Genomic DNA, 72,089 nt, shown 5'->3' with positions numbered 1-72,089 from the left:
TTTGTATTTTTAGTAGAGACGGGGTTTCACCTTGTTAGCCAGGATGGTCTCGATCTCCTGACCTCATGATCCACCCGCCTCGGCCTCCCAAAGTGCTGGGATTACAGGCGTGAGCCACCGCGCCCGGCGAGAATATAAAGTTTTAATTACATAATTGAGATATCAGAAAATATCTGATCATAATTGTTTTTTCTATTTCAAATTTGAGCAACTTTTTACACTTTATTACCACCATTAAAATGTGTTATAACATTATTTTCTATAAAATGTATGTATTTATTATATTTTATTTTTTACATTAATTTTATGGCTGCCTTCAGCCTGGGCTATACTGATATTGTAAAATACATATTTGGTCTTTGATTCTGTTTCCTGGCATACAATCTGGAATATCCAGAATTATGTATTTTTGTATGCTAATGAGCTTACTGATGGTTGGCAGCTTCTAGGTAACTTCAGGAAGGGCTAGTCACCTGAAAGACAAAGGCAGGAATACAGGGTTGGGACTTCGAGACCCACACTCCAGCTTCTGGGGAGGGAAGCGAGGGCTGAAGGTTAAGTTGATTATTAATGGCCACTAGTTTAATCAATCACATCTAATAACAAGGCACGCATGAAATCCCCAAAGGACAGGTTTTGGAGAGCTTCAGGATAGGTGAACACATGAAGGTTTCTGGAGAGCAGAATATGCCTATGGAGGGCATAGAAGATGCACACCATTTCCCACAGTCTTGCTCTATGCAACTCTTTCATCTGCATCCTTTGTAATCATCTTGATCATAAGCCAGTAATGTAAGTAAATCTTTTCCTGAGTTGTGCAGGGCCCTCTCGCAAATTAATGGAACCCAAGAAGAAGATCATGAGAACCTGAATTTATACTCAGTCGGTCAGAAGCCTAGGAAAAACAACCTGAGGATTGAGATTGGTTATAGAAGAGGAGGCAGTCTTGTGGGACTGAGCTTCCAACCTATGGGATCTGTCACTGTCTTCCGATCAATACTATCACAAACCCCATTAGTGTCTACTGTATAACTGACTGCTTGCTTGGTATGTAGGAAAAATCCCCCACACATTTGTTAAAAGATGTCTGTGTTGATTGTTGTGGTAGAAAAGCAGGGGAAAAACACTGTTTTTGCCACTCAGAGCTATTTCTCTCTTCTGTTTAATCAATGATATATACAAAATGTTGGCCTTATTAATAACAAATTTTAAACTGAATAATCTCAATGTTAATACATTTTAATGTATATTGTGAGAATAATTTGAAATCTATGTTGTTGAAATTTTAAATTCCTTTGAGCCTTAAAGGAATGTGATTATGGAGCCTGAGTCATACGGCAGGTAGCTAGCTGGAACCTAGGCAGCTATACCCTTTGTTTTCCTGATTATAGATTAGTCTTCTTCCTTCCTTACATTGTTTTGTAAAATGTTGTAAATGGCTAAAGGGCACCATGGAAGATCCCTTCCTTCTTCATTGTTCACCTTCATGGTAGATTAACTGCCCTCCTGCTTTGCTCAAAGACTTCATGGCTGTCACATGGTCTTATAATGGAATGTTAAGTGCATTCTTCTAACTTGGAAAAAAAAATAAAAACTAGATACAAAGAAAAGATTGGGAGCCGAGGCGGGCGGATCACGAGGTCAGGATATCAAGACCATCCTAGCTAACACAGAGAAACCCGTCTCTACTAAAAATGCAAAAAAAAAAATAGCTGGGCGTGGTCGCAGGCGCCTGTAGTCCCAGCTACTCGGGAGGTTGAGGCAGGAGAATGGCGTGAACCCGGGAGACAGAGCTTGCAGTGAACTTAGATCGTGCTGCTGCATTCTAGCCTGGGTGACAGAACAAGACTCCGTCTCAAAAAAAAAAAGAAAAAAGAAAACAAGCCGTAACTAAATTGTTGTAACTCATAAACCAGCCATGTACACACAATGTTGTAAGCCCATTAAATTTTATTTTCTGCCTATATAAGCAAAAACTTAGCAGCACTGGCTCCATTTCTCTGGAATCTTTTCACCAAATGCCTAATTCCAGCTTTTTGTTTGACCAAACGTTAAAAAACTGAATTCTGATCCTTTCGAATATTTTAGGTTGACACTATGATTCAATTGTCTTATTTTTTCTCTTGTTTTGTGGCAGGCCAGGTCTCACTAAGGCAGGCCTCCATAACAAATGTTTCAGCACTGACTGAGTGGTTAAGTTAAATATTAAAAGCCAGTGCCCTTACACAAAGGCTAGAATGTCATAAGAGACAACCACGAGTTTTGCCTAGGCCTTTCCTGAACCTTAAAGCATGATTAAACAAGCTTATTGGGAGTCTGCAGGAACTCCCCAAACCTTTGTGAATTAGCAGGAGACAAGACAAGAGTAATCACCCCAGTGCCTGGACCCATTTAAATTAAGTATAGTTACTGAAGCTCCAGAAGAAGGTCTTCAGGACTCAGACCTTAGTTATAGGTTAAAAGAAGTTAATCACTTATGTCTTTAGATGAATGCACACCTATGCATAGAAATATAGCTTAGAAGCTATACAAGCTCTGGAAAACTTTGCAATTTTGAGTTGGTCAGGAGATAATTTTCAAGCCGCCTCTCTGTAACTGGTTGCAGAAATGAAAACACTCTTTCTCCTCACTTCATCTGCATCTCATTATTAGGCAGTGAGAAATAGCAGCCCCACCCTCAGTTTGGTCCAGGAACAGTGTGATGCCAATATTAACTGAAATTATGATTATTTTAATGAGATTGTGTCTTTATTCCAATATTCATTAGAAGTGAGTTATGTTACATTATTATAGAATACTGTATTATCATTTACTTTTTCCTTCTGAGACCAAAAACACTAAAGTTGCATATTCATTCAGACCTACATTTAAATGTTATTTTTTGAAATGTGTTACACAGTTTAGTTTGAGATTACACAACATTTTTGATGCTACAGTAAATATTCTGTGCCATTTTAATATTTTAATGCATTATTCTTGACATTTTTCTGAATGCAGTGAAAATGCAATTTTAACAAATATAAGATTAGTATTTTGCAATGTTCCTTCAGTGTTTATCTTCACTTAATTCTAGTATAATATTTCCTTATTTTTAAAGATATACACATATATAATGACATGTACACATAATTATGACGTACATAAGTATATATATATGTATATGTATATATAAGTATTCAGACATATAAGTAATTTGGATGATGAGATTATTTGTCCATATTAATTCAATAAGCCACACACACTGTCAAATAAAGCCATCCTTAAATACCTGATTGATTAACTGAGTTAACGAGTAATTTAATCCTTATTATAAAAATTTAAAAATCACATGTAAAATGTGTTAAAACATATATAATCATAAGTTTATAAATTGTAACAAAAACTAATAAGAAAACATTTTAATAAGGCTGACTTCCTTGTTATTGATTATACTCATACTTCCGTCAACCACCTGTCTTTCTGGCCTCTTGCACTCTGGCCATCTTCAGGTATTTGTATTATTCTGAATTCCTCACACTCTTACCCTCCAATCTTTGTTCATGATCATGATGTTTTCTCTGGAACATTTACTCAAGCCTTCTATGTTTTCCTATAATTTTTCTTGATTCAGCTGTGATATAATGTCCTCTGAGATGCTATCTTTATATTTCTGAGCCGGCTTTAGTGATGCTTCTATGTGTTTGCAAAATAATTTGTGTATAATTCTGTCATGGAACATGTCTTCCTTGACTACAAAAGTCTATTTGTACTTTCCACAGGTAAGTTACCAATTTACTGTGTTAGTCTGTTCACATGCTGCTAATGAAGTCATACTTGAGACTGGGTAATTTATAAAGGAAAGAAATGTGATTGACTCAGTGTTCCACATGGCTGGGGAGGCCTTACAATCATGGCTGAAGGTGAATAAGGAGTGAAGTCACATCTTACAGGGCAACAGGCAAGGGAGCTGTGTAGGGGAATTCCCCTTTATAAAACCATCAGATCTTGTGAGGCTTAATCACTATCATGAGAACAGCATGGGAAAGAACCACTCCCGTGATTTAATTACCTCTCACTGGGTCCCTCCCACCACATCTGGGAATTATTGGAGCTACAATTAAAGATGAGATTTGGGTGGGGACACAGCTAAACCATATCACAACTCCATTAAAAAGTGGACAAAGGATATGAACATACGATTTTTCAAAAGCTATACATGTAGACAAGAAGTATATGAAAAAAAGCTCAATATGACTATTAGACAAATGCAAATCAAAACCACGTATCACACCAATCAGAATGGCTATTATTAAAAAGTCAAAAAAAAGCAGATACTGATAAGGTTGCAGATAAAAGGGAACGTGTACACTGTTGGTGTGAATGTAAATAAGTTCAACCATTGTGGAAAGCAGTATGGCAATTTCTCAAAGAGCTAAAAGCAGAACTACCATTCAACACAGCAATCCCATTAGTGAGTATATACCCAGAGAAATACATATATCACTCTATGATAAAGACAGAAATGTACATCATTCTACCATAGACACATGCATGTGAATGTTCATTGTAGCACTATTCACAATAGCAAAGACATAGAATCAACCTAAATGCCCATCAATAGCACACTGGATTATAAAAATATGGTACATATGCACAATGGAATACTATGCAGCCATAAAAAAGAATGAAATCATGTCTTTTATGAGAACATGTATGGAGTTGCAGGCTATTATCCTTAGCAAACTAACACAGGAGCAGAAAACCAAATACTGTGTATTCTCACTGATAAGTGGGAGCTACATGATGAAAACATATAAACCCAAAGAAGGAAACAACAGACACTGTAGTCTAATTGAATGTGGAGGGTTGGAGAAGGGAAAGGAGCAGTAAAGATAATTATTGTATGCTGGGCTTAATACCTGGGTGATGAAGTAATCTGTACAACAAACCCCCATGCCACCAGTTTATCTATGTAACAAACTCTGTTATATAGTCTTGAACCTAAAATAAAAGTTTATATTTAAAAAGATCAATAGTTACAAGTCATATTGATAGTATGTACATTTGACATAACCTGATATGTTTAGAATAGCACTTTACCTCTAAGATCTTTGCCCTAAAGATACATTACTCAAATCTAATCATAAGAAAAACAACAGACAAAAAGTTATACAAAATGCCAATATACCTGACCAATGATCTTCAAATTTATCAAGGTCGTAAAAAACAAAGAAAGTCTAAGAAACTGTCATAACCAAGCTGAGCCTTTGTAGAGATGTTGAGTAAAAGTAATATGGTAACTTGGATAAGTAACTGGAAAACTCGAGGAAGAAATAAAGTATTTAATTTCTAATAATTTATAAATTATAGTTAACATGCTGTAGATTAGATCTCCAGAGCTCATTCATCTTATAACTTAAAGTTTGTACCCTTTGACCAAAATGTCCCCATTTTCTTCACTCCCCTAGCCTCTGGCAACAGCCTTTCTACTCTCATTTATATGAATACAGCTTCTTTTTATTCCACATATATGTGACATATACTAATTAGTTTGATTCTGGGCATCACCTCAATGTATCAAAACATGGTACATCTTAAATATATACAATTTTTATTTGTTAGTTATACTTCAATAAAGTTAAGGAAGTAATAATGTACTAATTGATTTATTAACTATGAAAACTGTGTCCTACTAAGATATTAGTAATAGGAGAAATTGGGTGTGAAGATAGACTGGATCTTTGCACTATACTTGTAACAATTCTTAATACAATACTTCTTTAAAGCCAAGTGTATTTAAAAAAATCAAAATAAAGATATGCAAGGAATGATAACTTTATAATGTATGTAAAAGAGACTGAATTTTGAATCAAAGTAATAGTAACATTAAAGGAGTATGATTACGGAGAATAATTTTCCCAGGGGTTGTCAAGGGCAGAATATGTGTTTTTGTTTTCTCCTTCCCTATAAATTCATTCTCTAGGTTAAGACTTGGACTGGCATAGAGCCAATATTGCTTATATTTTTAATATTCTATTTTTTTCTATTTCTTATTTTATCATATACACACTCACACATACACCTCTACCCCAGCACTATCTCATCAATTTTGTTTCTTTATAACAAAAAGTTATGAACATGTTTGTAACTTTTAGGGCCGTATGTGATGGCTCATGCCTGTAATCCCAGCACTTTGGGAGGTGGGCAGATCACGAGGTCAGGAGTTGGAGACCAACCTGGCCAACACAGTGAAACCCTATCTCTACTAAAAATACAATAAATTAGCCTGGCGTGGTGGCGGGCGCCTGTAATTCTAGCTACTCTGGAGGCTGAGGCAGAAGAGTCGCTTGATCTAGGGAGGCGGAGGTTGCAGCGAGCCAAGATTGTGCCACTGCACATCAGCCTGGGTTACAGTGTGAGACTCCATCTCAAAACAAACACAACAACAAAGAACATGTTTATAACTTTTAAATTTGGACTTAATTTTTTTATTTCCTATATTTTGAATCCTCTTGAAACTAAAATTCTTAATGACAAAGCCAGATGTTACCTAATAAAGTACACATGCACACATTTTTATAAAAACAAACCCATGGATACAGCCATATTTATTTTTAAAAAGTCAACCATACTTTATATTAAAGACAATAATGAATTATAATCCAGTGGAGATAGTTTGTAGAAAAAATTATTAACTTTATTTTCTTCTATTTCATATAGTTTTCTTTACAATCACTTTTTTTTAACAAAATATTAGGTTTAGAGTGATTTCATTGCATACATGATTATGCAATGTTCCTTTTTTCTGCTTTTATTTTTATGTCTTTTTTCCTATTTTCTGTCAAAGTAGAAACCATCAAGGATTTTTTTTTTTCCACGATGAAGCCTCACTCTGTCACCCAGGCTGGAGTGCAGTGGCATGATGACAGCTGACTGCAACCACCGCCTCCCGGGTTCCAGTGATTCTTGTGTCTCAGCCTCCCAAGTAGCTGAAACTACAGGCGTGAGCCATCATGCCTGTAGAGACCGTGTTTTGCCATCTTCAAGGCTGGGCTCAAACTCCTGAACTCAGGTGATTCACCTGCCTCGACGTCCCAAAGTGCTGGGATTACAGGCGTGATCCACCACGCCAGGCCTATCAAGCCATTCTGGATAGGAAAGTGATATAAGTACATTTGAGGCTTTCAATATTTAAAACCATTTGATTTCAAGTTTCAGTTCTTCCGTCTCTGCTTGTGTAACCATGCACAGTTCCTTTGTTTAATAACTTTAGCTATAACATGGGCATGGAATAATATTAACATGGTAAGTTTATTGTGAGTGTAAAATTAAGCAGTGCACAAGCTCTTGAAAATGTACTTAATCAATATTACCTACAGCTATTTTATTAAAACATTTATTATCATTGATGAGTTTTACCCGAACTGGTATCTACAAACAACCATTTGATTGAATTTGGAAGGGAAATTTCTAGTCTAACTCAAAGTTTTTTCAAGGTTCATCTCTGGTCAACGGCTTGGTTGCAACCCAGTGAGAGATCCTGAACCAGAAATACCCAGACAAACTTCTCCTAGATTTTTGACCCTCAGAAATTGTGTGAGATAATCAATTTGCATTGTTTAAAGCTGATGAGTGTTAGAGCAATATATTATGTTGCAATAAATGCTTAGTATGTATTTCAGTACCTATAAGCGAGATGTTGTTGAAAGAACACCCTAAAATGTAGGAATAACTTTGAATTCCTTAGTGGACTTGGAGGAGAGAATGTGAAAAAACAAAACAAACAAACAAAAAATGCCTAAGGTATGTTAAGTAAATCGTTAATAGAATCCCAATGTTCTTTCGTAAGGTTATTTGTAATGCCTACAGGTGAATGAGGTAACTCTTATTTAAAACTGGAGGAAAGAGGATTTTTGTTATGTAATAGCAGAAGTTTATCAATACTACTGCTTCAATTTTGTGGTGTTTGAGGTTGAATTCTGTCCTACAAAAGATGGAAGTTGAACTCCTAACCCCTAATACCTCAGAACATGACCATATTTGGAGATGGGGCCTTTAAAGTGGTACTTATGGTTAGGATAGGTAATATGGGTGGCCCCTAATTCAATATTACTTGTGTCTTATAAGAAGAAGAGATTAAGATAGAGACAGAGGCAGGATTATGTGGAAACAACAGAAGAAGACAGCCATCTACAGGCCAAGGAAAGGGGCCTTGCAAGAAATCAATCTTACCAACACCTTGATCTCAGACTTCTAGGCTTCAGGATTATGAAAAAATAAATTTCTATTGTTTTAAGGCAAAAGATCTGTTATAATTTGCTATGGCAGCCTTAAAATCTAGTACACGTAGAAAATAAAAAATGTACCTAAAATGCTGGATAATTTGCTAAGTAGATTTTCAGCCAGAATATTGAAGGTGACACCTACTTCCTTCTTGTTGCTTATACCAACAGGCAAGGTTAAAGAGAGAAAGTAGGCTGGGCATGGTGGCTCACGCCTGTAATCGCAGCACTTTGGGAGGCCAAGGCGGGCAGATAATCTGAGGTCGGGAATCCGATACCAGCCCTAGCAACATGGAGAAACCCCATCTCTGCTAAAAATACAAAATTAGCCAGGAGGGGTGGTGCATGCCTATAATCACAGCTACTTGGGAGGCTGAGGCCAGAGAATTGCTTGAACCCAGGAGGCAGAGGTTACAGTGAGCCAAGATCATGCCACTGCACTCCAGCCTGGGCAACAAGAGCCAAACTCCATCTCAAAAGAAAAAAAAAAAAGAGAGAGAGAGAGAAAGTAAAAGAAAGACTGATGAAAAAGTTGGAGCCAGAACTCGCTGATTTTGAAAATAGCCTCTCCAGAGGGCAACTGATAATAAAAGTAATAAGAAATGGTTTCTGAGAAAAAATCAAATTTAGAGCAATGCCAGAAACCCTTGATCTAAAGATAAAGCTGACGGTAACTGTAAAATTACTTGTAAAGATCTCAGAAAGGTGAAATATATGCTGTCTATGAAGGTACAGCAAGGAACTGAGAGAGGCCTCTGGCCAACAGCCAGCAAGGAGCTGTTTTCCTCAGTCCAGCAACCTTCCAGAAACTGAATGACGCTAATAATGTGAGTTAGTTTAGAAATGGATCCTCCCTCAATTGAACCTTCAAATGAAACGGCAGCTTCAATCAACAGGTTTACTGCAACCTTGTAAACCTTGCACCTTGAGGTAAAACCATCCAGTTAAGATTCTCCCAGAGTTCTGAACTCAGAAATTGTGTGAGAGAGTAAATGGTTATTTTAAGCTGCAAAGTTTTGGGATAACAAATTATCCCAGTATAATTTCTTTTACTGCAATAGAGAATTAAAATGGTAAGGTTGCTGTGAATGTAAAACTAGATACTGCAAGAATGCCCTGCCACAGAATAAGCACCCCATCTAATGGCTATTTTATTACTATATCTATTACATTTGATAAGATTCTCCATTTATTAGCATATTATAAAAATATAGAAATAATAGCTTTAATTTTATCGATAGTTCAAGAACTTCTGAATAGATCACAACACAGAAAAATAACTTCTAAGATAACATTAGGCAAGCAATTAATCTATAATTTTTAAAATCATATCATTTGATTTCCTGTATTTATTCCTATGTGTGTCTCTTTGGTAAGTTTACAGCATCTTATTTTATCCAACCATAAAATGAGAAATAGTTTCCACCTACTCACTTTGCAGGATATTGTGAAAATTAATGAGGTAATATGTGTAAAGCTCTAGAAGCCTTTAAATAATGCTATAAACATGAGTATTTTATCCCAGTGGGTGGGTTCTATTTTTGTGAATGGCTTGCAACATAGGGATAGAAGAGATAATGGATAGATAAATAGATAAGTAGGCAAAATAGATAAGTAGCCAGACAGGAGACAAGGTAGGGAAAGAGAGAGAAAAAAATAGGATAAATAATAGTAGAAATTAATGGCTTTGTAGTTTTTACGGAATTATCTTTTTGGCTTACTGACCACATGTATTTTCAAGGATATTCAAACACCCAGTATTAGGCAGCTATCTGATTTCTTCTTGGAATTTTTGGACTGACCTAAGGGGAAATTAGTTAAAGCTTCGTAATTGAGGCAACACATTATTTTTTCTTCTAATCTATGCATTGTTATTCCTCATAATGAATAAAATCAATTGCAAATAATATAATTTTCTATACTTTATCAGCCCTTCTCCCCTATGCAATCTATATTTTTCAGAATAACAATGCTTTAATATTTCTATTCTATATAACTGCTTCTGTGTATTTAAATATAAGAACATATAGTAGGACATCACAATGAAAGTAATTTCAAGCTGGTGTTCAGTGACACACAAACTACCAAGCAATAGCATAGGTGACAAGTTATAACAAATTTCCAAAAAGAGAAAGAGACTATCTAAGCAAGATTTTCAAATGTACTATGTGACAATCTGTTGTGTGATCTGTAGCTAACTACATCCTCCCCCAAATTCAGTTGAAGAAAGACTTGAGCAATCATAAAAGAGCCTAGAAATTAACAGGGAGTTGTTGGTGAGCTTTGGGTCTTTCCAAAGTCCTTTTAGTGTAGGGATTGAGAAACTTCCTTCTTATATCAAGTCTCATGGGAAAAATAAAGAGTGTTTGTATATGTTCACTGGAATTGGGAGAAAACAGTATTTGGTACGTGATTCACTCCCTATTGTTTCAAAGGATTAAGAAACTAGCTTGACTGTCTTGACACAGTGAAATTCAAAACTAACATCGATTGAAAAGTAGCTGCACTCACAATGGTCATGGATTAAGGTTTAATGCTTCCCATTGATGTAATGAACCTGAATTATTTAACCAACATGTTAGAAACACCATCTGGAAAACAAAACAAAACAAAACAAAAAACATATCCTTCCAAATATAGAGGAAGAGGAGTACAGTTGAATCCCTAGAAGTTGAGCAAGAACACTTCTAAGTGACCTACAAGAATGTACCAAAGACTGTCACTGCATGTGAGGGACCCCTCAGTGACAAGACAGGTATTGTCCAAAGACCATACAGAAATGCTACAACCAGAATAAAGCCATCTTCTATGGATGCTCTTAATGATATCCATGCATTTATCACCCTCTCTGACCTCACCACTGTGTCCTAGTGGAATCACAGTGAGAGAAGAGAAGAATAATATGGTGGGGAAAATAGAAAAGAAACTTATTTTAGATGCTTTCCCTACAGGCTCTTTAATATTAAAATAGTTCAGTATAGAATGAGAAGCTTTAACTTTTCAAAGTTTTGAACTTCCAAGGAACTGGACATTTTATTAAAATGAGTCTGTGTGTTGACCTTAATTCCTGGGAATACTTTTCAGTACCAGAGAACCAAAAGACAAGTCACGGTATTTGCCTTGAATTTTATCAAAAGACAAAGAACATGTCTCCAAAGTAGGTTGAGCAGGAAGAGGGAGGAATAAATCAAGTTGTCCTTTGTTGTACCTAAGTCCCCAAAGTATACGTATTATATGCTATATTTCACATATATCACATATGATATATGTGTTCTATTTTATGACCCATATTATAAATTAGAAAACTAAATACCATCAAAATTAAATCACTTGCAAGTGTTCACATAGCAGGAAACGGGGAAAACCAGATTAAAAATCATCCTGGCTTCAGAATCCATATTATTAACTGATATACTATATACTGTATCTCTTTTGCTTTGGTATTTATATATACATATGCATATATATACATGTGTAGATACTTGTATATATATTATTTGTAATCTTTTAATAAAAAGTACAGTTATTATAGAGAAATACTGAGTGCAGAGTTATTCATTTTTTATCTTCTAGGTAAGATTTTTCCATAAATTTTATAAATAGGAAATAGAATTATCTTCAAGTATTAATGGGATAATGGAGATAGGTGGAAAAGAATAGAGAAACTACAAGTACTAGAACTTAAGTTTACTTCACAACTCTTGGGTGACATTTCAGATTGATTTATAATTTCAAAATAAATAAAGGCTTTATGAGAATACGTATTATATGCTATATTTCACATATATCACATATGATATATGTGTTCTATTTTATGACCCATATTACAACAAGATATACAACATATACAAACAAGAAGTTTGTAGAGTCCATTAGATGAGGATTCCATTCCATTCCATTCCATTCGACTCCATTCCATTCCATTCCACTGCATTCCATTACATCCGATTCCATTCCACTCCATTCCACTCTTCTCCACTCCACTCCACTCCAGCCCACTCCATTCCATTCCATTCCATTCCACAGCATTCCATTCAATTCCTTTGTTTCGAGAGCACCTCACTCTGTCACCCAGCCTGGAGTGCAGTGGCACAATCTCAGCTCCCATTCCATTCCATTCCATTCCATTCCATTCCATTCAATTACATTCCAGTCCACTCCACTGCACGTCACTCCACTCCATTCCATTTCACTCTGTTGCATTCCATTCCTTTCTTTCGACAGGATATCACTGTCTCACCCAGGCTGGAATGCAGTGGCACAATCTCAGCTCACGTTACATGTCAACTTTCCATTGCATTGCATTGTATTCCATTGCATTCCATTCCATTCCATTCCACTGCGTTCCACTCCACTCCACACCACTACATTCCATTACATCCGATTCCATTCCACTCCATTCCACTCCTCTCCACTCCACTGCACTCCACTCCACACCTTTCCATTCCATCCCATTCCATTCTGCTCCACTCTACTGCACTCCACTCCACTCTACTGCACTCCACTCCACCCCACTCCACTCCATTTCATTCCATTCCATTCCATCCCATTCCATTCCTCTCCATTCCGCTCCACTCCACTTCACTCCACTCCACTCGTCCACTCCATTCCATTGCATTCCATTCCATTCCATTCCATTCCGTTCCACTCTGTTCCATTCCACTCCACTCCACTCCATTCTATTACATCCTGTTCCATTCCACTCCTCTCCACTCCACTGCAATACACTCCACTCCTTTCCAATCCAACCCATTCCATTCCGCTCCTTTCCACTGCACTCCACTCCACCCCACTCCACTCCACTTCATTCCATTCCATTCCATCCCAATCCATCCCTCACCATTCCACTTCACTCCACTCCACTCCAGTCCACTCCATTCCATTCCACTGCATTCCATTCCATTCCTTTCTTTCAAGAGTATCTCTCTCTGTCACCCAGCCTGGAGTGCAGTGGCACAATCTCAGCTCCCATTCCTTTCCATTCCATTCGATTCCATTCGATTCCATTCGATGATTCCATTCGATTCCATTTGATAATTCCATTCGATTCCATTTCATGATTCCATTCGATTCCATTCTATGATTCCATTCGATTCCATTCGATGATGATTCCATTTGATTCAATTCGACGATGATTCCATTCAATTCCATTTGATGATGCCATTCGATTAAATTCAATGATGATTCCATTCGATTCCATTCGTTGATGATTCCTTTCGATTCCATTCTATGATGATTCCATTCAATGATGATTCCCTTCAATTCCATTCGATGATGATTCCATTCGATTCCATTCGATGCTGATTCCATTCGATTCCATTCGATGATGATTCCATTCGGGTCTATTCAATGAGGATTCCATTCGAGTCCATTCCATTCCACTCGAGTCTATTCCATTCCATTCCATGCCATTCCATTTCATTCCATTCCATTCCACTACATTCCATTACATCCGATTCCATTCCACTCCTCTCCACTCCATGCCATTCCATTCCATTCCACTCCATTCCACTGCATTCCATTCCATTCCTTTCTTTCGAGAGTATCTCACTCTGTCACCCAGCCTGGAGCACAGTGGCACAATCTCAGCTCCCATTCCATTCCATTTGATTCCATTCCAAGCCATTCGATTCGATTCGATTCGATTCGCTTCCATTCCATTCCACTCCACTCCACTCCACTCCACTGCACTCCACTCCACTCCACTTCATTCCATTCCATTCCGTTTCACTCCATTGCATTCCATTCCTTTCTTTCGACAGGATATCACTGTGTCACCCAGGCTTGAGTGCAGTGGCACCATCTCAGCTCAAATTACATGTCAACTTTCCATTGCATTGCATTCTATTCCATTGCATTCCATAGCATTGCATTCCATTCCATTCCACTGCATTCCACTCCACTCCAGTCCACTTCATTCCATTCCATTCCATTCCACTGCATTCCATTTCATTCCTTTCTTTCGAGAGTATCTCACTCTGTCACCCAGCCTGGAGTGCAGTGGCACAATTCAGCTCCCATTCCAGTCCATTCCATTCGATTCCATTTGATTCGATTCCATTCGATGATTCCATTCGATTCCATTTGATGATTCCATTCGATTCCATTCGATGATTCCATTCGATTCCATTCAATGATGATTCCATTCAGTTCCATTCGATGATTCCATTCGATTCTATTCAATGATGATTCCATTCGATTCCATTTGATGATACCATTCGATTCCATTCGATGATGATTCCATTCGATTCCATTCAATGATTCCATTCCATTTTATTTGATAATGATTCCATTCGATGATGATTCCATTCGATTCCATTCGATGATGATTCCATTCGATTCCATTCAATGATGATTCCATTCGATTCCATTCAATGATGATTCGTTTCGATCCATTTGATGATTTCATTTGATTCCATTTGATGATGAGTCCACTCGATTCCATTTGATGATGATTCCATTCGATTCCATTCGATGATTCCATTTGATTTCATTCGATGATGATTCCATTCAATTCCATTTGATGATTCCATTCGATTCCATTCGATTCCATTCGAGGATTCCATTCGATTCCATTCGATGATTATTCCATTCGAGTCCATCGGATGATGATTCCATTCCAGTCCATTCAATGATGATTCCATTCGAGTCCATCCGATGATGATTCCATTCGAGTCCATTCGATGATGATTCCATTCGAGTCCATTCAATGATGATTCCATTCGAGTCCATTCGATGATGATTCCATTCGAGTCCATTCGATGATGATTCCATTCGAGTCCATTCGATGATGATTCCATTCGAGTCCATTCGATGATGATTCCATTCGAGTCCATTCGATGATGATTCCATTCGAGTCCATCCGATGATGATTCCAGTTGAGTCAATTCCATTCAATTTGAGTCCATTCCATTCCATTCAATTCCATTCCATTCCACTCCACTCCACTCCTCTCCACTCCTCTCCAGTCCACTCCACTCCACTCCATTCCATTCCATTCCACTGCATTCCTTTCCATTCTTTTCTCTTGAGAGTATCTCACACTGTCACCCAGTCTGGAGCACAGTGGCACAATCTCAGCTCCCATTCCATTCCATTCCATTCGATTTGATTTGATTCAATTTGATTCCTTTCCATTCCACTCCATTCCACTCCACTCCATTCCATTTCACTCTGTTGCATTCCATTCCTTTCTTTTGACAAAATATCACTGTGTCACCCAGGCTGGAGTGCAGTGGCACAATCTCAGCTCACATTACATATCAACTTTCCATTGCAATGCATTCTATTCCATTGCATTCCATACCATTCCATTCCATTGCATTCCATTCCATTCCACTGCGTTCCATTCCACTCCACTCCACTCCACTACATTCCATTACATCCGATTCCATTCCACTCTATCCCACTCCTCTCCACTGCACTGCACTCCACTCCACTCCTTTCCATTCCATCCCATTTCATTCCACTCCATTCCACTGCAATCCACTCCACCCCACTCCACTCCACTTCATTGCATTCCATTCCATACCATTCCATTCCTCTCCATTCCACTCCACTCCACTTCACTCCACTCCACTGCAGTCCACCCCATTCCATTTCTTTCCTTTCCACTGCATTGCATTCCATTCCGTTCTTTCAATGGTATCTCACTCTGTCACTCAGCCTGGCACGCAGTGGCACAATCTCAGCTCTCATTCTATTCCATTCCATTCGATTTCATTTGATTCCATTTGATTCTATTCGTTTCATTTCCATTCAATTGCATTTGATGATTCCATTCGATTCCATTCAATGATTTCATTCGATTCCATTTGATTCCATTCTATTGCATTCGATGATTCGATTCGATTCCATTCAATGATTCATTTTGATTCCATTCGATGATGATTACATTTGATTCCATTCGATAATTCCGTTTGATTCCATTCGATGATGATTCCGTTCGATTCCATTCGATGATTCCATTCTATTCCATTCGATGATGATTACATTCGATTCCATTCGATGATTCCATTTGATTCCATTCGATGATGATTCCATTTGATTCAATTCAATGATTCCGTTTGATTCCATTCGACGATTCCACCCGATTCCATTCAATGATTCCGTTCGATTCCATTCGATGATTCCATTTGATTCCATTCGATGATGAGTATGTTCGATTCCATTCGATGATTCCACTCGATTCCATTCCATGATGATTCCATTCAATTCCATTCCATGATTCCATTCGATTCCATTCGATGATTCCATTGGATTCCATTCGATGATTCCATTTGATTCCATTTGATGATGATTCCATTCGATTCCATTCCATGATTCCATTTGATTCCCTTCGATGATTCCATTCGATGATGATTCCATTCGATTCCATTCGATGATTCCATTTGATGATTCCATTCGAGTCCATTTGATGACGATTCCATTCGAGTCCATTCAATGATGATTCCATTCGAGTCCATTCGATGATGATTCCATTCGAGTCCATTCTATTCCATTCCATTTTTTTCAAGTCCATTCCATTCCATTCCACTCAACTCCACTGCACTCCACTCCACTCCTCTCCACTCCAGTCCACTCCACTCCTCTCCATTCCATTCCATTCCACTGCATTCCATTCCATTCCTTACTTTCGAGAGTATCTCACTCTGTCACCCAGCCTGGAGTGCAGTGGCACAGTGTCAGCTCCCATTCCATTCCATTCCATGTGATTCCATTTGATTCTGTTTGATTCCATTCGATTCCATTCCATTCCATTCCATTCCATTAGATGCAATTCGATTCGATTCCATTCCATTCCACTCCACTCCACTCCACTCCACTCCACTCCACTCCACTCCATTCCATTTCTCTCCATTGCTTTCCATTCCTTTGTTTCGACAGCATATCACTGTGGCACCCAGGCAGGAGTGCAGTCACACAATCTCACCCCATATTACATGTCAAGTTTCCATTGCGTTGCATTCTATTCCATTGTATTCCATTCCATTCCATTCCTTTCAATTCCATTCCATTCCACTGCATTCCACTCCACTCTTCTCCACTCCACTACATTCCCTTACATCCGATTCCATTCCACTCCTCTCTACCCCACTGCACTCCACTCCACTCCTTTCCATTCCATCCCATTCCATTCTGCTTCATTCCACTGCAATCCACTCCATCCCACTCCACTCCACTTCATTCCATTCCATTCCATTCCATTCCTTTCCTCTCCATTCCACTCCACTTCACTCCACTCCACTCCACTCCACTCCACTCCACTCCACTCCACTCCATTCCATTCCATTCCTTTCTTTCAAGAGTATTTTCACTGTGTCATCCAGCCTGGAGTGCAGTGGCACAATCTCAGCTCACATTACATGTCAACTTTCAATTGCACTGCATTGCATTCTATTCCATTGCATTCCATTCCATTCCACTCCACTCCACTTCACTCCACTCCAATCCACTCCATTCCATTCCATTCCATTCTTTAGAGAGTACGTCACTCTGTCACCCAGCCTGCAGCGCAGTGGCACAATCTCAGCTCCCATTCCATTCCATTCCATTAGATGATTCCATTCGATGATTCCATTTGATTCCATTCGATGATTCCATTCAATTCCATTCGATGATTCATTCGATTCCATTCGATGATTCCATTCGATTTCATTTGGTGATGATTCCATTCAATTCCATTCGACGATGACTCCATTCGATTCCATTCGATGATAATTCCATTCAATTCCATTCGATGATTCCATTCGATGATTCAATTCAATGATGATTCCCTTCGATTCCATTCGATGCTGATTCCATTTGAGTCCATTCGATGATGATTCCACTCGAGTCCATTCGATGATGATTCCATTCGAGTCCATTCGATGATTATTCCATTCGATTCCAGTCAATGATGATTCCACTCGAGTCCATTCGATGATTATTCCATTCGATTCCAGTCGATGATTCCATTCGAGTCCATTTGATGAGGATTCCATTCGATTCCATTGGATGTTGATTCCATTCGATTCCATTCAATGACGATTCCATTCGAGTCCATTCGATGAGGATTCCATTCGAGTCCATTCCATTCCATTCGAGTCCATTCCATTCCGCTACATTCCGTTACATCCGAGTCCATTCCACTCCATTCCACTCCTCACCAATCGACTCCACTCCACTCCACTCCAGTCCTCTCCATTCCATTCCATTCCAAAGCATTCCATTCGATTCCATTCAATGATGATTCCATTTGATTCCATTGGATGATGATTCCATTCGAGTCCATTCGATGATGATTCCATTCGAGTCCATTCATGATGATATCATTCAAGTCCATTCAATGATGATTCCATTCGATTCCATTCGATGATGTTTCCATTCAAGTCCATTCGATGATTCAATTCGATTCCATTCCATGATTTCTTTCTATTCCATTCGATGACTCAATTCGATTCCATTCGATGATGATTCCATTTGACTCCATTCGATGATTCTGTTCGGTTTCATTTGATGATGATTCCATTCGATTCCATTCGATGATGATTCCATTCAATTTCATTCGATGATGATTCCATTCGAGTCCATTTGATGATGATTCCATTCAAGTCCATTCCATTCCCTTCGAGTCCATTCCTTTCCATTCGAGTCCATTCCATTCGAGTCCATTCCATTCCATTCCACTCCACTCCACTCCACTCCATTCCATGATGTTCCTTTCCATTCCATTCCACTCCACTCCATTACAATCCACACCACTCCACTCCATTCCATTCCATTCCACTCCACTGCATTCCTTTCCGTTCCATCCCATTCCATTCCTCTCCATTCCACTCCACTCCACTTCACTCCACTCCACTTGAGTCCACTCCATTCCATTCCATTCCACTGCATTCCATTCCATTCCTTTCTTTCGAGAGTATCTCACTCTGTTACCCTGCCTGGAGCGCAGTGGCACAATCTCACCTCCCATTCCATTCCATTCCATTCCGTTCCATTCCAGTTGATTTGATGCGATTCGATTCCATTCCATTCCGTTCCATTGCACTCCACTCCACTCCAGTCCAGTCCATTCCATTTCACTTCATTGCATTCCATTCCTTTCTTTTGACAGGATATCACTGTGTCACCCTGGCTGGAGTGCAGTGGCACAATCTTAGCTCACATTACATGTCAACTTTCCATTGCATTGCATTCTACTCCATTGCATTCCTTTGCATTCCATTCCATTCCGTTCCATTCCATTCCATTCCCCTGCACTCCACTCCACTCCACTACATTCCATTACATCCGATTCCATTCCACTCCTCTCCACTCCACTGCACTCCACTCCACTCCTTCCCGTACGATCACAATCCATTCCACTGCACTCCACTCTACCCCACTCCACTTCATTCCATTCCATTCCATCCCATTCCATTCCTCTCCATTCCACTCCACTCCACTTCACTCCACTCCACTCCAGTTCACTCCATGCCATTCCATTCCATTCCACTGCATTCCATTCCATTCCTTTCTTTTGATAGTATCTCACTCTGTCACCCAGCCTGGAGCACAGTGGCACAATCTCAGCTCCCATTCTATTCCATTCCATTCCATTCGATTTCATTCATGTCCATTTGATTCGATTAGATTCCATTCGATTCGATTAGATTCCATTCAATGATTCAATTCGATTCCGTTAGATGATTATTCGATTAAATTCCATTCGAAGATGATTCCATTTGATTCCATTTGATGATGATTCCATTCAGTGATTCCATTCGATTCCATTCGATGATGATTCGATTCAATTCCATTTGATGATGATTCCATTTGATTCCATTCGATGATGATTCCATTCGATTCCATTTGATGATGATTCCATTTGAGTCCATTCGAAGATTATTCAATTCGATTCCATTCGATTCCATTTGATGATGATTCCATTTGAGTCCATTCAATGATGATTCCATTCGAGTCCATTCAATGATGATTCCATTCGAGTTCATTCGATGATGATTCCATTCGAGTCAATTCGATGATGTTTCCATTCGAGTCCATTCCATTCCATTCGAGTCCATTCCTTTCAAGTCCATTCCATTCCATTCCATTCCTTTCCATTCCATTCCACTACATTCCATTACATCCGATTCCATTCCACTCCCTTCCACTCCTCTCCACTCCACTCAACTCCACTCCTTTCCATTCCATCCCATTCCTTTCTGCTCCATTCCACTGCACTCCACTCTGCCCCACTCCACTCCACTTTATTCCATTCCATTCCATCCCATTCCACTCTTCTCCATTCCACTCCACTCCACTTCACTCCACTTCACTCCACTCCACTCCACTCCAGTCCACTCCATTCCATTCCATTCCATTCCACTGCATTCCATTCCATTCCTTTATTTCCAGAGTATCTCACTCTGTCACCCATCCTGGGGTGCAGTGGCACAATCTCAGCTCCCATTCCATTCGAATCTATTCGATTCCATTCGATTTGATTCTACTCGATGCAATTCCATTCGGTTCCATTCGATTCCATTCGATGATTCCATTCGATTCCATATGATGATTCCATTCGATTCCATTCCATGATGATGCTGTTCGATTCCATTCGATGATTCCATTCGATTCCATTCGATAATTCCATTCGAGTCCATTCGATGACGATTCCATTCAAGTCCATTCAATGATGATTCCATTCGAGTCCATTTGATGATGATACCATTCGAGTTCATTCGATGATGATTACATTCCAGTCCATTCGACGATGATTCCATTCGAGTCCATTCCATTCCATTCCAGCCCATTCCATTCCAGTCCATTCCATTCCATTCCACTCCATTCCATTCCACTCCATTCCACTCAACTCCACTCCACTCCTGTCCACTCCACTCCATTCCGTTCCATTCCATTCCATTCTTTTCTTTCGAGAGTATCTCACTCTTTCAACAAGTGTGGAGCGCAGTGGCACAATCTCAGATCCTATTCCATTCCATTCGATTCCATTCAATTCGATTCCATTCAATTCCATTCCATTCCATTCCATTCGATTTGATGCAATTCGATTCCATTCCATTCCATTCCATTCCACTCCACTCCACTCCACTATATTCCATTCCATTCCATTCCACTCCACTCCACTCCACTCTATTCCATTCCATTCCATTTCACTCCATTGCATTCCATTCCTTTCTTTCGACAGGATATCACTGTGTCACCCAGGCAAGAGTGCAGTGGCACAATCTCAGCTCACATTACACGTCAACTTTCCATTGCATTGCATTCTATTCCATTGCATTCCATTCAATTCCATTCCATTCCACTGCGTTCCACTCCACTCCACACCACTACATTACATTACATCCGATTCCATTCCACTCCACTCCACTCCTCTCCACCCCACTGCACTCCACTCCACTCCTTTCCATTCCATCCCATTCCATTCCGCTCCATTCCACTGCACTCCACTCCACCTCACTCCACTCCACTTCATTCCATACCTTTCCATCCCATTCCATTCCTCTCCATTCCACTCCACTCTACTTCACTCCACTCCACTCCACTCCACTGCAGTCCACTCCATTCCATTCCATTCCATTCCATTCCTTTCTTTCGAGAGTATCTCACTCTGTCACCCAGCCTGGCATGCAGTGGCACAATCTCAGCTCCCATTCCATTCGATTTCATTTGATTCCATTCAATTCCATTCGATTCATTTCCGTTCGACTGCATTCGATGATTCCATTCAATTCCATTCAATTATTTCATTCGATTCCATTCGATTCCTTTCCATTCAATTGCATTCGATGATTCGATTTGATTCCATTCCATGATTCATTTCGATTCCATCCAATGATGATTCAATTCGATTATATTTGATGATGATTCGATTCGATTATATTTGATGATGATTCAATTCGATTCCATTCGATGATGATTCCATTCGATTCCATTCGATGATTCCATTCGATGATGATTCCATTCGATTCCATTCGATGATGATTCAATTCGATTCCATTCGATGATTCCATTCGATGATTCCACTCGATGATGATTACATTCGATTCCATTCAATGATGATTACATTCAATTCCATTCGATGACTCCGTTTGATTGCATTCGATGATGATTCCATGCGATTCCATTCGATGATTCCATTCGATTCCATTCGATGATGATTCCATTCGATTCCATTCGATGATTCCGTTTGATTCCATTCGATGATTCCATTCAATTCCATTCGATGATGATTATGTTTGATTCCATTCGATGATTCCACTCGATTCCATTCCATGATGATTCCGTTCAATTCCATTCCATGATTCCATTCGATTCCATTCGATGATGATTCCATTGGATTCCATTCCATGATTCCATTCGATTCCATTCGATGATTCCATTCGAGTCCATTCGATGACGATTCCAATCGAGTCCATTCGATGATTCCATTAGATGATTCCATTCGAGTCCATTCCATGATGATTCCATTTGAGTCCATTCGATGATGATTCCATTCCAGTCCATTCCATTCCATTCCATTTTTTTCGAGTCCATTCCATTCCATTCCACTCAACTCCACTGCACTCCACTCCACTCCTCTCCACTCCACCCCACTCCACTCCTCTCCATTCCATTCCATTCCATTCCACTGCATTCCATTCCATTCCTTACTTTTGAGAGTATGTCACTCTGCCACCCAGCCTGGAGTGCAGTGGCACAGTGTCAGCCCCCATTCCATTCCATTCAATGTGATTCCATTTGATTCTGTTTGACTCCATTCGATTCCATTCGATTCGATTCCATTCCATTCCATTCCATTAGATGCGATTCAATTCCATTCCAATCCATTCCATTCCACGCCACTCCACTCCACTCCACTCCATTCCATTCCATTTCTCTCCATTGTTTTCCATTCCTTTGTTTCAACAGGATATCACTGTGACACCCAGGCAGGAGTGCAGTCGGAAAATCTCAGCTCACATTACATGTCAAGTATCCATTGCATTGCATTCTATTCCATTGTATTCCATTCCATTCCATTGTCCAGCGAGGCCAGTGTTCCAGTGACAGGGATTGCTGCCATCACCCATTCCTGGCTTCCTCTTCCAGACCGTATCGTGGTGTGGCTTCATTTCTCAGAGAAGAGCCGTGAAAAGATACAAGCATCTTCTCTGTCGTGGGTCCACTGCTCTCCTGCGGGACAAAGAGCCCCTGTGGGGCTCTTGTCCTCGGCTGCAGTGTGTTCATCTTGATCCTAGAAAAGAGGCCGCTCAGGATGGGGATGAGATTTCAGTTGCTCCAGGACCGATGCATCTCCTCACGTGGGCCAGGTCTTCACACACACAAAGCGGATCCGGGCCGGCGAAAACCATTCACAACCGGCCTCCTGACCCAGGCAGAGACGCAGAAAGAGGCTCACCAAAGACGGGCCGCCATGCCAGAAACCGCTTTGTGGCGCACAGGGCACATTCCGCCAAAGACACACATGCACACGGGCACACACACACAAACCCACAGAGAGAGGGAAAGAAACACACAGAGACTGAGGGACAGAGACAGAAGAGAGAATGGGTGACACCCACACACTCACACACACCCCACACAGACATAGACCCGCACACAGTCATACAGCAGAGGCATTGAAACACACACCCCCAGGCAAGCCCTGAGGCTGCGGGGTTCTGCTCTCGACGAGATCGACACTCGGGTGAGAGAGCAGCCCAGGGGCACGCAGGCAGACCTGTCCTCCAGATCACGGCGGCACGACTTTTGGGGAGACTCACCCCAACCAACACCGTCTGGGCAGGCCTGAGGCTGGGATGCCGTGCTGTCTCCCCCGGACTCGACCTGGGGTTTCCTCATCCTGGTCGGCCCTTTGCGACTCCTGGCATATGGAGACGTCCCCGTCAACCCCGTGGAGAGGTCAGTCCGGAGCCTCAGAGCCCCGACACCCAAGCACTGCCACAGAGGGCTCCTGTTAGCCAAGCCTTGGGGACTGGTTTCTAAGTATAAATATTGCCCCTTTTTATTTATTAATTATCTTGTTTATTTTTTTCTTGGGTGTTTTTCAGTGTTTTATTGTCTGGATGAGTAGCCAGAAAGGCACTCTAAAATTACCATCTATTTATTCTTTGAATATGTCATTATGTGAGAAAACCCTTGTTATTTAATTTTTGAAAAATGTAACTTTTTTGAGAGATGTAAATATTTGTGATTAAAAACATAAAATTACCATTTTAAGTATTTTAATGTTGTATACTTAAACTATATGTTGAGTGCTTTTAAGTATATTTACATTATTTTGAAACAGATCTCTAGATCAATTTTATCTTTAAAAGTACAATTTGGCCAGGTGTGGTGGTTCACACCTGTAATCCCCACAATTTGGGAGGCCGAGGCAGGTGGATCACCTGAGGAGTTCAGGAGTTCAAGACCAGCCTGGCCAACATAGTGAAACCCTGCCTCTACTAAAAATACAAAAAATTAGCTGGGCATGGTGGCAGGCACCTGTAATCCCAGCCACTCAGGAGGCTGAGTCAGGAGAATCACTTGAACCCGGGAGGCTGAGGTTGCAGTGAGACAAGATGGCGCCATTACACTCCAGCCTGGACAACAAGAGCGTTACTCGGTCTCAAAAAAAAAAGTACAATTTAATATAAAATAAACTGTCTTCTCCTTCTCTCTTTTCTGTTTCTGAAGAACATCATTTTACTTTGTTTTGCCTGTCTCTTTTTGACTATCTTGTTTTAGTCAATATATTTTTCCCACATCTTCAATTTTAACAAATAAGTTATTCTGCTTTCAGTTCAGATTCATCAGGAAATTGAATCATATCCAGAAGAATTAAAACTGAAAGACTAATATGTTTGTTAAAGCAATGCAGATTCCCATTCTAATAAACCCTAAAATTTCTAAGGCTTGGCAAAATAATACATTTTCTCACACATCACCATCCCCTTTGGTTTATTTCTGGTTAAGAAAACTTGGCCGGGCGTGGTGGCTCATGCCTGTAATCCCAGCACTTTGGGAGGCTGAGAAGGGCGGATAACGAGGTCAGGAGATCGAGACCATCCTGGCTAATACATTGAAACCCCGTCTCTACTAATAATACAAAAATTTAGCAGGGCATGGCGGCGGGCACCTGCAGTCCCAGCTACTTGGGAGGCTGAGGCAGGAGAATGGCGTGAACCCAGGAGGCAGAGCTTACAGTGAGCCGAGATCGCGCCACTGCACTCCAGCCTGGGCGACTGAGTGAGACTCCGTTTCAGACAAAAAAAAAAAAAAAAAAAAAAAAAAAAGAAAACTTCTTTGTGATTATTCAGATATTAGATTTTTTAAAATTTTCTCTCTGCACTCTCTCTTTCTTCAGCCAACAGATGAAAAAAGATTCAAGGAAGACACATTTGCTTTTTATTCACACATCACTTCCCGTCACTATGCTGACCAGAGTCAATGTGAGCAGAGTTGAGAATAGCAATTTTCTGGCAGGACAGCCACTTCTCAGCAAAAAATGACACAATACTAGTATAAATCTTTCATGGAAGGCTCACGTATTTTCAGCAAATTAAGCATATGCATGAATAAAATTCTTGTGGTAAAAAAGGTTCATTTTGTTGATTCCTATTGAGCTCAGGTAGTGTTGGATGAAAAGCAAGCAAATATAGAGCAAAAAAATTATTTGAAATAGAAATATTGTGAAAAAGTTATTCTGTCAATTAAAGTAAAAATATTTTTATCTCACACTAGTCATCTTACCTATAGTTGTACAACATCAAATGCTACCTTTTATTAACAACTGTACTTCAAATAAGTATTCCATTTATATCACACTTCTTCACTGTTTCAATGGCTTCTGCACTTCATATCAGTGAAAAACAGGCCGGCTGGTGCCAGGAAATTGATGTGGTGCTATTGCTACTTTAAGAGTGATGAGGAAGAGCACTTGTCTGAATTGTTCCCATGAGACCAACACTGTTATCTGGCCCAAAGTACACACATTTCTTATTTTCCTCTAAATTTACTGATGAAATAAAATTCTTAGCTAAGAAAGGCTTGATCTCATTCAAAGATGTTTTGTGATATTTGGTTGACATTTCAGTGTGTCTGATTTAAATGGAATATTGAAAATTTTTATGAATCCAAGTAGAGTGTTATACATGAACAATCTCTTACTAAAAGCCTTTCTAAGGCACAGTAAAATTCATAAAGTTTCTTTATAATATAGAAGAAATGTGTTAGCTATGCTCCCAGGAATCAACTCTGAACACTGAGCATTCTCAGTTCCCAGTATTCACCCTGAGTCATTCAGGAAAAATTGGTATCTCTGTAAGGAGACAGAAAAAGATGTTTGGGGGAGGGTCACAATATTGCACATAAATATTTTCTACATGCACCTTTTAGGATCTTAATCTAATTGGTCTATTATTTGCATGGCTAGATAGTTACTGAAACTAGTCACACTATTTTGCTTTTTGCAGCTAATGACATCTGTTACCTATAAGTTTCATACAATAGCTTGCTCAGCTGAAACACGAATTTGTTGTTAATTTACCCTAAATGGAGGAACTAGATCTGCAATTTCCAATATTTCAAAGTTAAAGCAAATCAGAGAAGAGTAATGTGTGTATGTAGTATGCATTTTCTTGCCCAACTATCAAAATTCTTCTCATATTGCCTTTGATACTCCAGGTAGCCACCTAAAATATATGCCATCCTAATTTTTTAGCCAGGATATTAGATTTCAAAAGGTCAAGGACTTAATAATTGGTCAAAGCCAAAATCTTGTCTTTGCTTCTTGACCATATCAAAGAGCATGGCAATTATGCCAAGCCATTGAAAGATGTGGTTCTGATGACTTTTATTTTATTTCAAATGTTTTCTCTAATTGTTAGTCTTACTGCATTAATCTAAAAGAGAAACTATCTACATAAAAATTTATGTATTCAAGAAATATGTTAAGGTGTTCAAAGTTCAATATTGTATTACAGAATGGTAGAATTCTCTAAAATTAGAAAGTCAGATTATTATTAATAAATTCCTTATTTTTTCAACATTTTCCAATCTTGAAATTAAAAAATTGCATATGCTTTTTCATAAGTTCAGTTCTAGGAAGGTACTCATGGGTCTGCCTGGTACTTTTGTCATAAATTATGTAAAACTGAGTTACCTGAATGGTGCAGAAATGCTAATTTAATCAGAATGAGAATGAATACAGCCTTGTTGGTAGACTACTGGTATCCCAGAGGCTGATCATTTATTTCGGCTGTGTAGACATTGCTTCATAATGCCAGTGAGCCCTTGCAACCAAGTTGCCTTTGTTTCCCATCGATGTGGTCATGTTCTGGTCTCTGTTTTTCGTAAGCTGTCCCAGATGAGGGGTGATTATTTCTTGCATAAATGAGATTCCTTCTTTTTTCTCTGCCATGAGATCCTCCTATTCTCTCTACTGAAAGCAACATGTTGAAGGCAGAAATAGAGACAATATATAAATATATCCCTTGCCATGTGGCCAGGATAAACAGCTTATGACATCTCTTATCAAGAAGTTTGATTAATTTCAGGGAAGCAGGGGTGTTTTTCTATGATATGCTCTTTCTCTTAAAAGCACCTCTGATTAAGGCTAATAAAGATAATCTCTCTTACGATAAACAATAAGCCAACACATTAGTAACGTAATTACATGAATAATGTCCCACCACAGTCACACATTTTCTCACACTCAAGAGAAAAGGATTACACAGCAGGTGTGCACGGAAGTGGGAACCTGAGGGTCATCTGAGAATTTTGCCTACCCACCTGAATAGATTTCTAAAATCGCCTTTCAGTTGCTTTTGTTGTCTTTCTAAGTAAACAAAGATATCATCTGCAAATAATAATTAATTGAACTGCTTTTCAATTTTATTCATTAAAATAATTATTAACATTTTCTGGTTTACATGAAATAGTTCTCATTTATATTATACATTCACATACATATATATAAAACAATACAAATGTATCCATTTTAAATTTTTGTTAAATTTTTAAGAACGAATGTTAAAGGTAACTTCTTTTCTGTTTGAAATGGTTTTTATTATTGTATTCAAGAGTATTATCTCCGGAGTCAAAGTTGCTTGTGTTTTAATACTGGCTCTGCTATTGTAAGCAGGTTATTTCTCTCTCTAGCTCTGTTTTTTTTCTTTGTAAATTAAGAATAATAATACCTTTGTTATTAAGTTACTGTGTCTATTAGTCCATTCTCACATTTTTGTAGGGATGTACCCAAGGCTAGGTAAATTACAAAGGAAAGAGGTTAATTTGACTCACAATTCAGCATGGCTGGAAAGGCCTCAGGAGATTTACAATCATAATGAAAGGGGAAACAAATATGTCCTTTTTCATATGGTGACAAGAAGAGAAAATGTGCTGAGCAAAAGGGAGAAAAGCCCCTTAGAAAACCATCAGATCTTATGTGAACTCACTATCATGAGAACAGAATGAGGGTAACTGACCACATGATTCAATTACCTGCCACCAGGTGTCTCCCATGACACACAGAGATTATGGGAACTACAATTCACAATGAGATTTGGGTGTGGACACAGCCAGACCATATCACTGTGAAAACAAAATTTATTAACACATGTATAGTGTTATGGTTATTGCTCAGTACAAATTAGCTATTATTAACTAGATATTTATATGCTGCATTATGTTAATACATTCTTTCACACAAATATTTTTCCATTACATGAGTTTTCCAACCAATAGATGAATATATATTTAAATTACAATTTTATTCTAAATGTGGTGTATACATTTAGAATAATAGCATACACAATGGATCCCATGTAGCCTTAAAAAGGGGGGAAATATTGTCAATTGAAAAAATATGGATACATTTAGAGGATACTTTGCTAAGTACAATAAGCCAGGCACACAAACAAAAGTACTGCATGATTTCATTTATATGTAGAATCTAATAAAGTTTTAATAACAAAGCAGAATGTGGAATAATTGTTTACCAGAGGCAGATGTTGATAAAAGAATGCAGTTTTACAGACAAAATAAAGAGGTTTTGAGATCTATTGCACAGTAGGGTGATTATAGTCAATGATAATGTATGTATGTTTCAAAATAACTAACAGTAAGTTTTAATGTCTCACCACAAAAAATGATTGGTAAGTGAGGTGATAGATGTGTTAGTTAACTTGTCTTATTTCATATTTTATACACATATCAAAACATTACACTGTACCCCATAAATATGCAATTTTGATTTGTCAACCAAATATTATAGTAATACATTTTTTTTTTGTAAAACTTAACTTTAAAAATTGGGCCAGAGAAATAAATGATTCTTCATATCTTATAATTTCAGGAAAGATATGCATTTATTTTTAATTACACACAGCTTGGTTACTTAGTGATGTTGGTAAGTAAACTTTTGATATCATGAATAGTGTGAACCTATCACTCAATAATAAAATATGTTAATTATCATTGTTCAGAATAATATAATTCTTTCTTTTCTTTTCTTTCTTTTTTTTTTTTTTTTTGAGACGGAGTTTCGCTCTTGTGGCCCCGGTTAGAGTGCAATGGTGCCATCTCGGCTCACCGCAACTTCCACCTCCTGGGTTCAAGCGATTCTCCTGCCTCAGCCTCCCGAGTAGCTGGTAGCATGCGCCACCATACCCAGCTAATTTTGTATTTTTAGTAGAGATGGGGTTTCTCCTTGTTGGTCAGTCTGGTCTCAAACTCCCGACCTCAGGTAATCTGCCTGCCTCGGCCTCCCAAAGTGCTGGGATTACAGGCATGAGCCACTGCACCCGGCTTTATTTGAAAATAGAATACTTTACAAGATAGACTCTAAAGCAACTGTTTAAAGTAAAATTCTCTCAAGATAAATTATTTTCTTCAATTATAGAGAAAAGTTATTTAAATATACATTTTAAACTACCTTTAAATTTACCAAGTAAACCTAAAAATTAGTTGGCAAAAAATAATTTATTAAGCAAGTAGATCAGAAAACAATTTGTCTCTTTCTCTAATTTTAAAACTGACAAACACTCAGCATTTAAGTGCTTATTATCTAGTGTTACTAGAGTAGTAAAGAGCAGTACAAAATGAGGGATCTTTCTTTAGTATTTATATTCATGCTGTATGAGAATATATGAGAATTTGCCAAGGATAATATTAAAAATATCCATTGACTATTATATTCCCAAACTGACCAATTAAAATGAACGTGGATTACAACCCCCTGGTGTGGCCACCTTGTTGTTCCCAGGCTTAACATTGGTCCTGATCTAAAAAACTATACAAATCACCAGAGCTAATAAATTTTCTGTGCACTTGCTATATGCTGGGCACTCTTCTGACACCTTTATTTGCATTAATTGCTTTAATTTTACCAAAACCATAGGATTTAGGCAGTATTATCCTTACTGTGCAGCTGAAGAATCAAGCACAGAGATATCAAGAAACTGTCTCCAGGTCACACAGCCCATAAGTGACAGAACCAGGATGCAATCAGGGACCACCAGATACTGAGCTTTAATATTAACCATTATGGTCAGCCCCATCTCACTCATGTTTTTTTTTTTCCATTTTTTATTTAACATTTTTGCTTTGAATTTTCTAATTTAGTAGAAATGAAGCAGAATTTTAAAACAACTTTTTTGACCCCTAAATAGTATGGAGAACTTCATTTTGGGTACAAAGTACTCATAACAAGCCTAACACAAATACTTTGGTTGGTAAATGGTTTCCAACAACCCTGCTCCTCTCATTGCTTAAAAGAGTCACTAATGGTACTTTTGAAAAATATCTTTTATATTAAAAGCTACAATGAAACCGGGTGCAGTGGCTCAAACCTATAATCCTAGCACTGTGGGAGGCCAAAGTGGGCAGGTCACGAGTTCAGGAGTTTGAGACCAGCCTGACCAACATGGTGAAACCCCATCTCTACTAAAAACACAAAAATTAGCCGAGCGTGGTGGCGCGTGCCTGTAATCCCAGCTACTCATCAGGCTGAGACAGGAAAATTGCTTGGACCCAGGAGGTGGAGGTTGCAGTGAGCCAAGGTCACGCCATTGCACTGCAGCCTGGGTGACTAAGCGAGACTCCATCTCAAAAAAAACCAAAAACATACTTTTTCATATAGAATGAGTAAAGAATATTGTTTTCTCAGTGACTAAAATGAAACAAATTAGAATTACTAACCAGTCACTTACAATGTGGTTTCAAATGTGATTTAATGACCACATGTGTAGTTTCTTTGAACTCATTTTAACAACTTATTTCTATTGCTTCTTCACTTCTGTTAGAAAATAATTAAAATTTATGTTACTGAAAGCCTATGATTTTTTTTATTATTTATTTATTTTATTTTTGAGACGGAGTCTCCCTCTGTCACCAGGCTGGAGTTCAGTGGTGCAGTCTCTGCTCACTACAACCTCCAGCTCCTGGGTTCAGGCAATTCTCCTGCCTCAGCCTCCTGCGTAGCTGGGACTACAGGCACCCGCCACCTGTCCTGCTAATTTTTTTTTGTATTTTTAGTAGAGATGGGGTTTCATCATGTTGGCCAGGATGGTCTTGATCTCTTGACATTGTTATCCGTCGGCCTCCCAGAGTGCTGGGATTACAGACGAGAGCCACCGCGCCCGGCCCTAAGCCTGTGAATTTTATTCTAATCTTAGTGATCATCTTAAAGACCTTGTATGCTTATGATCATAGAAACCCTATTCACTACTTACATTTAGAAGAGAAGTAACTACTTTGCAGTAAACCAAATGGGATAATTCTTGCTATATTATAAGCATTACAATATTAATACCATCATCTAGATAGAACTTATAGATATCTGCATGTTCAAATTGTTTTAACATATAATAATTTAGAAACTATTAAGTTTTATAAACTATAAAGAACTAAAAAATGTATCAATGCATTTTCCTCAGTTTTTCTGTGCTATTTGTTACTTAACTTGTCAGCAATAGCGATAGAAAAATCTAGTATTTACTACTCTGGGTCCAGCAGAGCATGGGAGGAGCCAATGTGCTTTAGGGCTTTTACTTTCAGCTTGGGCACCTTTAGTTTCTGGTGCTGATGGCAATGTAACGGAAGACACTAAAAATCAGGGGTTGCCCTCTGTCGCATGATTGGTCACTGTGTGAACACAATAAACATCTTTGCATGAAAAATAACTGAGTAAATGTTTTAATCCAAAGGCTACCATAATCTCCAAAATTTGCTCAGAGAAAATGACCAAAATGTTGGCTACAGTTAGGTGACTAAGAGTGAAACTGTAGACTGTGAACTTTACCCACTCAAAAATAATCATAAAATAATAGAAAAATCTCTCAAGATTGTAACATTAATATGAAAAAGAAATATTATTCCATATTTTAAATCACAGAGCTCATTTTATTTGCAACATTTAACATTCAAACTCAAAAATACAAGATCCTGCATGAAAACATAAGTTGTGCTATAAATATATCATAAAAATAACATGTAATAATTATCCTTAATATTAACTCTCCTATAAATTTAATTTCTAAGATATATTTTCTAAATAATTTTGTATATGCTACAGTCTGTGTTAGAATCTAAAAAAAAATTTTTTTTTTACAAAGACAAATAGCGCTACCTGATTTAATTGTCTCACTTGTGGACAGTGGATACCTCTTATCTCAATTAACTGATCTGGAAGTTACATTGAGAAGCTATAAATAAGCTCAAACTCCCAAGTTTAACACAGTTTTTCACCATATTAAAAAATTCCAGACCGGGTGTGGTGGCTCACACCTATAATCCCAGCACTTTGGGAGGCCGAGGTGGGCAGAACATGAGGTCAGGAGATCAAGAGCATCCTAGCTAATGAGGTGAAACCCCGTCTCTACTAAAAATACAAAAAAATTAGCCAGGCATGGTGGCTTGCACCTGTAATCCCAGCTACTTGGGCTAAGGCAGGAGAATCACTTGAACCCAGGAGGCGGAGGTTGCAGTGAGCTGAGAATGTGCCACTGCACTCCAGCTTGGGCAACAGAGCAAGACTCTGTCTCAATAAAAAAAAAATTTAAAAAATTCCAAACTTCTCATCAGAACCTACAAAGTACTGTGTGAAATGACATGGCACAGAGAGAACAGTGAGAAAACCGTAGCCATAACACAGAAAAAAGGGGAAGGGCTGTGATGGATACATCATTAGGATAAACATAAAAGGTCACAAAAGATAATCAGAAAATTTAAAAGGCAGAATTTTTATGTAAATTCAGAGAGGCTGTTCTGCAGCCTGGGAACAGATGTCCTCTGCACATGCATAATCAATGTTATTTTATCACCATTAATATTTCCCATCTGTGACTGAGAGTTACAGACACTCAAGCAGGAATATTTATGACTAATTATGAAGCATCTAGTATACAGATAGCCCTATCATATATTTGTGCATTAGTCTCTTTTTATACTGCTATACAGATACTACCCAAGACTGGAAAATTTATATTGAAAGGAAGTTTAATTGACTCATGGTTCCATATGGCTGGGGAAGCCTCAAGAACCTTACGATAATGGGAGAAGGTGAGGGAGAAGCAAGTATCTTCTTCACTGGGTGGCAAGAGAGAGGGAGAGCAGGAAAAATGACCACTTATAAAACCATCCGATCTCATGAGAATTCACTCACTGTGAGAACACCATGGGTATCATTCTGCTCCTGGCCCCTTCCAAATCTCATGCCATTTTATATTTCAAAACCAAACATGTTTTCCCAACAGTCCCCCAAAGTCTTAACTCATTTTAGCATTAACCTGAAAGTCTAAGTCCAAAGTCTCATCTGAGACAAGGCAAGTCCCTGCTACTGATGAGCCTGTAAATCAAAAGCAAGTTAGTAACTTCCAAGATACAATGGGGTACAGGCCTTAGGTAAATTCTTCCATTTCAAATGGGAGAAATTTGCCAAAACCAAAGAGCTACAGGCCCCATGCAAGTTTGAATTCCAACAGGGCAGTCAGTAACTCTTAAAGGTCTGAGATGTTCTCATTTGACTCCATGTCTCACATGTGGGCCACGCTGATGCAAAGGGTGGGCCCTCATGGCCTTTGGAAGCTCCTTCATGGACTAGAATTGAATGCCTGTGGCTTTTCCAGATGCACAGTGCAAGATCATGGTGGATCTGTCATTCTGGGGTCTGGAGCATAGTGGCCTTCTCACAACTCCAGCAGGCAACTTCAGTGGGGACTCTGCGTGAGGGCTCCAACCCTACATTTCCCTTCAGCATTGTCCTATCACAGGTATTTTATGAGGGCTCTGCCCCTGTAGAAGACTTCTGACTGAATATCCAGGCATTTTTATACATCATCTGAAATCTAGGCAGAGGTTCCTAGAGCTCAACTCTCGTCTTATGTGCACTCACATGCCCAACACTGCATGGAAGACACCAAGGCTTGAGGATTGCACTTTCTAAAGAAATAGCCCAAGCTGGGCCTTGGCCCCTTTTAGCCACAGCTGGATGTGGAGCAGCTGGGATTAGGGCACCAAGTCCCAAGGCTTCACAGAACAGTGGGGCCCTGGCCTCAACCATGAAACCATTGTTTCCTCCTATGGCTCCTGGTCTGTGATGGAAGGACCTGTCTCACATCTTTGACATGACCTGAAGACATTTTCCCCATTGTCTTGGCTATTAACATTGAGCTCCTTTTTGCTTTTGCAAATTTCTGCAGTGGCTTTAATTTCTTTCCAAAAAATGGGTTTTTACTTTCTACCTCATGGTCAGGCTGCAAATTTTCCAAACTTTTATGTTCTGCTTCCATTTTAAACAGAAGTTTCTCATCTCCATCTGAGACCACCTCAGCTAGGACTTTATCATCCATATCACTATTAGCATTTTGGTCAAAAGCATTCAACAATCTTTAGGAAGTTCCAAACTTTCTCACATCTTCCTATCTTTTTCAGAGCTCTATATTACTCTGTTTTCACACTACTATGAAGATACTACCAGAGACTGGGTAATTTACATAAAAAGGAGGTTTAATTTACTCACAATTCTGCATGGCTGGGGAGGTCTCAAGAAACCTACAATTATGGTGGAAGGCAAAGGAAAACAAGCACCTTCTTCACTAGGCAGCAAGGGAGAGGGAGAACAGAAAAAAAAAAGCCACTTATAAAACCATTGGATCTTTTCAGAACTCATTATAATGAGAACAGCATGGGGGAAAATTACCCCCATGTTCCAATCACCTCCCAGCAAGTCCCTCCCTTGACACGTGGGGATTACAATTTGAGATAAGATTTGGGTGGCAAAAGATTTTACAGTAATGAATTCAATACAAGGCACATAATATAGATTTTGTTTTCAGAATATGAGGTTTCCAGGTTTCTAGTTAATTATCTACCTTATTAAAATGATCTTTTTGTTTCAATATTGTTCTTTTGTGAAAATACATAAAAACTCACACAAACACAATAACTTGCTACATAACTTTCTTATGCTTAAGGTATATCTTTTATTTATTTATTTTTTTTTTTGAGATGGTTTCTCGCTCTTTCACCCAGGCTGGAGTGCAGTAGCACCATCTCAGCTCACTGCTACCTCCACCTCCGAGGTTCAAGCAATTCTCCTGCCTCAGCCTCCTGAGTAACTGGGACCATGGGCATGCACCACCATGCCCAGCTAATTTTTTGTATTTTTAGTAGAGATGGGGTTTCACCATGTTGGCCAGGCTGGTCTTGAACTCCTAACCTCAAATGATCCTCCCACCTCAGGCTCCCAAAATGCTGGGAGCCACTGTGCTCGGCTGGTATATCTTTAGAGTAATATATTTGTATATGTAACTCTATGTAAATTGAAACTAAAAGTCTGTTTTTGTTTGTCAGCAGAGATGCCACATGTGCAAAAAATTTATAAAACAAAATTTTAAAAATATTTAATCAAGACTCAGAAATGTATGGGTATTAATTATACTCATGTAATTTTTATGATCATAAAATGACCCTGTGGTTAATAGTAATTCAATTGCACATATTGAAATAACTAAAACTGTATAATGGGATTGTTTGTAATACAAAGGATAAATACATGCTCAAGGTGATGAATGCCTCATTTACTCTGTTGTGATCATTAAATATTATGTGCATGTGTTAACATATCTCATATATGCCATAAGTGTGTATGCACACTACCCACAAAAATTAAAAAAAAATTAAATAAGGTAAAAAAGTACAAATTTGTCCTATGGGAACAAAATTCTTCAACTTGTTTGCTGTGTAAAACCTCTAGTAGGCCAGGCATGGTGGCTCATGCCTGTAATCCCAGCACTTCGGTACACCGAGGTGGGTGTATCACCTGAGGTCAGGAGTTTGAGACCAGCCTGGCCAACATGGGGAAACCTCATCTCTACTAAAAATACAAAAATTAGCCAGGAGTGGTGGTGCCTGCCTCTAGTTCCAGCTACTTGTGAGGCTGAAGCAGGAGAATCACTTGGACCCAGGAGGTGGAGGTTGCAGTGAGCTGAGATCGCACCACTGCACCCCAGTCTGGGTGACAGAGTAAGACTTAGTCTCAAAACAAACAAACAAAAACACTGGCAAAAAAGAGACTACTAGTGATGTCATTCCCCTACATTAACAAATAGTATATTGTCACCATCTTTTACGCAGAACCTTAAGATGAGACACGATAGAGTCAATGGCAGCTTAATACTTCTTTCAAAGCACAATAGTTTTAGCTCATTAAAAACAACTTTGTTTACATAAAGGTACAATTGATAAAATAATTTACTACTGACGTTCAAAGGTTTTCCTCACTAGAATTTAGAATATTACTCTGAACGCTCGCCTTATACATCACTAAAACAATGTTATAAGTCAACCACAAAGAACCTCTCCATTTAGATTTTCATTATGCATCTTACAACTTAATGTCCTTACTCATCCATAGGAAAGTTCATGAATAATGGACACCTATAAAAAACAATCTCATATCTCTGATTCAACAATTGGTCCAATACTTTCACAGAAACAATGGGAAGAAAGGATCAACATGAAGTAATTTGAAATGTGAGTTACATTACTATTTGCTTTTCAGAAAATCTATATTTTTTTTTACAAAGAAAGAAGCATACCTCGAATGTAATTATAAATCTCCAAATAAATCTACTTCTTTAAATTTATATTGTTAGATTTATATCTTTTTTACACTCAACACTCTGATTTAGTGTAATGTCTGAAGTTTCAGCACCTTCATTCTTTCTACTGTGAATCCTCAAATGTTTATGTAGACTTAATTTTTGATTAAACATATTTTCCCCATTTACTGCATCTGCAAAAATATTTTTTTAGTATAAACTAGTGTTTTCTAAACTGTAGTTTTTGAACAAATATTTTTTGACATTCATTTACACTTTCTCTCCAATATAAATTCTCCGATGTTCAACAAAGTTTGAGCATCTGTTTCAGGGTTTTCCTTTGATATAAAATGTGTACAATAAAATCCGTAATACAAATAAAGGTACTACACAATCCTCTTTATGTTTTAATGTTTGTCTTTAGAATAAATAGTCTTTGCTTTAAAGGCCTATGTTTTCTGAAAGGTCTTTTTACAGTAATCACATTTACGCTTTTTTTTTTTTTTTAAGATGGATTCTTGCTCTGTCACCCAGGCTGGAGTATGGTGGGGTGATCTTGACTCACTGCAACCTCCACCACCTGGGTTCAAGCAATTCTCCTGCTTCAGCCTCCTGAGTAGCTGGGATTACAGGTGCACACCACCATGCCTGTCTAATTTTTGTGTTTTTAGTAGAGATGGGGATTCACCATGTTAGCCAGGCTGGTCTTGAACTCCTGACCTCATGATCCACCTGCCATGAGCTCCCAAAGTGCTGGGATTACAGGCATGAGCCACCACATCTAGCCTATAATGCTTTTGTTAAGTATAAACTTTCTGATATTGAGTAAGATGTGAACAGACATTAATGGCTTTTCACATTCTTTATATTTTTACAATTTTTCTCTAGTATAAAAGGCTTCCTGTGCAATAAGATGGGAAAATTTGTTAAAAGTTTTGCCACATTTTTCATATTTGCCTGAGTTTTCTTCAGTATAAATTATCTTACCTACCATAACATGCAACTACCATTTAAAGGACTTACCTCATTTAACACATTTCTAGAGTTTTTCACCAGTATGATTTCTCTATTTTAGAAAAATGTCAGGTGTGGTTAAATGCTGTCACATTTTTTATGTATGTAGAGTTTCTCTCCAGTATAAAATATTTTAATTAATAAAGATGGAGAACCAGTTAAAAGCTTTGCCACATTTTTTTTTTTTTTTACAATTGCAGGGGTTCTCTCCAGTATCAATTATTTTACATTTATTCAAACAAAAAGTTTGAGGACTTTTAAAAGACATTTCCATATTCCTTATTGTAGGGTTTTTCTTCAGTATCAATTCTTTTAGTGTATAATAAGGGTTCAAGACTAGGTAAAAGCTTTACCACATTGTTTTTGTAGGGTTTGTCTCTAGAATGAATTATCTGATATTGTGTAAGGCCTGAGATGTGCTTAAATGTTTTGTCACATTTTTGACCTTTGTAGAGTCTCTCTAATATAAATTCTCTTAGGCTTTGGGAGGCTGAGGCAGGTGGTTCACCTGAAGTCAGGAGTTTGAGACCAGCCTGGTCAAAATGGTGAAACCCCATCTCTACTAAAAATACAAAACTCAGCCAGTGTGGTTGCACGTGCCTGTAATTCCAGCTACTCAGGAGGCTGAGGCAGGAGAATCGCTTGAACCCAGGAGGCAGAGGTTGCAGTGAGCTGACATCGTGCCACTGCACTCCAGCCTGGGTGACAAAGTGAGACTCTGTCTCAAAAAAATTTTTTTAAATAAATTCTCTTGGGTTCATTAAGGTTTGAGGGGTGGTTAAAGGCTGTTACTTTTTTTTTTACATTTATAAGACTTTTGTCCAATATGAATTATCTTATGGACAGCAGTGGTTTGGAACTGGTTAAAGAATTGGCCACATTCTCCACACTTGTAGTGATTTTTTCCAGTATAAATTATTTTATGTATTATAAGGCCTGAGGGCTGGACTTTACCACATTATTCATATTTGTAGGGTTTCTCTCCAGTATGCATATTCTTATGATTAGCAAGACTTGAATGCCACTTAAAAGTTTGGTCACATTCTTCACATTTGTAGGGTTTCTCTCCAGTATGAATCCTCTTATGAGTATTTAGAGTTGAGGAGAAGGTAAAGGCTTTCCCACATTCTTTACATTTGTAGAGTTTCTCTCCAGTATGAATTATCTTATGTTTCTTAAGGGTTGAGGAGCAGTTAAAGGCTTTGCCACATTCTTCACATTTGTAGGGTTTCTCTCCAGTATGAGTTCTCTTGTGGTAAGTGAAGGTTGAGGGTAAGCTAAAGGCTTTGCCACATTCTTCACAAGTGTAGGGTTTCTCTCCAGTATGAATCCTCTTATGAGTATTTAGAGTTGAGGAGAAGGTAAAGGCTTTCCCACATTCTTCACATGTGTAGAGTTTCTCCCCAGTATGAACTATCTTATGTTTCTTAAGGGTTGAGGATAAGCTAAAGGCTTTGCCACATTCTTCACATTTGTAGGGTCTCTCTCCAGTATGAATTCTCTTGTGGTTAGTAAGTGTTGAAGAGCGGCTAAAGGCTTTGCCACATTCTTCACATGTGTAGGGTTTCTCTCCAGTATGAATTCTCTTGTAGTTAGTAAGTGTTGAGCGGCTAAAGACTTTGCCACGTTCTTCACATGTGTAAGGTTTCTCTCCAGTATGAATTCTCTTATGTTTAGTAAGGGATGCAGACCAGCTAAAAGCTTTGCCACATTCCTCACATCTGTAGGGTTTCTCTCCAGTATGAATTCTTTTATGTCTAGTAAGGGTTGAAGAGCAGTTAAAGGATTTGCCACATTCTTCACATTTGTAAGACTTCTCCCTAGTATGAATTATCTGATGTTGATTTAGGCGTGAAAGCATGCAAAATGATTTGCCATCGTTTTTACATTTGAAATGTTTCTTTCCAGTATGTCTTGTCTTGTGTCTATTGGAATTTGAAAATTTACCAAAGACTTTGACGCATTTATGAGTCTGAAATGTTTTGTTTTGGGTAGCTGACAAACATTGGTTAACATAATTATAACCTCCTTTGTGCACCTCACACTCACCTACACTTTTACAGCATTTTTTTACTTGTAAATCCTCCTGTCCACATTTTCCATATCTTCTCAGTATCACTTTTTGGAGTGAATCTTTTATGCCCTGCTCTGACTGAAGGTCTTGGGTGAAATGAGAACATGTAACTGAAAGACATAAAAATCACAAGTTTCTCCACTTACTACACTCAGATAAATATATTTTGCAAATCAAATATATAAAATTATACAAAGTACATTAGCAAAATGGCATATCAAAATACCACAAGCCGTAATTCCTTCATAGATGTATAAATGTAACAAAATAGTAGTGATCAAAATACCTTTGTGGGAAATTTATAAGTAAGGTAACTGTGGGCACCAGGTGGGCACAATGCCAAGAGCCATAGAGAGACAAAAGAAAAGTCTGCTACATTTACCCAACACAGCCCTTCCTCATCCCCACTAGAAGAACATGGTGTCTTTAGGAGCAAACTGGCTTTTATCTCAAAAGAAAAATATTGGCACCTATATCTTTACTTTTGGCTTATGGGAGCCTTTCTCTCTTCCATGACAGAAAGTGCTGAATGAAATGCTGGTATACTTTGAAATGACACCTTTAAGTCTTTTGAAATCAAAAGTGAATGTTAACAACAGCAGAAAGACTGCTGTACCATGGACAGAAAACAGGTGTAGAAAGTAGTTACTGACTGCTAAGAGGAAACATGAAGAAGTCTTTTAACTGAAAAATAAATACAAAATTGCAGACAAGACACATCCTGAGAACATGTTTGAAAGACTCCGAGAATCTCTAGCCAAGACAATCGGTTTCAGGCTATGCCAGGAAAGAGCTGCATTATAAAGATCGTGAAAGGTAGTTTTCCATTAATGTCTAAATCTCAACCAAAGATTATTATGTTTATAAAATATTAGGGCAACACGGTCCAATCAAAAAAATAAAAAATTTTGAAAAAGAAACTATTAAGCTAAAGATTTATATATTAATTTTAAAAATATAAGATAATCCATATTATGCTCAGTGAGAGAAATGCAAAACTAGATACCTAAATAATATCAGAAAAATAAGAATATCAACAAAAGCTTGGAATAATAAAAATAAACAAACGTGTAGGTAAAAGAAAATAGCTGAAAACATTTAATGAAGAAGCTAAACAAACAAACTAGGATATACACAGAAAGGTCCATAACACATATTCATGCAAAGTTTCAAAAGTCACAAACTAGAAGATAATCTTGGGAGCTGCAAGATAAACGTGAGGTATTATTTATAAGCATAGTCCCCTGAGACAACTAGTGAATTTGTCAACAGAAACCTTGCAGATCAGAAAAAAACGTGCAAAATGGTCAAAGTGCTGAAAAAAAATCTTCATGGTGAGAATAATATAACCAGCAAACACGTACTACAAAATAAACAAAAAATAAAGATCTTCCAGAATAAACCAATGCTGGAAAAGCATATAAGCACTGCATGTGCCCTAAATAAAATGCTGAAAAGAGGTCCTTCCACTTAAAATTACATGATGAAAAAAATACATAACTTTCTGAAAAACATATGCATCTACAAAAAATAAAAGTCTGTGGCATTATTGTGATCATGCGGAAAACATTTTTAGTTGTTCTTTAAAATTTGAAAGATATAAGCATAAAAATAATCAAAAAACATAAAAAGATATAATTAGTGACATTAATAAGACATATGGGATAGATATAATGAGAATAAATTTTTCTATGCAACTGAAGTCATTTTTTTACCAGTTTAAAATATACTGTTGTAAATTAAGAGGTTTTCTAAAATCTCCAATGTAGCACAAAGAAAAAATCTTTATAGACACACAAAAGAAAATGAATCAATTACTAGCATGAGACAAATATCGATATTATTGATATTGATATTATATAATGGTAAAATGAGCCCATTTACTAGGAATCTGTAACTATTATGTCTACATATATGTATATGCATATATAATATCAGGGCTTCAAAATATATATTTATATACAGCAAATATTGACAGAAATGAAGCAAGAATTAAAATAGCAGCATAAAATTACAAACATTAAGATCTCATTTTCAACAAAAAAATTCAAATAAAAGATCAATTAAAAAAACAGAAAATCAGAAGAACATAATATAGTGTATTAATTCATTCTGCATTGCTATAAAAAATTGCCTGAGACTGGGTAATTTCTAAAGAAAAAGATTTCTTTGGTTCACTGTTCAGTAGAGTATACAAGAAGTATATGCCAGCATCTGCTTCTGGTGAGGATATGAGGAAGCTTACAATTATAGTGGAAGGCAAAAAAGAACCAACCATGTCACATAATGAAAGATGATGCGAGTGTGAGGTGGAGGAGCCAGGTTCCTTTAAGCAACCAGCTCTCATGTGAATTAATAGAGTGAGAACTCTATGATTACCAAGGGGATTGTGCCAAGTCATTCATGAGGGATTTGTCTCCATGATGCAAACACCTCTCATTAGGCCCCACATCTAACACTGGAGATTACATTTCAACATGAGATTTGGAGGGAACAACCATCTACACCATATTATAAACCAACTAGGCTAAACAGACATATGCAGAACTCCCCAGTCAATATTGCGGTTGGACACACAATATTCTTTTTTATATATATATTTTCATAATATGTTGTTTTTAATCATTTTTTAAAATTTATTTATTATTATTATACTTTAAGTTTTAGGGTACATGTGCACAATGTGCAGGTTAGTTACATATGTATACATGTGCCATGCTGGTGTGCTGCACCCAGTAACTCGTCATCTAGCATTAGGTATATCTCCCAATGCTATCCCTCCCCACTCCCCCCACCCCACAACAGTCCCCAGAGTGTGATGTTCCCCTTCCTGTGTCCATGTGTTCTCATTGTTCAATTCCCACCTACAAGTGAGAATATGTGGTGTTTTTGGTTTTTTGTTCTTGCGATAGTTTACTGAGAATGATGATTTCCAATTTCATCCAAGTCCCTACAAAGGACATGAACTCATCATTTATTATGGCTGCATAGCATACCATGGTGTGTATGTGCCACATTTTCTTAATCCAGTCTACCATTGTTGGACATTTGGGTTAGTTCCAAGTCTTCGCTATTGTGAATAGTGCCGCAATAAACATACGTGTGCATGTGGACATGCAATATTCTTATTTGCTCCTGGTGCATTCTGTTAGAACTCATAAGTCTTAGTAAATTTCAAAAGATCAGCCAGGTGCAGTGGCTCACAGGTGTAATCCCAGCACTTTGAGAGGCCGAGGTGGAAGGATCACTTGGGGTAAGAAGTTTGATACCAGCCTTGGAAACACAGTGAGACCGTCTTTACAAATAGTTAAAAATTAGCTGGGCATGGTGGGGTATGTCTGTAGTGCCAGCTACTCAGGAGGCCAAGGTGGAATGATTACTTGAGTACAAGAGGTTGAGGCTGCGGTGAGCCAAGATTGTGCTACTGCACTACAGTCTGGGCAACAGAGTGAGAAACACTGTGTCAAAAAAAAAAATGTAAGAAGAGCAAAATCATACAGTGTATGTTTTCTAACCAAAACTGAATAAAAAGAAAAAAAGTATAACTGGCAAATCAAAAATATATGGAAATAAACACACTCTTCAATGTATTCTTGCCCAGGGTTAAATATGTCAATTTAATTCAACATTTTTGCTCACGGGTCAAAATACTTAATTGATATCTTAATTTGCTAAGGTGTTAAGATAACCCACAGTGGTGAACAAATTTAATATAATCTGTATCAAAATTCTAAAAGTATATTTATTACTAAAATACTATTTAACATTTTTAAATTTTATTATGAACTATAGCTAGAGAAACACACATGAAAAACACAGAGGCATTATACTTCATAATTTCAAATCATAATAAAAAGCTGCAACAACAATAACTATGTGGTATTCACATAAGGACAGATAAAGACATGATAGAACAAAATAGGGAGGCCAGCAATGAACTCTTCTGTGTATGACCAAATAATCTGCCACAGGGTTGCCATGAGCAGACAATGCAGAAAATAAAATCCCTTCAACAGACAATGTTGAAAACTGGATATCTACATTGAAACAATGAAGTTGGATGTTTTAATTACATCATATAAAAAATTTTTTCAACAAAATACTTAGACTGAAAAAAAAGTAACGAAACTCTTAGAAAAAAAATATAGTGGAAAGACAGGACATTGGTCTTGGCACCATTTTCTTAGATATGCCATCAAATGCTTGAGCAACAAAGAGAAGAACAGAAAAATTTAACTAAATTTCAAACTTTCTGCAATCAAATACAACATTTAATAGAGTGACAGTGCCACCCAAGAAATGGGTGACAATATTTGAAAATCACATGTGATAACAACACTTAATATTGAGAATACATAACTCCTAGAACTAGAGAATAATAATTGAATTACATGATTTAGAAATGGACAAGTGAGCCGGGTGCAGTGGCTCACGCTTTTAATCCCAGAACTTTGGGATGCTGAGCTGGGCAGATCACCAGAGGTCAGGAATTCAAGACCAGCCTGAACAACATGGCGAAACTCCATCTCTACAAAAAATACAAAATTAGCTGCACATGGTGGCACATCCCTGTAAACCCAGTTACTCAGGAGGCTGAGGCAGGCGAATCATTTGGATGTGGGAGGCAGGGGTTGCCATGAGCCAAAATTGCACCATTGCACTCCAGCCTGAGCAACAAGAGTGAAACTCCATCTCAAAAAAAAAAAAAAAAGAAAAAAGAAATGGACAAATGATTGAACTACCTTTTAATTTAAAAAGATATACAAATGGGAAGAACTATTTGAAAGGTTGCACAAAATTAATAATTTATAGAAAAATGCAAAACAAAATCACAATACAAAACAAAAAAACAAAATTACCTTGCATCAATTAGGATGGCCACTATAAATTTTTTAAAAACACAAACTATGTTGATGATGTAAAGCAATTGAAACCTGTGTAAGCTGTTGATGAGAAAAAAAGACGCAGCCATCATAAAAAATATCATGAATGTTTTTCAAATAATTAAAAATGAAATTATCATACAATAAACAATTCCATTTATGAATCTATGTCTAAAATATGCAACACAGTAACATGAAGACATAAGAGGTACCCTGCTTGCATATTCCCCCACAGCAAGTCTCATAACCCAGCCTCTAAATAAATAAATAAATACATGGATAAAAATTTAAAAATAAAAAAATTGTAAAAAAAATTTATATGTCAAGGCTATAGTAATAAAAACAGAATGGCATGTGCAGAAAAATGGACAACCTCCAATGAAACAGAAACTACTATTCTCACACATTTGAGTCATGATGCAAAAAAGAACTTTAAAAATGGTTTCACATAGAGTTTCTCAAAAATGTGCAGATATTTGTGTGTCCCCAAAAGCAATGGCAAAGCAGTCAGTTTTTGCAGTCCCTTATAAGCCATAAAGAAAACTTTAGCTCGCACTATGAACTTGAAGGAAGAATACTAAACCGAAAGTAGAATCCTTAGAGAATTTAAAAGCATGGAGTAGAAGGTGTCCCTATGTAAGCATAATAGAAAAAAATGACTCTGGCTTCTCAGAAACTCTTCCATCGAAGTACAGCTCCCCAGACCACATTTTAAGGACTGGCTTCCTCCTTGACTTTTGTAACTCTCATCTGTGTCATCTGCTTCATTCGCTCTCACCTACCTGGGTGTTTGGCTACCATCTCATTTCTCTTTATATTCTGGGGCTCTTTATTTTGCTCCAGACAGGTGATCAAGTCTGGCTTAGAGACAGCAATACCTGTTTTATTAAGGAAAAAAAAGTAACATAAATCTGGCTGAATTCTTTAATTACCAAACAAGTATTATGCTTAGTAAAGAGGATATGATAGAAAATTCTAGAAAATTAAGATTGATTCGTAACAGATCTTTGTAGCTATTTAGAAAATACTTTAAATTTGTAGGTCCTTAATTTCACTATTCAGTGCTACTGAATCAAAAATTGGTGGTAGGAACTGAATTCTAAATTGTGGGCAATGATATTTTATGCCACGACAGTTTTGGAATTGCCACTAACCAAGAGCAAAAGATACATAAGCGCAAGAAAGGGAAAAGTTCAGGTCAAGATAAAACATCTTGAAGAATTTGCTATATACCAATGAATCCCCAAGATTTTCTTAAAACTGGAGAGCTAAAATTCATTCATGCAAAGCAGAAATTACCAAAATCATCTTAGAAAAGAGAGAAAGGCAATATATTAGGAATTGTGTATTGAAGTTTTCCTCACCCAGGGAGACCAGGTTTCTGTAGTTCTCTAACATCACATCTCTATATAAATTCTGCTGAGCATGATCCAGGCATTGCCATTCCGCCAGAGAAAATTCTATAGCTATGTCTCTGAATGTCAACAGTCCCTAAAAACAAAAAATAAACAAACAAAAAAAACACTCATGAACACACAAACAGTTACCATGTTGCCATAGGCAGAGATTTTTATTTGACTCATGTTAAATAAGAGAGTAAAAAGAAGTGGTTCTGACTTGTAAGAGTGACTAAAATTATTCATTAAGATAATGTTTAACATGGAAGTATTCTCTAACTGAGAAAAGAGGATAGCATAAGATCCACAATACCACTGTAGATATGATACTTTTCTGGGTGATGAATTATAAAATTAAGGGCATCAATATGGACATGTCTTTTTTTTTTTTTTTAAACCGAGGCTCACTCTGTTGCCCAGGCTGGAGTGCAGTGGCGTGATAATTGGCTCACTGCAACCTCCGCCTCCTGGGTTCAAGTGATTTTCCTGCCTCAGCCTCCTGAGTAGCTGGGACTACAGGCATGAGCCACCATGCCTGGCTAATTTTTGTATTTTTAGTAGAGACAGGGTTTCACAATGTTGGCCAGGCTGGTCTTGAACTCCTGATCTCAGGTGATCCACCCACCTCGGCCTCCCAAAATACTGGGATTGCAGGCATGAGCCACTGCACCCAGTCGGACATGTCTATTTTTGAGTGCTATATTTACGTCATACAGAATAAGTTATTTATATTTCTCAGGTAGAACATTCATGATGAGTTGGAAGGTTCCTCTTAAGTCTTAATATGTGCAATAAACTAAAGATCTTATACAGATTTTGTTTCAGGAGATTTGGGATAGAGTCTGAGTTTCTGAATTTCTAGCAAGCTCACCAATGTTTCTAGCCTAGTAAGAATAGTTTGTCAAACATCTAGTAAATGGCAGAGTCTGGGTTCTTCCCAGTTTCTCTCACCTGTAAATAAAGCTAAAAGCCTTCATTTTTAAAAGACAAATATAGATGCAAAAATCATCTAAAAAGAAAGGACAGCTTCCAGATTAAATGTGATGGTTTATGTACTTCAGCTAGTAAATGTCCTAAGTGTACTTAATAATTAAGGGAATAATAATTAACTCTATAGTAGAAAAAATGCCATAGAGATCTTGAGCCAAGTGAATAAAATTGTTATCAACTGTACTGGGACACATTTTTATTATGTGCTGATGCACACAGGACGCAACATCACTGCTGTGGTATTTCTTTCCTCCCAGAAAAGTAAATTGTAACTATATATATTTTATGAGACAAAATCTCTCTTTGTCACCCAGGCTGGAGTGCAATGGTGCTATCTTGGCTTACTGCAAACTCTGCCTCCTGGGTTCAAGCGATTCTCCTGCCTCAGCCCCTGAGTAGCTGGGATCACACGTACACGCTACCATGCCAGGCTAATTTTTGTATTTTTTTTTTTTTAGCAGAGACAAGGTTTCACCATGTTAGCCAGGTTGGTCTCGAACTCCTGACCTCATGTGATACAGCTGCCCAGACCTCCTAAAGTGCTGGGATTACAAGCGTGAGCCACTGCACCTGGCCTAAATTTAATTATAAAAAAAAATCAGTTTTCTGCAAAGTTGAAGATACAGATAACTTCCCTGCCTGTAATTTTTAATAGTAATTTTAAGTAGTCTTTCCTTAGCACCCTGGAGAGCAAGTATCTCCTAACAGTTTTTAGAACTTTCTGGGTAATAAATGCCATCCTGTTTAAATGAGCGTTACCTGTTCTGCATGGAACTAATAGAGCACACAGATGAAACCTCAACATGACATGTTTCACTTTTCACTAATACCAAAGACAACTGTGTTTCCCCAAAGAAATATTGAGTATCCACACCTTCTCATGTTCAACAGCTACAATAGGAACATTTTAAATATTGCAGGTCATAAATTTGTGGTGAGAATTCTGCATGGATACAAGAACCCGAGATGAAGAGAATGTATAGAAGGCTATGGTATACAGAAAAAAAATATTTTTTTCAGAACCCCTTGACTATCATAAAAATAAAAAATAATTGAAACAAACTCATTAGGGATAACAACACAAGTAGAGAAGTAAAAATTTGCAAGTTCCGAACACATGGCATTCCAAAAGGCAGAGTGGACGCTGCCTTTTTTTTTTTTTTTTTTTTGAGACACAGTCTCACTCTATCACCCAGGCTGGAGTGCGGTGGTGCAATCTCAGCTCACTGCAACCTCCACCTCTTGGGTTCAAGCGATTCTACTGCCTCAGCCCCCTGAGTAGCTGAGACTACAGGTGCATGCTACCACTCTCAGCTAATTTTTGTATTTTTAATAGAGATGGACTTTCACCATGTTGGTCAGGCTGGTCAGGCTCGTCTCGAACTCCAAACCTCATGATCTGCCCGCCTTGGCCTCCCTAAGTGCTCGGATTACAGGCGTGAGCCACCGCACCCGGCCTGAATGCTGCTCTTGATCTGAGACATGCTCACCTGAGAAAAAGTGATTTTTTTTCTCTTCCTCCTCTTTCCCTGAAATGCATTATCAGATGAGATGCTCTGGAACATATCAAACCTGCATCTTGAGAATATGCCTTTAAAGCACAACCTATTCACCTGCTACCACCACACACACCCACGGGCAGAAAGACCGAGACTTGCAGAAAACATTCACCCATTTTTGTTGTTAATAACTGAAAAGATTTAAGAGCAATGAGAGAAGAACAAGCTTCTCCATAACTATTAAAATATGTTTCTTTTTCCCCTGCCCTCCCCTATCAGACACCAGCAATGTTCTTTACAGTAATGGGAGCATGAACCGCACTGACCTCTTCCTACCAAACTGAAACAGGGCAGGCAGTGCAGCCTTCCTTTGATGCAAAGGTTGAACTAAACTCTCATGAATGTATCTTGAACCCCTCAAGTTTATAAATCACTTGGTAATCTTGGCCCTGCTTTATGCAATGTGATTCTGCGGGATCCAAAAGGGTCCAGGAATGGGCTTTTTCAACAAGTCCCCTGTAAATGCTGATTGTGCTTTCGCAGACACATTATTAGCATTAGCAAGAGAAAGCAGGCACAGAAGAGTCCCTTACACATACCACATTTGTCACAATACTAATACTTCTGCTACAAATAAAGACAACTAATCTCCATTCCAAAATATTATATTTTTTGTTGGCTTTTTTAAGTTTACAGAGACAACAGAAGACAGCAATGTCTGAGTGAATCTGCACTTGGGAAACCTGTACACATGTACTAAGCAGGTACTGTGTGCTCAGGAGCATGTCACAGAACACTGTGCTGGGAATAACACATTTTGTGATTTAATTTTCATAGCACCCTGGGAGCTGGTACTAAGTGTTGAATAATTTTTAGCATTTAGATTAAGAGCACAGCATTTTCATTTCTTCTTATGTTTATCATTAATTTTAAAAAGAAAATGTATAGGATAATTCAATACAAAAAACATGTGAAATGATACAATTACATAAAAATTGAATAATCAGCTTCCAAATGGCTATTTTGTAAATAATGAAATTAAGCCAGAAATAAAAAAATTTTGAAACTAATTAAACCTGAAATACAACATACCAGAAGCTCTGGGTTACAGCCAAGGCAGTGTTAAGAATAAAAAGTATATCACTAAACATCCACATCAACAAGTTAGAAAGATCTCAATTTAAAAATCTAATGTTAGAATTAAAAGAATTCAAAAAGAGCAAATCAACTTCAAAGATCACAAAAGACAAGAAATAACCAAAATCAGAGCTGAAATGAAGAAGGTTGAAACATAAATATTTATAGTTAAATAACTATTTATAAATAACTATAAAAAGCTCAATGGGCCGGGCACAGTGGCTCATGCCTTTAATCCCAGCACTCTGGGAGGCCGAGGTGGGCGGATCACAAGGTCAGGAGTTCCAGGCCAGCCTGGCCAACATGGTGAAACCCCGTCTGTACTAAAAACACAAAAATTAACCGGGTCTGGTGGTGGGCTCCTGTAATCCCCGCTATTCGGGAGGCTGAGGCAAAAGAATCGCTTTAATCTGGAAGGCAGAGGTTGCAGTGAGCCAAGATCGTGCCACTGTACTCCAGTCTGGACGAAAAGAGTGAAACTCCATGTCAGAAAAAAAAAAGAAAAGAAAGAAAAAAAAAGTTCAACAAAACCAGAAGTTGATTCTGGTGAAAGATAAAACACTACACTAACAAAGAAAAAAGAAATAATTCAAATAAACACAGTCAGAAACCAGAGGTTTGTGAGGTTGTGAAGAAAGGGAATGCTTATACGCTGCTGGTGAGAGTATAAATTTGTTTAAACATTGAGAAAAGCAGTTTGACAATTTTTCAAAAACCTGATAACAGAATTACCATTTGACCCGGCAACCCCACAATTGGGAATATACCCAATGAATGTAAGTTATTCTACCATGAAGACACATGCACACATATTTTTATTACAGCACTATTCACAATAGCAAAAACCAGAAATAAATCTGTATGTCTTCAATGGTAGACTGGATAAAGAAAATGTGGTACATAAAGACCATGAAATACGATGCAGTTATAAGAAAGAACAACATCATGTCATTTGCAGCAACATGGATGGAGCTGAAGACTGTTATTTTTAGAAAACTGGTGCAGGAGCAGAAAATCAAATACTGTATGTTGTCACTTATAAGTGGGAGCAAAATAATGAGAACATGTGGACAAAGATAAGAGAACAACAGACTCTGAGGCCTCGTTCAGGGTGAAGGGTTGGAGGATGAAGAAAACCAGAAAACAAATCTGTTGGGTACTATGCTTACTACCTGAGTGATAAAACAATCTGTACACAAAAACTTTATGATATGATTTTACCTATACAACAAACCTGCACATGTACTCCTGAACCTAAAATAAAAGGTAAAAGAAAAAAAATGTGGCTGGGTGTGGTGGCTCATGACTGTAATCCCAGCACTTTGGAAGGCCGAGGCGGGCAGATCACCTGAGGCCAGGAGTTCGAGACCAGCCTGGCCACCATTGTGAAACCTGTCTCTATTAAAAATACAAAAATTAGCTGGATGTGGTGGCACACACCTGTAATCCCAGCTACTCAAGAGGCTGAGGCAGGAGAATCGCTTGAACCTGGGAGGCAGAAGTTGCAGTGAGCCAAGATCACACCACTGCACTCCAGCCTGGGTGACAGAGCAAGACTTCATCTCAAAATAAAAAGAAAATTCATGGGTGGGAAAGGGTGCAAGGTAAGTGGTAAGACTGGTTTGTGCCACAGACGTGCTACAGACAGTGGTCCATGTGGGGCTATACTCTGATTTAGTCCTGTGTCCATGCAGGCAGATTAGACTATGATCAAGTGGTATAGACCCCTACATTGGTGGAGGAAACAGGTTGCTGCTGCAGATTCAGTGTCTGGGGTTGGGGATATGCCAGGAAACTTGTAGGCACTTTGGTGGGATTTTGGCAAGAAACACTAAAAGCATAAGTGCTGTGGTGGAATTCTTGAAGGTGGTGCCTAGTCCCGGGAGGGGTGTGGATGCATCAATGTCTAGTGGGTCTGTCTGTGAATGCATGAGAATCATGTGGTGGCAGCTCTGAAAGGAGGAGGTCTGTTATCACAATTCCTTTTCTCTAAGTTTTTAGTCCCCTTTCACCCTGAGAGGAGACCTAGAATCACAGGACAGTGTGCAGTGTGACAGCCTGTGTGCAAGAGAACAGAGACTCCCCTTACCAGACATCCAGAGTCCCCCTCCAGGCCAGGCCTCTGTAATATCTCTTTTCTGACACCAAATCTGTGGAGTTTGCTAAATACCAAGCAATTTGTTTTTTTTTTTTGAAATGCAGTCTCACTCTGTCGCCCAGGCTGGGGTGCAGTGGCACGATCTCGGCTCACTGCAACCTTCACCTCTCGGGTTCAAGTAATTCTCCTGCTACAGCTTCCTGAGTAGTTGGGATTACAGGCACCCGTCACCATGCTCGGCTAATTTTTGTATTTTTAGTAGAGATGGGGTTTCACCATGTTGGCCAGGCTGGCACCATGCAAATTTTTAACACCAACTTGTTGTCCAACATTTCCATCCTGATACCACCCGGAGTCAGCACAGACCATAATTCAGAGCTCAGTCTCATCATATTGCCCTTACTGCACATGCCTGTCACAAATCCCAGGGACCCATCTATGCTTCTCAGCTACTGTCTGTAAACTGGAGACTCCCATAATCTCCCTTAAGTTCAATAATTTGATAGAGATACTCACAGAATTGAGCTAAACCCTGTACTTACGTTAACCAGTTTACTATAAAACATGCAACCCAGAAGCCGGGCGTGATGGCTCACGCCTGTAATCCCAGCACGTTGGGAAGCCGAGGTGGGTGGATCATGAGGTCAGGAGTTCAAGACCAGCCTGGTCAAGATGGTGAAACCCCATCTCTACTAAAAATACAAAAATTAGCCGGGCATGGTGGTGGGTGCCTGTAATCCTAGCTACTCGGGAGGCTGAGGCAGGAGAATCTCTTGAACCTGGGAGGCGAAGGTTGTGGTGAGCCGATATTGTGCCACTGCATTCCAGCCTGGGTGACAGAGTGAGACTCCATCTCAAAAAACAAAAAACAAACAAACAAACAAAAAAACAAAAAAAACCATGCAACCCAGAAACAGTCAAATAGAAAAGAAAAGATGTACAAAAAAAAAGTTTGGGAAAGATGGGGCATATAGATAATCCTGGTAAATAGCTGTGATTAATAAAATTCCCCAGCCAGGCGCGACGGCTCATGTCTGTAATCCCAGCAGTTTGGGAAGCTGAGGCAGGTGGATCACCTGAAGTCAGGAGTTTGAGACCAACCTGGCCAACATGGTGAAATCCTGTCTTTACTAAAAATGCAAAAAATAAGCCAGCTGCAGTGGTGGGCACCTGTAATCCCAGCTATTTGGGAGGCTGAGGCAAGAGAATTGCTTGAATCCAGGAGGTGGAGATTGCAATGAGCTGAGATTGTGCCACTGCACTCCAGCCAGGGTGACAGAGTGAGACTCTATCTCTAAATAAATAAATAAATAAAATTCTCCATCCTTTGTGGTCTTCACCAACAGCTTAAGAGAAACATTTTTTCCTATTATGACTTAGATGGTTTTGTATTTTCTTACTTATCACATAGCCAGATATAGATTCTGGAAATTTCCACTTCTTTCTTATAAAAGAATCAGCTAAATACTTTTCTTCAGTGGCCAAAATATTTTTTAATCAACTTTGCTTAAATTTTTCTCTTCTCCCAGGGCTCCTGACCTTTGAGTACCTTCAGTCTGAGCCAACATACAACCCCATTTTCTGTCTCTCCTTAAGAACATGCTGACTTCAGGGTAAAACATTCTCTGATCTAGAATCTAATTTTGCCCCCTTCTATCATACCATTCTTACTTCATCCTCTTTCTAAACTTGTTTGCTATTCTCTATAAAAGAAAGTCCTTGTCTGCCTATACATTGATACCCTGAAAAATCTTACAGTTGACACTTTTTTCTGTTGTTGGGATTCAGAACTTTTTTTTTTTTTGAGAGGGAGTCTTGCTCTGTCACCCAGGCTGTAGTGCAATGGCGCTATCTCTGCTCACTGCAAGCTCCGCCTCCTGGGTTCATGCCATTCTCCTGCCTCAGCCTCCCAAGTAGCTGGGACTATAGGTGCCTGCCACCACGCCTGGCTAATGTTTCTGTATTTTTTAGTAGAGATGGGGTTTCACCGTGTTAGCTAGGATGGTCTCGATCTCCTGGCCTCATGATCCGCCCGCCTCGGCCTCCCAAAGTGCTAGGATTACAGGCATGAGCCACCACTCCCGGCCGGGATTCAGAATTCTTATCTAAATCTGAATATCTGAATTTGCTTTATTTTACAAAGTCCAGAAACTGCCCCAAAACACCTTTATTTTCAGTAAGATCCTCCCAATTCCCATCCATTCTAACCCTAACTACATCTGCCTGTGGGTCCCCAGGTTTCCCTGCCTCTGTTGCTTATCTCAGTATAAAGGCTTCTTCCATGGCTGGAGTGAGCAGGCTGGGACATCTGCAGGGAAGGCTCCCTAGAAAGAACTGACTAGGCCTTCAATAATCTCCTTTTGCAGGCTCCATATTGCTCATAGCTTGGAGTCACAGGGCTCAGGCTTTAATTTTCAAGTCAGAGATGTTCACTTAGTTTTAGAAATTAAGTGGTGATAAATCCAGAAAAATTACTGAAATGCAGTGTTTATACAAGGGAAAAATTTTTAAGGTGCTTACATTTTATAGCTCAATAAGAAAAGCAAAAGTATCTATCTCTTTCAGACAATACACATATCATTTACTTATTTCCATAAGAGGACATTCAGTAAACATTAGTAATATGAACAAACTTCTAGAAGGTGCCCAGTCCCATCTCATAAAGTTTAGCATAAAATTCAGAAATCAAGATAACAGGGCCAGGAGCAGTGGCTCATGCCTGTAATCCCAACAATTTGAGAGGCACAGGTGGGCAGACCACCTGAGGTCAGGAGTTCGAGACCAGCCTGGCCAACATGGCAAAACCCCATCTTTACTAAAAATACAAAAATTAGCCGGGTGTGGTGGCGGGTGTCTGTAATCCCAGCTACCTGGGAGGCTGAGTCAGGAGAATCACTTGAACCCGGGAGTCGGAGGTTGCAGTGAGCCAAGATCACACCACTGTACTCCAGCCTGGGTGACAAAGACTCGGTCTCCAAAATAAAAATAAGACAACGGATGTAGAACACAGGTTTTACTGTCACATATTAATTTTGCAAAAAGAGAGACTGATGTTTTGATGAATCTATGTAATTCCCCAGTTATCTCACACATTTTATTGTGCAAATGTATTCATTTCCGACAGCCATAATGGAAGAGACATTTTTCATATTCTCTCCCTTGGTAATATTCGCAAAGCTAAGCCTTAGAATACTGTGTGAAATCACACAGCCAAAAAATAACACACCTGAGAAAATTTCTACAGTTACTCTGAGAAAGAAAAGGGCAAATGTGAATTTTTAACCAATAGAATACATGACTACATTTTTTTTCTGAAACTTCCCTCTTTTATGCCCTTTGTAAATATTTTCTTACATATTGAGCTCTACTGATAAAATGCAATTTACAGTTAACTAACTTAAGTCGAAAGAAGTGAAACTATCTTTTCAAGGTGACAAACCCAGAGAGTGGCAGTGCTGATTGGAACAGACATGTCTGACTCATGTGTCAAATCAAACCGTCCAATCACTTGAGAGAGTCTCCCATGCGCATCCTGCTCACTGAAATGCTCAAGGACAACCACTCCAGGAGACACTGCACTGTGCCCTCATGAGTTCCCCAGGTGCAATTACTTTGAGATTCTTGCACCATCTTATTGGGGTCAGGTTTTTTTGCCTTTAGGGGTAGTTTTCTTCCCTTCACAAATCTGACAGAATCCAGAGGGCAGAAATTACTTCTGTGTTTTTCTCTCAATACCCGCATCTGATTGGCTGACCAGCAATATGTCTCCATGAAACCAAAGCTGAGTTAGGTAAAGATGATTCTAGTGTCCCAAGGGATTAGCATTTTACAGGAAGAGTATACCAGGAGATCACTCTCAGCCCCAGGCATCCATTTGCTCTCTTGGAAGGCTACACTTCATACCGCATGCTATTCTCAAAAAGAAAATAACTCAGGGGATGATATTCACTAGACACTCCAGCAGACACGGCCACAGTAGGTATCTTGGTTTATCCCCAAGCAGTACTAAGACCCAGAACCAGGAAAAACCTTAAGTGTGGCTGAAGAAACATTACCCTGTAGGGTTTCCCCCAAAAAAACTCAACCCACACATTATGATGTCTGTGCTTGGAGAAGACAAAAGAAGAGGCACAGAGATTTTTTACAATACAGTGTCAGAGGCTTAATCTCTGCTTTCTTTTTTTTTCTTTCTGAGACAGAGTCTCAATCTGTTGTCCAGGTTGGAGTGCAGTGGCACCATCTTGGCTCACTGCAACCTCCGTCTCCTGGGTGCAAGCAATTCTCCTGCCTCAGCCTCCTGAGTAGCTGGGATTACAGGCACTCACCACCACGCCCGGTTATTTTTTTTTGCATTTTTAGTAGAGATGGGGTTTCATCATGTTGGCCAGGTTGGTTTCCAACTCCTGACCTCAAGTGATTTGCTCGCCTCAGTCTCCCAAAGTGCTAGGATTACAGGCATGAGCCACCGCGTCCGGCCCCTGCTTTCTTCTTATGTGAAATATTTACAAATGGGAACTTTTTTTCCCATTTGACATTGAATGACACTTTTAAAGTGCCATCCAATGCTTTTAAAAAAAATAATTAATGTAAGTACTGTGTCTGAAACATACAAGAAAGGACAAATAGATAATAATATGAGTTAGAAAGAAAAGTTGACATTTGGGAATGTCACAAAAACTGAAAATTTAATATTTTATTGCAAGCCAGAGTTAGTCTGTGAGAACAGAATGGTTGACTTAAGACCCTGCTTAAGACACAGCTGAGGAAGGGCATGGTGGCTCATTCCTGTAATCCCAGCACTTTGGGAGGCCAAGATGGCCAGATCACCTGAGGTCAGGAATTTGAGACCAGCCTGGCCAAAATGGTGAAACCCCATCTCTATTAAAAATACAAAAATTAGCCATGTATGGTGGTGTAGGCCTGTAATCCCAGCTACCTGGGAGGCTGAGGCAGGAGAATCACTTGAACCCAGGAGGTGGAGGTTGTAGTGAGGCAAGATCACGCCACTGCATTCCAGCCTGGGCCACAGAGTGAGACTCCATCTCAAAAAAAAAAAAAAGAAAGAAAGAGTTGAAAAACGCAGGCTGGGTGTGATAGCCTATTCCTGTAATCCCAGCACTTTGAGAGACAAAGGTGGGCAGATCACTTGAGGCCAGGAGTTTGAGACCAGCCTGGCCAGCATGGCAACACTCTATCTCTACTAAAAATACAAAAATTAGCCAGGCATGGTGGCGGGTGCATGTAATCCCAGCTACTCAGGAGGCTGAGGCAGGCGAATCACTTGAACCCAGGAGGCGGAAGTTGCAGTGAGCTGAGATCACACCACTGAACTCCAGCTTGGGCAACATTGCGAGGCTCTATCTCAAAAAAAAAAAAAAAAAAAAAAAATCCAAGGGAAAACCAATTTCCTGTGGGGTGTAAAAATATTTAAACAGCAGCCAATTAGACTGAGGTGGATTGATTCTTCTCGGCTCTCACTTAAAAAAAAAAATCTATCTCAAATGTATCTCTTACAGCTGGGCACGGGGGGATCACGACTGTAATCCCAGCACTTTCGGAGGCCAAGGCAGGCGGATCACTTCAGGTCAGGATTTCAAGAGCACCCTGGCCAACATGGTGAAACCACGTCTCTACTAAAAAACAAAAGCCGGGCGTGGTGGTGGCAGTCTGTAATCCCAGCTACTCCGCAGCCTGAGGCGGGAGAATCGCCTGAACCCGGGAGGGCGGTTGCATTGAGCTGAGATCGTGCCATTGCACTCCAGCCTGGGCAACAGAGCGAGACTCCCTCTCAAAAAAAAAAAAATGCATTTCTTGGAAATTACTTTCTTGAAGAAAAATATTCAGGCCTAGTCAACCACAGACTGCCAATTAATCTCTGATGACATAACCAAGCCATTTTCACCTGGATCTTACAAACAAGGAAACTACCTAACTGTACCAAACCAATTATTTAATCGGGTTTGCTTCATCATGAAACTTATAACAAACTTTCCTTCAAGTCTCTCCCATGGATCACAACCCACAAACCATAGCTGGGCGCTCTAAGATTCTTGAATCACACTTTGATTCAATTCTCTGATATTTTTACAGCGACTCCCCATACATCTCTAAAAGAAAAAATGAGGAACTAGGGACCCCAGGGAACACAGCTCTTTCCACTCACGAATCCTGCACCCTAAGTCTGGATTCTTCCCTGATGACTTTCCCATCCCTGCACAGTCTGGGTGAGATGAGGCGCTGGGAGTGTAGAGCTGCCCAGAGAGGGCTCCAGTCCAGGGCAAAGCCACTGCAGAGGAAAAAGACAGAACTCCCAGGGTCCCAGCCGCTGGCCCAGGCAGCATCTTAACGCTCGAGGGGACTAAGAGCCGAGCTGGGACAAGGAGGATTTGGGTCCTCAGACTCCGGAGCTGACTGCGAGGAAGTTTGGGTCCTGCTACAGCCACTTTCAGTCAGTTCCAACCAGCCCCCACCCCTCTCTCACGGTGACAGACCCAGCACTCACCATTTCTCGGCTTCCAGGGGGTCCCGGTCTTTTAGCCATAAATCTGCGAATACTTGCAGGACACAAGGCCACAGAGGCTTGGCCTCCAGGAGCAGAGGACGCAGAGCAGTGAAGAGAAGGACTGGAGCTCTGGGCGCAGAGAAGCAAAAAGAACCCGTAACCTTACGGAAGCGTCCTGTTCTCTCCCGCTGCATTCCTGATTGGACAGTTTCTATTTCACGGCCCCTGATTGGATAAGGTTTGAGGCCCCACCCTTCATGCCCTGAGTGACGGAAAATTTGATCAGACACTGGGCTGAATAAAGCAAAAGTAACAGGTTAGGCTGCAGCCTTTACAGCCAAGGCTTCTTCCCTGATCTGAGCCAGGCCAACCCCAGAGGATACTTGCATTTAACCTTGTGTATAATGTCATATGCATTTATAAATGATATATAATATAGTTATTCATAAATTGAAAAAATATAAAGAATTATTTTACAATTTCAGATTTTATGACCTTCCTTGCTGCGGATCCTTTGCAGTGATATGGTTTGGCTCTGTAGCTCCACCCAAATCTCATCTCAAATTTTAATTCCTGGCCGGGCGCGGTGGCTCACGACTGTAATCCCAGCACTTAGGGAGGCCGAGCGGGGAAGGCGAAGGCGGGAGAGGGGAGGGCGGGGGGCGGGGAGGGATCACTTGAAGTCAGGAGTTCGAGACCAGCCTGGCCAACATGGTGAAACCCCGTCTCTACTAAAAATACAAAAATTAGCCAGGGTGGTGGCGGGCGCCTATAGGGTCAGCTACTCGGGAAGCTAAGGCAGAAAAATCACTTGAACCCAGGAGGCGGAGGTTGCAGTGAGCCGAGATCGCGCCATTGCACTCCAGCCTGGGCGACAGCAGGGAGATTCTGTCTCAAAAAAAAAAAAAAAAAAAAATTGTAATTCCCACATGTCAGGGCAGGCACCGGGTGGGAGGTGACTGGATCTTAGAGAGGGATTATCCTCATGCTATTCTTGTGATAGTAAGGGAGCTCTCAAGATATCCGATGGATTAAAACTGTGGCACATCCCCCTACCCTCCCCATCCCCAGTTCTCTCTCTTTTTCTACCCAGTAAGATGTGCCTTGCTTTCCCTTCACCTTCCGTCATGGTCATGATTGTAATTTTCCTGAGGATTCCTCAGCCATGTAGAACTATGACTTAATTAAACCACTTTTTAAAAACATTACGTGGTCTGAGGTATTTGTTTATAGCAGTGTGAAAATGACCTAATCCATGAAGGCAGCCTGAGATTTCACGAAGGAGGCAGTCCTCTGCAGTAAAATGTGAACCACAAGTAAATTTTGAATTTTCTATTAGGCAAATATTAAAAAGTAAAAAGAAAAAGGTGGGGCCGGGCACAGTGGCTCACACATGTAATTCCAGCATTTTGAGAGGCTGAGGCAGCAGAAAACCTGAGGTCAGGAGTTCGAGACCAGCCTGTCTAACATGGCGAAATCCTGTCTCTACTAAAAGTACAAAAATTAGCCAGGCATGGTGACAGGCACTTGTAATCTCAGCTACTCTGGAGGCTGATGCAGGAGAATCGCTTGAACCTGGGAGGCAGAGGTTGCAGTGGGCCAAGATTGCACCACTGCACTCCAGCCTGGTGACAGAGTGACTCTGTCTCCAAATAAAAAAGAAAGAAACAGATGGAATAATGGTAGAATTGATTGTAACAATTTAATCAGCCCAATATATCAAAAATATTACTATTTTAATATGTGATTAGTATGTAATGGTTAATAAAGCGTATACATTTTTGAAGCTAAATCTTTCAATGTAACCTTGTATTTTACCTTTCCAGCACATTGCAGTTCAGACCAACCACATTCCAGCACCCTGTGGCCATGTCAGAGGTGTTTGAACCAGAGCAAATGCATCTGGAATAGGTGTTAGGTAAAATGGGGCTGAGACCTACAGGACTGCTTTTCCATGAAGTCAGGCATTCTAAGTCACAGGATAAATAGGAGATTGGTGCAACATACAGTTCACAAAGACCTTGCTGATAAAACAGTTTGCAGTAAAGAAGCCACAGAAATCCACCAAAACCAAGATGTGAATAAAAGTGACCTCTGATTGTCCTCACAAATCATTACATGCTAATTACAATGCATTAGCACACTAAAGACGTTCCCACCAGCGCCATGACAGTTAACGAATGCCATGGCACATCAGAGAGTTACCTTACACGGTCTAAAAAGAAGATAAACACAGTTCTGGGAATTGCCCACCCCTTTCTTGTAAAACTCATGAATAATCTACCCCTTGTTTAGCATATAATCAAGAAATAACTGTAAGTATTTTTAGTTGAGCAGCCCACACTGTTGCTCTGCCTATGGAGTAGCTATTCTTTTATTCCTTTACTTTCCTAATAAATTTGCTTTTGCTTTGCACTGCAGACTCACTCAAAATTCTTTTTCTTTTTCTTTCTTTCTTTCTTTCTTTCTCTCTTCCTTTCTTCTCTCTCTCTCTCTCTCTCTCTTTCTCTCTTTTTCTTTCTTTCTTTCCTTTTTTCTTTGAGACAGAGTCCGGCTCTGTCACCCAAGCTGGAGTGCAGTGGCACCATCTCAGCTCACTGCAACCTCCACCTCCTGGGTTCAAGAGATTCTCCTGCCTCAGCCTCTGGAATAGCTGGGATTACAGGCACGCATCACCATGTCCAGCCAATTTTTGTATTTTTAGTAGAGATGGGAGCCAGGCTGGTCTCGAACTCCTGACCTCAGGTGATCTGCCTGCCTCTGCCTTCCAAACTGCTGGGGTTACAGGCATGAGCCACCACCCCCGGCCCTAAATTCTTTTTTTGTACGAGATCCAAGAACCCACACTTTGGTTCTGGATTGGGACCATTTCTGGAAGCTTCTTTTCAGTGAATCACAAAGGGATGATACTAAGGAAACCCCCAACCCAAAGGAAATACACGGAATCACCAATTGGCTAACCTTTCGTAAGTGGTGGCTTACCCAGGTATGGAATGGGATTGGGTTAGTAGCCCAACTTAGAGAAGTTAGAGTGTCTCCTAAGACAGATAAGACAAAAGGTCCCCTTTAATAAAAGGCAAGAACACTTGACAAAACTTGTGTTTGAGGTGCAACTTAGAAAGGTTACAGTTTTTCCTAAGATGTAGGGGGTTAGAGGCCTCTCTTAGTAAAGCCCCTCTGAGCTAAGATTAGATTTGGCATTATGGAATGTTAACCACTATAGTCTTTGGGTTTGTTTGCTTGTTTGTTTTGAGATGGAGTCTCACTCTTGTCACCCAGGCCAGAGTCCGATGGCGAGATCTTGGCTCACTGCAACTTCCGCCTCCCAAGTTCAAGCAATTCTCCTGCCTCAGCCTCCCAAGTAGCTGGGATTACAGGCACCCGCCACCACGCGCAGCTAAGTTTTGTATTTTTTGTAGAGACCGGGTTTCACCATGTTGGTCAGGCTGGTCTCAAACTCCTGACCTCGTGATCTGCCCACCTCAGCCTCCCAAAGTGCTGGGATTATAGGCATGAGCCACCGTGCCCATCCCTGTCTTTAGATTAATCTGCCTTGCACTTTTTGCTGATGACTGTGGCTGACAGAATTAGGCGAGTACAGGATCATGGAACATGGGGAGCTTTTCCCTCCCTAAAGTGGGAAACTTGAGAGCTGACAGGACTGCAGAAAAAGATTCTTTCACAACCAACAAGCAGCCACCGAAACTTATTATTCAATGCAATGCATGGGTCTTTCTCTGGCTTATCTGAGCTCCTCACCTTTCCCACCCTGCCATAGGCAATGCTTGTCTCTCTGTCTCTCTCTCTCTCTCTCTCTCTATCTATATATACACATATATATACACACACATATATATACACACATATATACACATATATATACACATATATACACATATATACACACATATATACACGTATATATACACACATATATACACGTATATATACACACATATATACACACATATATATACACACACACATATACACACACACACACACACACACACACACACACATATATATACATATATATGTGTTGGGATTACAGGCATGAGCCACTTTGCCAAGACTGTTTCAGGGACTTCTGCCAGAAGTTTCAACATGTGGTCTCTGGGAAAGATGGTGACCCAGAGTAACAGAAAAGGTAGGAAAGGGAAATACATATATATATATGTGTGTGTGTGTTTATATATGTGTATATATATATGTGTGTGTGTATATATATGTGTATATATATGTGTGTGTGTGTGTGTGTATATATATATATATATATATATATAGAGAGAGAGAGAGAGAGAGAGAGAGAGAGAGAGAGAGAGAGAGAGAGAGAAGGTAATACTCCAATGGGAGATGGGCTAATTTTCTCTTTTTGGGATCCAGGTTCTAGAATAAAAATAGTAGTCTTAATTTGGAGAGGGATCAGTTTTGCCTATATACATATTTATATATATATCCCTATATATATGTGTATATATATTTATATATATATCCCTATATATATATCCCTATATATGTGTATATATATTTATATATATCCCTATATATATATCCTTATATATGTATATATACATATATATATACATATATATATACATATATATACATATATATATACATATATATATAAATATATATATACATATATGTGTATATATATCCCTATATATGTGTATATATATTTATATATATCCCTATATATGTATACATTTATATATATCCCTATATATGTATATATTTATATATATCCCTACATATGTATATATATTTATATATATACATATATATGTATATATTTATATATATCCTTATATATGTATATATATATTTATATATATTTCTATATATGGGCTATATATATATTTCTATATATAGGCTATATATATTTCTATATATAGCCTATATATGTTTATATATAGGCTAAATATATATAAATATATATATAGGCTAAATATATATTGATATATACGCTATATATATATATTTATATATAGGCTATATATATATTTATATATAGGCTGTATATATATAAATATATACAGCCTATATATATTTATATATATTATATATATAAATATATACAGCCTATATATATTTATATATATAATATATAAATATATAAAATATATAAAATATATAAAAAATATATGCATAGTTGTATAAATATATAAATATATATAGGCTATATATAAATATATATATAACCTATATATAAATGTATATATAGCCTATAGATAAATATATGTAGCCTATATATAAATATATATAGGCTATATATAAATATATATGTAGCCTATATATAAATATATATAGCCTATATATAAATATACATAGCCTATATATAAATATATATAGCCTATATATAAATATATATATATAAAAATGTATATAGCCTATATATAAATATATATACGCTATATATATTTTTATATATAGGCCTATATATTAGCCTATATATATATTTATATATAGGCTATATATACATCTTATATATGGCTATATATATTTTTATATATAGCCTATATATATAGCCCATATATACATTTATATAGGCTATATATATATATTTATATATAGGCTATATATATTTATATATAGGCTATATGTATATATATGTATAGGCTGTATATATTTTATATATAGGCTACATATATATTTTTATATAGGCTATATATATTTATATATAGGTTATATATATTTATATATAGGCTATATATTTATATATAGGCTATGTATATTTATATATATAGGCCATATTTATATATATATAGCCTATATATATTTATATATAGGCTATATATATTTATATATAGGTTATATATATTTATATATATAGCCTATATATATTTATATATTTATATAAATATGTATTTATTTTTTATATTTTTATATATTTTATATATTTATATATAGGCTATATATATAGGCTATATATATTTGTATATATAGGCTATATTTATATATTATATATAATAGTTGTTATATATAATATATAATATATATAATAGTTATTATATATAATATATAATAGTTATTATATATCATATATACTATATATAATATATAATAGTTATTAATAGTAATAATTGTTATGTAAAATTGTTGTATGCAACAGAAGTAACAAAAATCTCCCTGTCAGTTGTGGCTTTAATAATGACTGTCCTAAGACTTCTTTGTCATCCACAGACAATTGTTGTCTTGTTTTAATCCTCTTTGAAAGGTGATTGATAATCAGCTATAGGATGTTGACAGGTGCTATTAAATGCAGGTTTCCGATAACTTTGGAAATATTTGGCATTAGAATAAAGAAAAAACTTTCAGGACTCTCAAAGAGAGGTGAAATGTTCATCAATATCAAGCAGAATGGGAGATAACTGCATGGAGTAAACTAATATAAGACTGAAGTAACCTTTTTGACTCTGCTTAAAATATTACTGATCCTTTGTTCTGTTATTAAATGCTACTTTTATCTGTTGTTTTTGAAATATTTTTTGAAAGAAGTTGAATCTTTGAATAAACCAATAACAAGTTCTAAAATTGAGGCAGTAATAAATAGCCTACTAAGCAAAAAAAGCCCAGGACTAGATGTTTTCACAGCTGAATTCTACCAGAGGTACAAAGAACAGCTGGTACCATTTCTTTTGAAACTATTCCAAACAATTGACAAAGAGGGACTCCTCCCTAACTCATTTAATGAGATGTGCATCATCCTGATACCAAAACCTGACCCTGGTGGCACTGGTGGTAGTGCAGCATGAGAGGGGGTGGGGTTGGGGTTTATCCGTGGGCCAGGGTTTAGTGGATTCCCTGGGCAGCACACTGCCTGGCTCTATTCTCTTCATCTTAGATGTATTGGGAGGGTATGATACACAGAGAAAGAGGAGACCCATTTCAATAAAGGGTGTGAATAGGGAAACTGAAATCAAGGACCAATCTTTGCAGGAAGGCTGCTTGTATCTAACTCTGAGAACAGACTGGGGCGGCATGGGATTGGAGGAGAGGAGGGAGCCTCTTAAGAGAAAGGCCCCAAGAGGTTGGGCCCCTGCTCCCTCCCTTCCCCACAAGGCCCCTTCGGCATCTTCTATCCAGGCCCTGTCAGTATCCTGTCCTTTCCTCTGTGACTAGAAAATCAAAGTTCTCCAGGAGATGTAGCCACTCCAGGTGGCTGAAAAAAAATGACTATCAGCCCAAGGAGCAATTTTGGATCTGTTTTCAGGTAATGAAGTAGCTAAGTGAGAATGAGACAAGAGAACCCAGCAAATTAGCAGAGGGGAGGAGAAGACTCTTTTGTGGCCAGCTGCAGAGAGCCTGTGGCCATAGCTCCCTGGTCAGTGTCAGGTCCTGTTGCATAGTGACCACCGGGGCACAAACATTCCAGCTGGGCAGGTACTGGGAGGGAGACCTGAGGTGTGACTCCCAGTAGCCTCACAGCTGCCTTAATGTCCTGCAGCTGCAACCATTTCTGCCAGCTGCCGCCCCCATCCCAGCAGGCCAGCAGCTCATTCAGCAGCTGTAGTGTCCGAGGCTCCACCAGAATGTGATTCAGGACATCAGCCCTGTACCATCCTTGACCTAGAGAGTGAGCCCCAGGGGACAACCTCGATGCAAGTGGCAACTTAGCTTCATGGTGTCTGTTACCAAAGACCAATAGCTCCTGCTGGTTGGGATTAGATCCCAGGACCTCTGCAGGTGAGGTGGGTGACCATAAGGCAGGCACCCCAATATTTGACGCTCTGGGGCTTAACACCCCCACAATAGGCACATGGCACCCCCACTTTACAGACACTCCAGTGAAGGTCAAAGCAGCCCTGAGTGGGGAAGACTCTGACCCAGAGCCCTGGGTCCCACCATACAATTCTCAAACCAAGGTCTAAAAACTCTTCCTCAAAATGGCTAGGGGTCAATATTCGCAGCTTTGCCAACCCCTCTCGATGGCAATGACTCAAATCTGCAGCTGTAGCATGACGGCAGCCTCCTGCAGACAACCTGTGAGTGAAGGCACAAGGCTTCAATCTCATAGAACTTTCCTTACAGGCACTGAAAACTCCAATTTCAAAACGCCACAAAGTATGATTCTTCTTTTGGTTTGTTCGACCATTTGGAAATGTAAAATTCATCCTTCGCTCATGGGAGACAGAAGAGCAGGTGGGGACAGGCTGCACTTTGATGACCTCTGGCAGAAATGAAGCTAAGAGGACGAAATGAGAGGATGGGGCAAGGCCTGCCCCCTCTCAGCTGAGATTTACCCCAGGAGGGGTCCCTGTCAACACCACCCTACTTATCCCTCATCTTGGCTTCAAGAGCAGTTCAGATGAAGAGCAGGGGAACAGAAAAGACCTCAGCAACAAAAAGGAAGGAGACGCAGGGTTGGGCAGCCATGTGGATGGGTGGCACTCAACAGTGCACGTGGCAGCAGCCATTTTAAAAAAATTTTATTTATTTTATTTTATTTTATTTTATTTTTTGAGACAGAGTCTTGCTGTGTCGCCCAGGCTGGAGTGAAGTGGCACAATCTCAGCTTACTGCAACTTCCACCTGCCAGATACAAGCGATTCCCCTGCCTCAGCCTCCCCAGTAGCTGGGATTACAGAGGTGCTCCACCACACCTAGCTAATTTTTGTAATTTCAATAGAGACAGGGTTTCACCATGTTTGCCAGACTGGTCTCAAACTCCTGACCTCATGATCTGCTTGCCTCTGCCTCCGAAAGTGCTGGGGTTACAGGCGTAAGCCGCTGCACCTGGCCTAATTTTTATATTTTTAGTAGAGACAGGGTTTTGCCATGTTGGCCAGGCTGGTCTTGAACTCCCGACCTCAGGTGATCCACTTGCCTTGGCCTCCCAAAGTGCTAGGATTACAGTTGTGAGCCATTGCACCTGGCCAGCAGCAGCCATTTATACCAAGTTGAGCAAGGCACAACCAGCCCTAGGGGGACAGTAGTGGGGGCTCTGTGTGGTAGAGGACATTCTGTATTCTACAGCTTATATGGAAGCTCCACACAACAGTCATTACAGAAAACACACTGGGAAAAAGGGCAATATACAAATAGGACACCAGTACTGGCCAGTTGGGTCTCAATGGTCACTGGAGTAAAGAGGTCCAAGTGGGCCCACAAGGTGTGGCTGGTAGTTGGCTTGTGTCTGCGGGAAGCCTGGGACTCCCATCTAACAGAGGAGGACCCAGCCTGGGGTGAGGAAGCCATCAGAGTCACCAGGTGAGTGGGTCAGAGCAGGCGGGGATCCCTGGCCTCTCCCAGTGAGGGCTGAGAAGCTGGGGTGGGAACACAACCCATGGGCAGATGCACATGTCCCTGGGCCCTTCCCACTGCCCAGTGACTGCCCAGTTCCTAAGGAGCCACTGAGGCCTGAGACCCAGGGACACGCAACCTGATCATCACCCCCAGGCCTTTCTGCCAAGACCAGACAATGCCCAGTGCAGGCAGGTGGTCTGGGACTGGGGTCTGGAACAGGGGTGCATGTTTCTACTGGCAGGTGCCCTGACCTAGACCTGCCTGAGCTGGCTGCACCATCACTTGTTATTCTGCCTATGTATGGCCTAGATTCAAAGGTCCAGCTGTCTATTCTGGCAAAACCATTCCCTGGCTCCTCTGCCAGGCCCAATTGTGCCTGACCTGCCTAAGCCAGCCCCACCTGCCCAGTGATCACCAGAATCCTGCCAGCCAGAAGGACCCACATTTGTCCCCTGAAATATCCACAGGAGCCTGTCTTATTTATTTATTTATTTATCGAGACGGAGTCTCCCTCTGTCACCTAAGCTGGAGTGCAGTGGTACGATCTCGGAGGCGCCTGTCTTTTGCAGGGGCCACAGCTCAGGGTCAGCTCTCTGGAAGCCCCAGAGTCAGGTGTACTCCTGTCCTGACTTCCAGCCTTCCAGTTCTGGCTGTCATGTCTTTTTGGGACCACTCAGCATTGGGAGCTGCCTGAGGCCCCCACATGGCAGAGAACATGCTGGTCATGACAGCCTCAGCCCAAGACCCTGGCCCAAGAGCAATAGCCAGTTGGTTCTAGTGTCTGGATCGTGACAACAGATGAAGCCATCTGCACAAATACTGCCTTCAACCTGGTCCAGTGATGGACTGGGGGGCCACAGAGCAGCCCCCAGGCCAGCCCTGCCCAGTGTTTCCATCAGTGTGGCATGAAAAAAGGACCCTGTACTCAGTCAAAAGCTGAGCCCTGACCTGCCCACCCACCCTGCCCACGAGGGACTCTGACTTCAGGCAGAGGCAGGCAGCAGAGCTGTCAACTTCTGTGATTCTATCCCAGGGCCCACAAGGGCCTCAGGAGACCCAAAAGGAGCTGAGCTGGGGGAGTCAGGGAGGGGCCTGCTGAGTGAAGGGCAGCGTGGGCCTGGGCGTGAGTCGGCACTAAGAGCACATGGCCTGGCTCCCACTGGAGAGGAGGCAGCAGGGGAGAGTCCTGCAGAGCCCTCACACACTCCACTCAGCTCCCAGGTACATGTAGTGCCCTAAGCCTCCCAGGATACCCAGGAATGGTTCTTTCTTGGTCAAGAAAAGAGGCAACCCCACCCATACCCACACAGGCACTGATGCCCACACACATCAGAGAACAAAGCTTTTGTGCCCAGGGTGGGGCAAAGGGGGTATATCCCCTCCTTCCCCCTGTGGATCCCATAACACTTGCTCCTCCTGGTGCCCCACCCCCACCCCACAGGGTGCTGACTACAACCAAAGTGCCCCATGGAAAGAACAGCCCATGGATGGAGCCCAAGAGGCGCTATGACCTGAACAGGCCATGCTGGGTCTAAGGTAATATTTCCCAATCACAGAGTCTCTAACTGCCACCCACTGGCCCTGTGCTTCCATTTCCCTTGGTGGCACAGGGTAACAATCCCACTCTGAAGGCTGGGGACCCGAAGAGGCCACCACCCCCAGTTAAATGTCTGCATTGTGAAAGCGGGGGCAAGAGACATTCCCTGCCTTGGGTCTCTTGCCTTGGGACTGATGTGCATCAGGCCACGGCCAGCCCAGCCTGCTGGAGAGGGCTGTGTTCCCTGTGCTCTGTGTGGGGAATGGTGCTCACAGTTCTGGGTCACTACTAGTAACTCCCCCAAAACACAGGGGCAGGCGTGCTCCATTATATAAGCCTTCAGTCAGTCCCAGAGAAAAAGCATCAAATTCACTCATGTCTGAAGCTGGCCGCCCCAAGGCATTTGGGTTTTGGGGTGAGATAAGGATCTGGAGTCAGCAATCAAGTGTTCTGGTTTTGGAAACACATGAAGTTCTCTGCAGCTCTCCCAAGTACAGGACATGGTGCCAGGTCTGTGCTTTAAAAAAGCCTAAGAGGAGGGGGTGCCTGGGAGGAACTCTGAAGCCAAGGGTAAGGGTTTCACCTTTCCTACCTCCCCACCAGAAACATTCCACAACGTCTCATGACAAACTCAGAATAGGGAAAGAAAAAAAAAAGGAGGCAGGGTGCACGAAAGTGGAAGGGTGGGAGTGAGTAATAAGAGATTACAGGGGATCATCTGGCTCAATCCTGAAACACCCCTGCCATATCATGCCCTATCAGTCCTCTCAGACAGCTGAGGTATCTGAGGTCTGGAGGAGGCACCCAGAGCCTGGATAGGCAGCTGGCAGCCTGGAGCCCCTGAGGTCCAGGCAGATTCCACCACAAGCCTGAGCCAGAGGCAGCGGGATCCCCCAGTTCATTCACTTGGAAATCACTCAGGTTGGCTGGGCCACTGGCCCTCCCCAAACCCTCCCCTCCCACTTATCAGGTGACAGCCTTCCTGAGAAGCTGCCAGGCGAGGGATGAGGATGCCTCGGTCCCCCTAGGAATTGGCTGTCCCCAGGGGGCAGGTGCCCGGCAGCCACACACCAGGCCACTGCTCTCTGCTTACTGCGTGGAGCCTGGGGCACATGTAAGGAGCAGGTGGCACGTGGAGCGCATAGTCTGGCTTGGCTGGGGACTGTAGGTACTGCACCTTGGGGACCATGGTACCCCTGCAGGTTGAGGTTGGAGCACCCTTACTCCTGCTGGCCCCACAAACCCTCCTAGAAGACCCACCATGTCCCACCTGACCTTGACAGCCAGCGGCTCCACAGCCCTGGGACATTGGCCCACTCCCCTCCTCTTTGCATTCTGCATACCTTGGGAAAGACCTATTGGCCCGCCAGGTATGAAAGCAGGATTGGGGCAGTGGTGACGCTAGAGGGTGTCACCTTGTCATGCCGGGCACTGGGGGCTGGACATGAGCTCATGCACTCACACCCACCCTCCAAAGTCCAGCCTCTCGCTTTTGCCAAAGCTGGCCAGGAACTGGGGCCTCGGGGCAGAGGGGACAGATGTCTCCGTGCCGGCTCCTTGCAGCGTCCTCGCAGTTGGGTGTCACTTCTGCCGCTGCAGGTGCTACATCAAACGCTGTGCCCAGGTGACTCCAGCTGCGATCTTCAGGAAGCAGGGACAGCAAAACCGGGCATTGGCCCCACGGTGCCACTCACACCTGGTGACTACTTTCCACCCAGGCGCCCGTTCCGTGTCCTCGAAGCCTCAACCCACTGAACCTGGGCCTTTGCCTTGTGCAGGCTGAGTAGCTGAGCCTTTCTTCACCTGCCATTCTCCAGGAGCTCCGAGGAGGCGCTGGCCACAGCGGCCACAGCCAGGCAGAGCACAACGGTGCAGGCCGAGGTGCCCAAGGTGGAGAGGGGACCTTAGCGTCTTCAACTAGTGCCCTCAACTACCGGCGGGCATGCTCCCCCCAGGCCCGTCTATGGCACCTGCAGAAGGAGGGTTATGAGAAGCAGGCTGCTCATCATAACTCCAGTTCTGGGCCCCCTGGATGTGGGATAGAGGGGGACAGGCAGAGCTGGGATGTGACTGTGATGGGGATGGGTCTGTCAAGGGCTGGCTGGGAGCTCCAGCCTCCTCTCTTCTTAGTAGGGGTCTGAGGCCCATCTGCAGCCTCTTTGACTCCTTTTATTCTGCAGAACACCCAGACTCCAGCCTTCTCATGGGAATCATAAGGTGCACGAGGCCCAGGGTTCTTTCGGCCTCTTCCCAACCATGGTCTTTGTATTTCCCCCATATATTTGGAGGACAGGAGGCCCTTATTATGAACTCAAATTCCACCCACCTTATAGTTGGTCCTGGGATTTGTCCTGTTGGTCAGAATCT

At 39.9% G+C, this 72,089-nt stretch overlaps 1 protein-coding gene and 1 pseudogene across 1 annotated transcript, besides 6 other annotated features; both read right to left on the bottom strand.

The window, feature by feature from the left end:
- Positions 13,422–14,052: an enhancer, noted in NCBI's record as "OCT4-NANOG hESC enhancer chr7:57554915-57555545 (GRCh37/hg19 assembly coordinates)". NCBI's record gives its function as "activates a minimal SCP1, AML or CMV promoter by ChIP-STARR-seq in naive H9 embryonic stem cells {active_cell/tissue: H9 hESC(naive)}" and the evidence as "EXISTENCE:reporter gene assay evidence [ECO:0000049][PMID:30033119]".
- Positions 14,053–14,684: an enhancer, noted in NCBI's record as "OCT4-NANOG hESC enhancer chr7:57554283-57554914 (GRCh37/hg19 assembly coordinates)". NCBI's record gives its function as "activates a minimal SCP1, AML or CMV promoter by ChIP-STARR-seq in naive H9 embryonic stem cells {active_cell/tissue: H9 hESC(naive)}" and the evidence as "EXISTENCE:reporter gene assay evidence [ECO:0000049][PMID:30033119]".
- Positions 14,685–15,315: an enhancer, noted in NCBI's record as "OCT4-NANOG hESC enhancer chr7:57553652-57554282 (GRCh37/hg19 assembly coordinates)". NCBI's record gives its function as "activates a minimal SCP1, AML or CMV promoter by ChIP-STARR-seq in naive H9 embryonic stem cells {active_cell/tissue: H9 hESC(naive)}" and the evidence as "EXISTENCE:reporter gene assay evidence [ECO:0000049][PMID:30033119]".
- Positions 15,316–15,947: an enhancer, noted in NCBI's record as "OCT4-NANOG hESC enhancer chr7:57553020-57553651 (GRCh37/hg19 assembly coordinates)". NCBI's record gives its function as "activates a minimal SCP1, AML or CMV promoter by ChIP-STARR-seq in naive H9 embryonic stem cells {active_cell/tissue: H9 hESC(naive)}" and the evidence as "EXISTENCE:reporter gene assay evidence [ECO:0000049][PMID:30033119]".
- Positions 15,994–16,972: an enhancer, noted in NCBI's record as "OCT4-NANOG hESC enhancer chr7:57551995-57552973 (GRCh37/hg19 assembly coordinates)". NCBI's record gives its function as "activates a minimal SCP1, AML or CMV promoter by ChIP-STARR-seq in naive H9 embryonic stem cells {active_cell/tissue: H9 hESC(naive)}" and the evidence as "EXISTENCE:reporter gene assay evidence [ECO:0000049][PMID:30033119]".
- Positions 16,973–17,951: an enhancer, noted in NCBI's record as "OCT4-NANOG hESC enhancer chr7:57551016-57551994 (GRCh37/hg19 assembly coordinates)". NCBI's record gives its function as "activates a minimal SCP1, AML or CMV promoter by ChIP-STARR-seq in naive H9 embryonic stem cells {active_cell/tissue: H9 hESC(naive)}" and the evidence as "EXISTENCE:reporter gene assay evidence [ECO:0000049][PMID:30033119]".
- On the bottom strand, positions 31,769–32,639 carry VN1R29P (vomeronasal 1 receptor 29 pseudogene; annotated as a pseudogene).
- Positions 35,702–59,084, bottom strand: ZNF716 (zinc finger protein 716). Its single transcript, NM_001159279.1, has 4 exons — positions 58,934–59,084; positions 46,675–46,801; positions 46,093–46,188; positions 35,702–40,537 (listed from the first exon to the last, which is right to left on the bottom strand). Exons 1-4 carry the CDS (start codon positions 58,970–58,972, stop codon positions 39,312–39,314), a joined length of 1,488 nt encoding a protein of 495 aa, NP_001152751.1. The 5' UTR covers positions 58,973–59,084; the 3' UTR covers positions 35,702–39,311.
- Positions 59,085–72,089: the final 13,005 nt, after the last annotated feature.

Source organism: Homo sapiens, chromosome 7 (genome assembly GCF_000001405.40).
Source record: "Homo sapiens chromosome 7, GRCh38.p14 Primary Assembly".
Classification (NCBI taxonomy): domain Eukaryota; kingdom Metazoa; phylum Chordata; class Mammalia; order Primates; family Hominidae; genus Homo; species Homo sapiens.
The sequence above is the reverse complement of the archived record's forward strand: the minus strand, read 5'-3'. Positions and strand labels throughout refer to the sequence as shown.

Excerpts from the sequence above, each read along its gene's own strand:
- ZNF716 (NM_001159279.1), bottom strand. The coding sequence starts at position 58,972 with ATGGCTAAAAGACCGGGACCCCCTGGAAGCCGAGAAATG. Across the intron at positions 46,189-46,674 it reads CAGAAACCTGGTCTCCCTGG|GTATTGCTGTCTCTAAGCCA; the intron begins GTGAGGAAAACT and ends TTAATAAAACAG. Across the intron at positions 40,538-46,092 it reads GATGGTAGCCAAACACCCAG|TTACATGTTCTCATTTCACC; the intron begins GTAGGTGAGAGC and ends TATGTCTTTCAG.